Source organism: Carex rostrata, chromosome 3 (assembly GCF_964058835.1).
Source record: "Carex rostrata chromosome 3, lpCarRost1.2, whole genome shotgun sequence".
NCBI classification, from domain to species: Eukaryota; Viridiplantae; Streptophyta; class Magnoliopsida; order Poales; family Cyperaceae; genus Carex; species Carex rostrata.
In genome coordinates this window covers 13,614,301-13,675,248 of record NC_135920.1, presented here as the reverse complement: position 1 = coordinate 13,675,248, position 60,948 = coordinate 13,614,301, and the positions used below count along the sequence as shown (strand labels likewise).

Below are 60,948 nucleotides of genomic sequence, written 5' to 3'. Positions count from 1 at the left end.
GATTACTTGGTTTAGTTCGGTTACATTCTCAAAACTTAAATTCCAAAAGCCGTCTTTCCATTCGTCAATTCTTTTATACCTTTCGGCTCATTTATAATCATTTTAATTCAAGTCCAATTCCAAATTTACATATACACATCATGTCATATTCATTTCAATATTTCAAGGCCTATGAAATTACAAGCCCAATTCACCTTATTTATCCAATTAAACATTCAAAGGCCCGATTTACTCAATTATTTCACTTTGGCCCATTTACAATCAATTATTTTATTCCAATTCAATTTAATTAAAGGCCCATAATTTAGCAAGGTTTTAAGCCGCTAATTAAAAATTCACATTTAGGCTATTAATTTATACTACCCTACATAAGGCATTATATTTCACAATTCAGATCCTTAAATATAATTAATTTGGAATATGGTCCCTGCCAGTTCAAAGGCTGGTATACACACAAAAATTCAGCACAATACCAGTGGTATCACTGGGCCAGTACCGACTGGTACCAGCAACACATACACAACAACAACATGGATGTACTAGTCGCAATTTACCAGTACAACATCAACACAGAACCAGCAAAACAGAACAGAAAGCAAGACAACAAAGCGAACCAGCAAAACAGAAACAAGTCACAGGTCAGATCAGAACAGGCACACCAGAACTCAATTCAACACGGCTCAAGCCTCAAGTCAACACCATTTACCGGGAAAATCAACAACCCGAGCAAAGGTGAAATTAACTACAATTCCCTTTAATTAATACAAATCACAATGGTCATATATTTTACAATTCCGACCCTTAATAAAAATCATTTACAATATAGTCCCTTATACTTAATTCATTCGAGCAAATCGATCGAGTCGGGAAAATCAACAACCCGTACTCGCAAACTAACAAATTCACATCCTACAACATTAATAAATCCATCACGACACAAATCCAGAAGTTTAGAAGTTATTTTGGAAATTACCCGAAATAGAAAATATCAAAAGAAGCGGCCGATTCCGAGGGTTTCGCCTCGCCTTGCGGCCATCTCACTCGAGCACTAGCAATCACCATAGCACCCCAAGATAGCACCAATCGAGCACCGAGGCAGCACACATCCTCAACCCTAGAAACTAGGGTTTCATGGGAGGGGAAGGGGGCAGAAACCGAGAGAGAGAATGGGGGCGGGCTGGGGTCTTCCGAACCGAGAAAGAGAGAGAGAGGAGAGCAGTGGGGCGGCGGCGGCTGCTGGCCGTGGCAGCGGCGGAAAGGGAGGGGGCGGGGCCCCCTGTTTTCGGTGTAGAAGAGAGGAGAGGGAGCGGGGGCTGGCCTCTCACGGACAGAGAGGAAGAGAGGAGAGAACAGGGCGGTTTGGATGGGTTCGTCGGTGACGGAAGAGGGGAGGGGGCGGAGCCCCCTGGGGTTGGCGCTGAAGAGAGGAAGGGGCGGACGGGGGGGGGTGTTCTGTCACGGGTAAAGGGAGAGGAGAGAAAGAGAGAAGGGAGGGGTTGTTTATTAATGGGACTGCTTTAAGATTTGTGCTGGCTGAGATGAGTGTTTGTGATAATTCCAAAATTTACATTATAACTTTTAAGATCCGTGATAGATTTAATCGGATGGTCCAAACAATTTCAGAATTTCATTATGGTCATTTTAATTGGTTTCAACTCCGTTTCTTTTATAAATTCGAATCGAAAATTCATAATATTTTTGTAACTATATTCGTACATATAATTCCTATATTTATTTCTCAAATTAAGATTCGAAGAATTTGATTTTCCTTTTATATAATTATATATATTAAATTTTAGAATTCGAATAAAGCGATATCGGATAGTATCTATGTCTATATATATAAATATCAAATCAAATCCTTAAAATTCTCAAATAAACAAAATTGGTAACTTTTATATAATTTATCTCGTACGAATAATTTCGTATAATTGTGCTCTTATTTGGAATCCAATTTATTTATTTATTTACACAAATCTAATTTAACAAATTTCTTCTTTTCTAAAAATTCCAGGAATTGTAGCGAATTTTCTAAGTTTCTGATTTACCGAATAATTATAATTTTATTCCTAATGCTATATCTTATTTTATTTCTAAATCTCTAAATTGTATTATACATAATTTCATACATTATTTATATTACAAAATTTTAGTTTCGTTTTAGTCGGTCAGAAAATTTCTGAACGATTGTTAAATTAATTAAACTTTTTATTTAAGTCAAATGATTGATTTATCAATTTTAATCAAGTTTTAAAATTTCGGAATGTAACAAGATAGATGCATTTTTCATAATCTGTAAGCATGCTATGTAATTGATGGCAATGTGTAAGAAAAATTCAGCATTTTGTTTATCAGCAGTTTTGTGTTTACTAGAATTTTCTGTCAACAATACCTGTTTGTCAGTATTGCAATACAGAGTGTTAAAATTTTGTTTTCATACAATAAAGTTTACCAGTTTGTACCAGCAAGACAGTAGCAAACAACCAAGTTTCCGACATCCTTGTTAGAAATTTACTGATTGGGTATTGGGAATTAGATCCTGGTGCTTGTCATAACATACACTTTGATGCAATGAAGAAAACTATATTCATGAATGAACTTCCAAGAGAGAAACATAAAAAAAAAAGGTTGTTCCACTAGTAGCAAGTGCGGTTGAGTTTTCTAACATGTTTTTCTCAAAAAAAAAAAAAGTTTGCTACTAAGTACAGTTTTGTAAAATATCATAAGATGCTTTCATATATACCCTTCCATTGCAGCAAAGTTTACATATGACAATCTCATGTTAATCCAAGCTCTCTAATTAATACTGGTATCTACCTATGAATTGATGTTGCTAATTAACTGCATCCATCTGCTGGCATATTATTTCCTCTGAGCTTAGTTTAAAACGAATCTAGTATATTAAAAGAAAAGGTATTTGTTAGAAAACTAGCAACGAACTTTGGCAATTGTAATGCACTACAACTGTTGAAGCAACAAAAGAAGAAAGGCATGACCATTGACAAAATAAAGAAAACAATATTAAATCATCCGGTACAAAATAAGGTTTGCCAGGAAAATATGCCCAGTGGCTGAACATGTCAAATTGGACATTAAAGCTCTTATTCGATGTATTAATATATAGTGGAATTGCTTAAAGTGTTACCTGAATAGGATAACTGAAGATTTGTACTTTTACAATATTTCTTAGTTTCAAACATTCTCTTGTTATCTCATTATGGCCGTTTGAAGATAGTGATTGAATGCAAGGGAACCTGATTCTCAGTTTCTTAAGGGAAGGCAAAATATCAAAAGAAAATGACTGAAGATTTGTGCAGCCCATGATATCAAACAAGTCGATAGAGGTAAGGAGCTGCGAAGAAACTTCATGTTCTTCAGTATAAGAAGAAAATTCCAATTCAAAAATTTGTAGGGAAGTGAGCTTCTTGCAAATAGGCAAGGTTAAAAGGGCAAGAGAGTCTCCTTCAATTGTTCTTAGAGACAAGGTTCTAACTCAGTCCTCTCTATTTCTTTTGATGCAGAGTCCCATGCTGCAATGAAACCAGGGCATCCGCAAAAATGCAAGTGTTTCAGGTTGACCCATGACTTTAGACCTTTCATTGAGCTCAGTTTTTCACAATACATAATTTTGAGAATCTTCAAACTGACCAAATGCTCCCCAAATATAAGGGAAGTGAGTGACTGGCACCACATTATATCAAAATTCTCTAAAGCAACAAAACAATGCAAGTCCAAAGATTCCAAATTGGAGATGTGAGAAATCTCTAAAGAACGAAGTGAGCTAAGGTCATGGAAAGCCAATTCAACAACCTGAAGGGTTGAACTTTGTTCGAGGAATAGACTTAACTTTTGCCATTTCTCTGTATAATGCATTGATTGAATTATTCTAGTTTTTTTAATTGATATAAAAGGAAAGAAGTGTATGAAACAGGTGGTAGTTGAAAAATTAGTGAACAATCTTCAATTATGAGACTCTCTAGAGAAGGAAACCTCTCCAATACCTTAGTTGTAGCACATCCTGAGAGAGGAAGATCCACTAATTTATTACAATTCCAAATTGTTGAAGTTGGTCACTCCACACCCACTTTTCGAGATCTGGCATATCTATGATCTCTAACTTTTTCAAAGATGGAAATTTCATTCTTTCACGAGTACCATAACACTGAGGTCAATTTCCCTGACAACCAATCCAGACAAGACCAAATGCTTGAGAAACTCCAATTCCCCTATAGGCGAAAGAAACTCTCATTCTTTACAATCCAATAGAGACAGAGATTGAAGAAAAATGAGAGAGAGCTCCAACCACGTGGGAGAAGCCACACCACAATATCCATCTATACGAAGCAATTTGAGGTTGGTGTTTGGTTTAAGACCCTCAACGACACTTTTGTTTTCATGTTCACCATGATTCCATTGTAAATCCAAGGAATCAAGCTTCTCTTTCTCTTCTAGTTTAGCCTTTCTTGCTTCTCTCTTAGATCTTACGTTCTCAAGATTCAAAATTTGAAGTAATCCTCCAATCTCAACAAGATAGCCTAATTGTTTCATCTGGAAGCCTTTATTTGGTTGAACATCAAAATAATTCAGCTCTTGTAGAGAGGTTAGTTTCCCTACACCCCATATCTTAGAGTGCAGTCTCCCTTCAACAATAAAATATCATAAGTTAACAAGGTCACAAAATTTATTTGGCAACTCCAGATCCAGAAACATGTCACTTTCAATTTCAAATACTTGTAGGTAATATAACCTACATATTTCTGTTGAAAGAGTCCTACAAGTGTTTGAACACGATAAACTAAGATATCGGAAGCTAACAAAAGTATGAAAGTTAAATAAATTATGTGGTTGTTCCCGAGAACAAAGAGTTATTCTCACTGCACGAAGAAATTTTGTTTCTTTGAGCAGGTCCGAAATACTTTGAAAAGTACCTGAAGACAACATATTCTAATTGTTTAATATTATTGTGCTCAAGTTCTCTCCTTCCAAACACGCCAATTCCCTGACTATTGCTTCTTTATATTTGCCTTGTTTTTCTGTGAAACTATAATAAATTGACAAATGACGTATGGTTGATGGAATTTTTATACGTTCGGGGTCATTGATGGTTAAACATTTTTTGAAGAAAACCATACATGCCAAATCATGAATCAAGTCATGAAATGTATATAATACACTTTATGTTGATTACCACCATATCTTGATTCTATGATTTGAAAAAAACCACGGTTTAACATAACATTGAAGAAAGAATTTCCAATATCCTCCATACTTTTGCCTTCGGATTTTACAACGAGAAAACCTTGAGCCATCCATAGATATACAAACTCCTTACATGCAAAAGTGTGGTCCTCCAGAAAAATAACACAATATGAGAAACACCTTTGGAGATGAAAGGGCATATGCTTATAACTTAACCTGAGTGCTGACATAATATCATTTGGATCACTCTGAGATTTCCACTCTTCACTATCCCTGATTTTCATCCAATATCTCTCATCAAGCTTTCCTTTTAAAAGAGCACTTACAGTTTTTACAGCTAATGGGTTACACTTCAACTTATTGGCAATTTATTGTCCGATATTTCTTAACCTCCAGTTTCCACCATAGTTTGGATCATTGAATATACAAGTATAAAAGAAGGATAAAAATGCATCCTCTAGACCATTCAAAAAAATATTTCTTGCACTGACCATTTTGGCGACAGATTGATTTCTAGCCATCACCAAGATTATGCTCCCTTTTACCCTGCAATAATTTAATGGAGTCACCATTGACTCCCATTGGCTCTTAGCTTCGTCTTCCCGCATGTCATCCAAAATAAGTAGAAACCTCTTGGACACCAATTCGACCTTAAGTTTATTTTGGAGCTCATTGAGGTTATGTAGGTCATATCTTTTTCCAAGTGCACTTTCTAGCATCTCACGTGTAAGTCGTTCAATATCAAACTGGGTAGACACACAAATCCAGATTCTAACCTCAAATTAACTATGAACTTTTGCATCATTGAACACTAGCCGAGCAAGTGTTGTCTTCCCCACACCGCCACTGCTAACTATTGTTAGAACAGGGACAATACCAACTATTGCAAATTCTTCATTTGTTATCAATAGGTTCATTAGTTGGTCACGCTCTTAGTCTCTCCCAAAAACTCGAGGTTTAGTGAGAAATGATGATGTTTGGGGCAAGTTTGTTGGTTCAGTTTGACTTGTTTCAGTTTTAGCGGAAGTTGTAACTAGTAATTCTGTTTGCACTGCCTTGCGGATGTTTATATGAGATTTCTTCAATTGATCAGCTAACTCCTTCATCCTTCAAGATAGATTAATTCTGGAAGGGAAGGTTATTGGTTGTGGTACTTGCGAATACACGAATACGGTACAAAGCGATGAGACATCCTCTTTAAACGTGAAAGGATGGAACAACATGTGAGCCGAAAGCCAGAAGAAGATGCAGCTAATGATTTATTGATGTAGTCTACTTTCTCCTGGCAACCTGTTAGCGATTAATCAAATCGTAATATGTGACTATTTATATGTGAAAATAGTAATTCTAATAGCTTTAATAAAATTTACGAATGTTATAACTAATATCATGTGAACATAGTAATTCTAATAGCTTTAATAAAAAAATTCTGACAACGCATTGATTTCATCAACATCAAAATGGTTAAAATAATCTGCAACAAAATGTGAGGAGTTTGACTAATAAGAAATAACATGTTCATTTATTAGTTTTTCAAAATTTCAACAATATTATAGTAGCGAGTCCCTTGTCTATACAAATTTTCAGAACCCAGTGGTTATTTATTTGTATTTTAATTTTATTTTATTGTGGACAAAGAAATTTATTTATACTCTCCTAAAACTCCAAAATTTTCACATTAATCTAATTATAACACTTCTCAATAAATCTAACTCAATACTTATAGTGAGAGTTAAACAAATATATATTTTGATGGGATTCTTATTAGACAATTTAGCCAAATGTCTTCTTTTTATGTTACTTTAGCAATAATGATTGGGTTACTACCATAGTTTTAGATATTATCTGTAGATTTGAAGGAATGAAGAAAATTTGAGTAAATTTGATAAAAGAAAAATGCCAAAAGATCAACTTCACTGAAGAGGCCACAAGACTTTCTTGCGGACCGTAAAAATTCACTAGTAGTGTCTGCATATGTCAAGAGAATAAGGTGGTTGCAACCATAATGCAACACTTTAATTGAAGATCTATGTAGTGTCTCCATATGAAAATAAAAGAGGGTAGTTGTAACACTAATACTACACTCTAGTTGAATGAGTTTGTAACACTCAAGTAATTTCTGTAGATGGCAAGAGAATAGGTCAGTTGCAACTCCAATACAATACTCCAGTTGATGGTCTTTGCAGAACACTTGTAGTGTCTCCATATTGCATTAGAAAAGGGTGTTGCAACCCTGATACAACACTCCAATTGAAGGTGTTTGCAACAATCTAATAGTGTCTCCATATAGCAAAAGAAGAGGGTGGTTGCTACCCTAATACAACACTCCAATTGAAGGGTTTTTGCAGCACTCTAGTAGTGTCTCCAGATGCCAAGAGAAGAGGGTAGTTGCAACCATAATACAATACTCTAATTGAAGACCTTTAAAGCATAATAGTAGTGTCCCCAGACGTCAAGATAATATGGTGGTTGCAACCCTAATACAACACTTTAATTGAAGGTATTTGCACCACTCTAGTAGTGTCTCCGTTTAGCAATAGAAGAGGGTGATTGCAACCCTTATACAAAACTCCAATTGAAGGTCTTTGCAGCACACTAGTAGTGTCTGCATATGTCAAGAGAATATGATATTTACAATCATGATACAACACTTTAATTGAAGATCTTTGTAGCGCTCTAGAAGTGCATCCATATGGCAATAGAAGATGGTAGTTGCAACCCTAATGCAACACCTCAGTTGAAAAAGTTCGCAACACTCAAGTAATATATGCAGATGGCAAGAGAGTAGTATAATTGTAATTTCAGTACAATACTCCAAATGAAGGTCTTTGCAGAACACTAGTAATGTCCCTATATGGCATGAGAAGAGGGTTGCAACCCCAATACAACACTCCAATTGAAAGTGTTCGCAAAACTTTAATAGTGTCTCATTATGACAAGAGAAGAGGGTGGTTGTAACCCTAATAAAAACTCAAATTGAACATGTTTGAAGCACTTTAGTATTGTCTCCATATGGCAAGAGAAGAGGGTGGTGGCTACCCTTATACAACACTACAATTAAAGGTCTTTGCACAACACTAGTAGTGTCATTTGATGGAAAGAGAAGAGGTTGGTGGCAACCCAACACTCCAATTGAAAGTGTTTGCAGCACTCTAGTAATGTACTAGTGTCTCCATATGGCAAGAAAATAGGGAGGCTTCAACCCTTACACAACAATCCAATTGAAGGTTTTTGCAGCGCAGTAGTATTGTCTGCATATGGCAAGAGAAGATGGTGGTTGCAACCCAAATACAACACTCAAATTAAAGGCCATTGTATCACACTAGTATTGCATACACTCAAATTGAAGGTGTTTGGAGCCCTCTACTAGTGTCTCTATATGGCAAGATAATAGGACATTTACAACCCTAATACAACACTCCAATTGAAGATATTTGGAGCACTCTTGTGGTGTCCATATATGGCAAGATAATAGGGTATTTACAACCCTAATACAACACTCCAATTGAAGGTGTTTGGAGCACTCTAGCAATGTCTCTGTCTGGCAAAAGCATAGGGTAGTTGCAACCCTAATACAACACTCCAATTGAAAGTCTTTCCGGTGCTCTAGTAGTATCTCCAGATGGCAGCATAAGACGGTAGTTGTAACCCTAATAAAACACTCCAAATAAAGATCTATGGAGCACTCTAGAAGTGTCTCCAGATGGCAAGATAATAGGGCATTTACGACCCTAATAAAACACTATAATTGATGGCGTTTGGAGTACCCTAGTAGTGTCTCTATATGAAAATATAATAGAGCATTTACGACCCTAATATAACACTCCAATAAAAGGTGTTTGGAGCACTCTAGTAGTGTCTCCAGATGGCAAGATAATTGGGCATTTACAACCCTAATACATCACTCCAATTGAAGATGTTTGGAGCACTCTAGAAGTGTCTCCAGACGGCAAGACAATAGGGCATTTACAAACCCAATACAACGCTTCAATTCAATGTCTTTGCATCACTCTAGTAGTGTCTCCAAATGGCAACATAGGAGGGTAGTTGTAAACTTTGTAAAACACTCCAATTGATGGTGTTTGGAGCACTCTAGTAATGTTTCCAGAGGGTAAGATAATATGGCATTTAAAATCCTAATACAACACTCCAATTGAAGCTCTTTGGAGCTCTTTCGTAGTGTCTCTATATGGCAAGATAATAGGGCATCTACAACCCTAATACAACACTCCAATTCAAGGAGTTTGGAGCACACTAGTAGTGTCTCCAGATGACAAGATAATCAGGCATTTACAACCCTAATACAACACTCCAATTCAAGGTGTTTGGAGCACTCTAGTAGTGTCCCTATATGGCAAGATAATAGGACATTAATAACACTAATACAACACTCCAATTCAAGGTGTTTGAAGCACTCTAGTAGTGTCTCCAGATAGCAAGGTAATTGGGCATTTACAACCCCAATACAATATTCCAATTCAATGTGTTTGCAGCACTCCAGTAGTGTCTCCTTATGGCAACATAAGAGGGTTATTGTAACCCTCGTAAAACACTCCAATTGATGGTGTTTGGAGCACTCTAGTAATGTCTCAAGATGGCAAGACAATAGGCATTGAAAATCCTAATCCAATTGAAGCTGTTTGGAGCACTCTAGTAGTGTCTCAAGATGGCAAGATAATAAGACATTCAAAACCCTAATACAACACTCCAATTCAAGGTATTTGGAGCACTCTAGTAGTGTCTCCATATGACAAGATAATAAGGCATTTACAACCCTAATATAACCTTCCAATGGATGGTGTTTGGAGCACTAGTAGTGTCTCTATTTGGCAAGATAATAGGGCATTTAGAACTCCAATAAAATACTCCAATTCAAGGTGTTTGGAGTACCGTAGATGTTTGTCTTGATGGCAAGATAATAGGGAATTTACTACCCTGATACAACACTCCAATTGATGGTGTTTGAGGCACTCTAGTAGTGTCTCTATATGACAAGATTATAGGGCATTTATAACCCTAATACAACACTCCAATACAATGTGTTTGGAGTACTCTAGTAGTATCTCTAGATGGCAAGATAATAGGGTATTTACAACCCTAATACAACACTCCAATGGAAGGTCTTTGGAGCACACTAGTAGTGTCTCCAGATTGTAAGATAATAGAGCATTTACAATCCTGATACAACACTCCAATTGAAGGTGTTTGGACCACTCTTGTAGTTAGAGTATGTCAAGATAATAGGACATTTACAACCCCAATACAACAGTCAAATTCAATGTGTTTGCAGCACCCTAGTAGTGTCTCAAGATGGCAAGATAATAGAGCATTTACAATCCTAATACAACACTGCAATTGAAGGTGTTTGGACCACTCTTGTACTTTCTCTATATGTCAAGATAATAGGACATTTACAACCGTAATACAACACTCCAAATGACGGTTTTTGGAGCACTTTAGTAATGTCTCTAAATGGTCAGAGAAGATGGTAGTAGCAACACTAATACAACCCTCCAATTGAAAGTCTTTGCAGCACTCTACTAGTGTCTCCATATGGCAACATAAGAGAGTAGGTTTAACCCTAATAAAGCACTCAAATTGATGGTGTTTGGAACACTCTAGTAGTGTCTCCAGATGGCAAGATAATAGGTCATTTGCAACCCCAATACAAGACTCCAATTGAAGATATTTGGAGCGCTCTTGTAATGTCTCTATATGAAAAGATAATAGGGCATTTACAACCCTAATACAACATTCCAAAGGAAGGTGTTTGGAGCACCCTTGTGGTGTCACGAGATGGCAAGATAATAGGGCATTTACAATCGAAATAAAACACTTTTATTGAAGGTGTTTGGAGCACTCTAATAATGTCTCCATATTGCAAGATAATTGGTCATTTACACCCCTAATACAACACCCGAATTGATCGATTTTGGAGCACTCTAGTAGTGTCTCCAGATGGCAAGATAATAGGGCATTTACAACCCCAATACAACACTCCAATTCAAAGTCTTTGCAACACTCTAGTAGTGTCTCTATTTGGTAACATAATAGGACATTTACAACCCAAATATAACACTCAAATTCAAGTTGTTTGGAACACTCTAGTTGTGTCTCTAGGTGGCAAGACAACATGGCATTTACAACCCCAATACAATACTCCAATTAAGGGTGTTTGGAGCACTCTGGCAGTGTCTCTATATGGGAAGATATTAGGGCATTTGCAACCGTAATATAACACTGCAAATGAAGGTGTTTGGAGCACTCTAGTAATGTCTCTATATGGCGAGATAATTGGTTATTTACAACCCTAATACAACATGACAAGATAGGTCATTTACAACCCCAATACAAGACACCAATTGAAGGTGTTTGGAGCGTTCTTGTAGTGTCTCTATATGGCAAGATAATATGGCACTTACGACCCTAATACAACATTCCAAACGAAGGTGTTTGGAGTACTCTTGTGGTGTCACCAGATGGCAAGATAATAGGGCATTTACAATCCAAATAAAACACTTTTATTGAAGGTATTTGGAGCACTCTAGTAGTGTCTCTATATGGCAAGATAATTGGCTATTCACGCCCCTAATACAACACTCCAATTGATCGATTTTGGAGCACTCTTGTAGTGTCTCTATCTGGCGATAATAGGGCATTTACAACCCTAATACAAAACACCAATTGAAAGTGTTTTGGAACACACTAATAGTGTCTCTATTTGGCAAGATAATAGGACATTTACAACCCTAATACAACACTCCAATTCAAGGTGTTTCGAGCACTCTAGTAGTGTCTTTAGATAGAAAAATAATAGGGCATTTACAACCCGAATACAACACTTCAATTGAAGGTGTATATGGAGCACTCTAGTAGTCTCTCTATATGGCTAGAAAATAGGGCATTTACAACCCTATTAAAACACTCCAATTGAAGGTGTTTTGAGCACTCTAGTAGTGTCCCTATATGGTAAGATAATGGAGCATTTACAATCCTAATACGACTCTAATTGAAGGTGTTTGGTGTACTCTAGTAGTGTCTCTCTATAACAAGATAGTAGGGCATTTAGAACCGTAATACAACAGTCCAATTCAAGGTGTTTTGACCACTCTAGTATTGTCTCCAAATGACAAGATAATAGGGTATTTAAAACCCCAATACAACACTCCAATGCAAAGTCTTTGTAGCACTCTAGAAGTGTCTCCATATGGCAACATGAGAGGGTAGTTGTAACCCCCGTAAAACACTCCAATTGAAGGTGTATGGTCTACTCTACTACTGTCTCTAGATGGCAAGATAATAGGACATTTACAACCCTAATACAACACTCCAATTGAAGGTGTTTGGGGCACTCTAGTAGTGTCTCTATAAGGCAATATAATAGGGCATTTATAACCTTAATACAACACTCAAATTGAAAGTGTTTGGAGCACTATAGTACTGTCTCCAGATGGCAAGATAATAGGACATTTACAATCCAAATAAAATACTCCAATTGAAGGTGTTTGGAGCACTTTAGTAGTGTCTCCAGATGACAAGATAATAGGGCATTTACAACCCTAATACAACAGTCCAATTAAAGGTGTTTGCAGCACTATAGTAGTGTCTCTATATGGCAAGATAATAGGGCATTTACAATCCTAATACAACACTCCAATTCAAGGTATTTGCAGCACTCTAGTTGTGTATCTAGGTGGCAAGACAACAAGGCATTTACCACCCCAATACAACACTACAATTGAAAGTGTTTGGAGCACTCTCGTAGTGTCTATATGGAAAGATAATAGGGCATTTGCAACCCCAATACAACACTCCAATTCAAAGTCTTTGCAGCACTCTAGTAGTGTCTCCATATGGCAACATGAGAGGGTAGTTGTAACCCTCGTAAAATACTCCAATTGAAGGTGTTTGGAGCACTCTACTACTGTCTCTAGATGACAAGATAATAGGGCATTTACAACCCTAATACAACACTCCAATTCAAGGTGTTTGCAGCACTCTAGTAGTGTCCCTATATGGCAAGATAATAGGGCATTAACAACACTAATACAACACTCCAATGGAAGGTGTTTGGAGCACCCTTGTGGTGTCACCAGAAGAAAAGATAATAGGGCATTTACATCCAAATAAAACACTTTTTATTGAAAGTGTTTGGAGCACTCTAATAGTGTCTCTCTATGCCAAGATAATTGGTCATTTACACTCCTAATACTACATCCAAATTGATCGATTTTGGAGCACCCTAGTAGTGTCTCCAGATGGCAAGATAATAGGGCATCTACAACCCTAATAAAATACTCCAATTGAAGGTATTTGGAGCTCTCTTGTAATGTAGAGATATGGCAAGATAATAAGACATTTACAACCCTAATACAACATTCCAAAGGAAGGTGTTTGGAGTACTCTTGTGGTGTCACCAGATGACAAGATAATAGGGCATTTACAATCCAAATAAAACACTTTTATTGAAGGTATTTGGAGCACTCTAGTAGTGTCTCTATATGGCAACATAATTGGCCATTTATGCTAATACAACACTTCAATTGGTCGATTTGGAGCACTCTTATAGAGTCTCTATCTGGCTAGATAATAAGGCATTTACAACCATAATACAGCACCCTTATTGAAGGTGTTTGGAGCACTCTAGTAGTGTCTCTATTTGGTAAGGTAATATGACATTTAGAACCCTAGTACAACACTCCAATTCTAGGTGTTTGGAGCACCCTAGTTGTGTCTTTAGGTGGCAAGACAACAGGGGATTTACAACCCCAATACAACACTCCAATTGAAAGTGTTTGTAGCACTCTACAAGTGTCTCTATATGACAAGATAATAGGGCATTTACAACCCTAATACAACATTCCAAAGGAAGGTGTTTGGAGTACTCTTGTGGTGTCACCAGATGGCAATATAATAGGGCATTTACAATCCAAATAAAACACTTTTATTGAAGGTATTTGGAACACTCTAGTAGTGTCTCTATATGGCAAGATAATTGGCCATTTACGCCCCTAATACAACACTCCAATTGGTCGATTTGGAGCACTCTTATAGAGTCTCTATCTGGCTAGATAATAGGGCATTTACAACCATAATACAGCACCCTTATTGAAGGTGTTTGGAGCACTCTAGTAGTGTCTCTATTTGGTAAGGTAATAGGACATTTAGAACCCTAGTACAACACTCCAATTCTAGGTGTTTGGAGCACCCTAGTTGTGTCTTTAGGTGGCAAGACAACAGGGGATTTACAACCGCAATACAACACTCCAATTGAAGGTGTTTGTAGCACTCTACAAGTGTCTCTATATGACAAGATAATAGGGCATTTACAACCCTAATACAACATTCCAAAGGAAGGTGTTTGGAGTACTCTTGTGGTGTCACCAGATGGCAATATAATAGGGCATTTACAACCCTCACTCCAATTCAAGGTGTTTCGAGCACTCTAGTAGTGTCTTCAGATAGCAAAATAATAGGGCATTTACAAGCCCAATACAACACTTCAATTGAAGGTATTTGGAGCACTCTTGTAGTCTCTCTATCTGGCTCGATAATAGGGCATTTACAACCCTAATACAACATTCCAAAGGAAGGTGTTTGGAGTACTCATGTGGTGTCCCCAGATGGCAACGCAATAGGGCATTTACAATCCAAATAAAATACTTTTATTGAAGGCATTTGGAGCACTCCAGTAGTGTTTCTATATGGCACGATATTGGTCATTTACACCCCTAATAAAACACTCCAATTGATCGATTTTGGAACACTCTAGTAGTGTCTCTACTTGGCAAGATAATAGGGCATTTACAACCCCAATACAACACTTCAATTGAAGGTATTTGGAGCACTCTAGTAGTCTCTCTATCTGGCTAGATAATAGGGCAATTACAACCCTAATAAAACACTCTAGTTGAAGGTGTTTGGAGCACTCTAGTAGTGTCCCTATATGGCAAGATAATGGAACATTTACAATCCTAATACAACACTCTAATTGAAGCTGTTTGGTGTACTCTAGTAGTGCATCTCTATGGCAAGATTGTAGGGCATTTACAAACCTAATACAACACTCCAAATGAAGGTGTTTGAAGCACTCTAGTAGTGTCTCCAGTTGGTAAGATAATAGGCCATTTACCACCTCCAACTGAAGTTGTTTGGAGCATTCTAGTAGTGTTTCCATATGTGAAGATAATAGGGCATTTAGAACCCTAATACAAGACTCCAATTACAGGTGTTTAGAGCACTCTAGTAGTTTGTCCAGCTCACAAGATAATAGTGCATTTACAACCCTAATACAACATTCCAATTGAAGGTGTTTGGGGCACTCTAGTAGTGTCTCTATAAGGCATTTACAACCCCAATACAACACTCCAATTCTAAGTCTTTCCAGCACTCTAGTAATGTCTCCATATGGCAACATGAGAGGGTAGTTGTAACCCTCGTAAAACACACAAATTGAAGGTGGTTGGAGCACTCTACTAGTGTCTCTAAATGGCAAGATAATAGGGCATTTACAATCCAAATAAAATACTCCAATTGAAGGTGTTTGGAGCACTTTAGTAGTGTCTCCAGATGACAAGATAATATGGCATTTACAACCCTAATACAACAGTTCAATTGAAGGTGTTTGCAGCACTATAGTAGTGTCTCTATTTGGAAAAGTAATTGGACATTTACAACACAAATACAACACTCCAATTCAAGGTGTTTGGAGCACTCTAGTAATGTCCCTATATGGCAAGATAATGAAGCATTTACAATCCTAATACAACACTCTAATTGAAGGTGTTTGGTGTACTCTAGTAGTGCATCTCTATGGCAAGATTGTAGGGCATTTACAACCCTAATACAACACTCCAAATGAAGGTGTTTGAAGCACTCTAGTAGTGTCTCCAGTTGGTAAGATAATAGGCCATTTACCACCCTAATACAACTCTCCAACTGAAATTGTTTGGAGCATTCTAGTAGTGTTTCCATATGTGAAGATAATAGGGCATTTAGAACCCTAATACAAGACTCCAATTACAGGTGTTTAGAGCACTCTAGTAGTTTGTCCAGCTCACAAGATAATAGTGCATTTACAACCCTAATACAACACTCCAATTGATCGAATTTGGAATACTCTAGTAGTGTCTTTACTTGGCAAGATAATAGGGCATTTACAACCATCATACAACACTCCAATTCAAGGTGTTTGGAGCACTCTGGCAGTGTCTCTATTTGGGAAGATATTAGGGTATTTACAACCCTAGTAAAACACTCCAATCGGAAAGTGTTTGGAGCACTCTAGTAGTGTCCCTATATGGCAAGATAATGGAGCATTTCCAATCCTAATAAAACACTCTAATTTAAGGTGTTTAGTGTACTCTAGTAGTGTTTCTCTATGGCAAAAGAGTAGGGCATTTACAACCCTAATATAACACTCCAATTGAAGGTGTTTGAAGCACTCTAGTACTGTCCCTATATGGCAAGATAATAGGGCATTTACAACCCTAATACAACACTCCAATTGATCGATTTTGGAATACTCTAGTAGTGTCTCTACTTGGCAAGATAATAGGGCATTTACAACCCTCATACAACACTCCAATTCATGGTGTTTGGAGCACTCTGGCAGTGTCTCTATATGGGAAGATATTAGGTCATTTACAACTCCAATACAAGGCTCTAATTGAAGGTGTTTGGAGCGTTCTTGTAATGTCTCTATATGACAAGATAATAGGGCATTTACAACCCTAATACAACATTCCAAAGGAAGGTGTTTGGAGTACTCTTGTGGTGTCACCAGATGGCAAGATAATAGGGCATTTACAACCCTAATACAACACTCCAATTCAAGGTGTTTCGAGCACTCTAGTAGTGTCTTTAGATAGAAAAATAATAGGGCATTTACAAGCCCAATACAACACTTCAATTGAAGGTATTTAGAGCACTCTTGTAGTCTCTCTATCTGGCTCGATAATAGGGCATTTACAACCCTAATAAAACACTCCAATTGGAAGGTGTTTAGAGCACTCTAGGAGTGTCCCTATATGGCAAGATAATAGAGCATTTACAATCCTAATACAACACTCTAGTTGAAGGTGTTTTTAGCACTCTGGCAGTGTCTCTATATGGCAAGATAATAGGGAATTCAGAACCCTAATACAACACTCCAATTGAAGGTGTTTAGTGTACTCTAGTAGTGTCTCTCTATGGAAAAATAGTAGGGCATTTACAACCCTAATATAACACTCCAATTGAAGGTGTTTGAAGCACTCTAGTAGTGTCTCCAGTTGGTAAGATAATAGGGCATTTACCACCCTAATACAGCTGTCCAACTGAAGTTGTTTGGGGGCACTCTAGTAGTGTCTATATATGGCACGATAATAGGGCATTTACAACCCTAATACAACACTCTAATTGAAGGTGTTCGGGGCACTCTAGTAGTATCTCTATATGGCAAGATAATAGGGTATTTACAACTCTAATACAACACTCCAATTAAAGGTGTTTGGAGCACTCTAGTAGTGACTCTATTTGGCAAAATAATACGGCATTTACAACCCCAATAATACACTACAATTGAAGGTGCTTGGGGCACTCTAATAGTGTCACCATATGGCAAGATAATTGGGTATTTACAATCCAAATACAACTCTCCAACTGAAGGTGTTTGGAGCACTCTGGTAGTGTACCTATATTGCAAGATAATAGGACATTTACAACCCTAATAGAGCACTCCAAATTGAAAGTGTTTGGAGCACTCTAGTAGTATCTCCAAATGGCAAGATAAAAGGGCATTTACAACCCTAATACAGCACCCTTGTTGAAGGTGTTTGTAGCACTCTAGTAGTGTCTCTAGAGGGCAAGATAATAGGGCATTTACAACCCCAATACAACACTTCAACTGATTGTTTTTGTAGCACTCTAGTTGTGCCTCTATATGGCAAGATAATCAAGCATTTACAACCCTAATACAACACTCCAATTGATTGATTTTGGAGCACTCTTCTAGTGTCTCTATATGGCAAGATAATAGGGCATTTACAATTCAAATACAAAATTTCAATTGATGGTGTTTGGAGCATTCTAGTAGTGTCTTTGTTTGGCAAGATAATAGGGCATTTACAACTCTAATAAAATACTCCAATTGAAGGTGTTTTGAGCACTCTAGTAGTGTCACCATTTGGCAAGATAATGGGGCATTTACTATCCTAATACAAGTCTCCAATTAAAGGTGTTTGAAGCACTCTAGTAGTGTCTCTAGATTGCAAGATAGTTAGGCATTTAATCCCTAATTTAACACTCCAATTGAAGGTGTTTGGAGCACTCTAGTAGTGTCTCCATATGGCAAGATAATAGAATTTACAACCCTAATACAACATTAATTCTAATTGAAGTTATTTGGAGCACTCTAATTGTGTCTCAATATGGCAAGATAATAGGGCATTTACAACCATAATACAACTCTCCAATTGATCGATTTTGGAACACTCTAGTAGTGTCTGTACTTGGCAAGATAATAGGGCTTTTACAACCCTAATACAACACTCCAATTCAAGGTGTTTGGAGCACTCTAGTAGTGTCTCCAGATAGCAAAAAATAGGGCATTTACAACCCCAATACAATAATTCAATTGAAGGTATTTGGAGCACTCTAGTAGTCTCTCTATTTGGCTAGATAATAGGGCATTTACAACCCTAATAAAACACTCCAATTGGAAGGTCTTTGGAGCACTCTAGTAGTGTCCCTATATGGCAAGATAATGGAGCATTTACAACCCTAATATAACACTCCAATTGAAGGTGTTTGAAGCACTCTAGTAGTGTCTCCAGTTGGTAAGATAATAGAGTATTTACCACCCTAATACAGCTCTCCAACTGAAGTTGTTTGGAACACTCTAGTAGTGTCTCCATATGGCAAGATAATAGGGCATTTACAACCCTAATATAAGACTCGTATTAATGGTGTTTGGAGCACTCTAGTAGTTTGTCTAGATGGCATAATAACAGGGCATTTACAACCCTAATACAACACTCCAATTGATCGATTTTGGAATACTCTAGTAGTGTCTCTACGTGGCAAGATAATAGGGCATTTACAACCTAATACAACACTCCAATTCAAGGTGTTTGGAGCACTCTAGTAGTGTCTCTAGATAGCAAAAAAATAGGGCATTTACAACCCCAATACAACACTTCAATTGAAGGTATTTGGAGCACTCTTATAGTCTCTCTATCTGGCTAGATAATAGGGCATTTACAGCCATAATAAAACACTCCAATTGGAAGGTGTTTGGAGCACTCTAGTAGTGTCCCTATATGGCAAGATAATGGAGCATTTACAATCCTAATACAACACTCTAATTGAAGGTGTTTAGTGTACTCTAGTAGTGTCTCTCTATGGCAAAATAGTAGGGCATTTACAACCCTAATATAACACTCCAATTGAAGGTGTTTGAAGCACTCTAGTAGTGTGTCTCCAGCTATTAAGATAATAGGGCATTTACCACCCTAATACAGTTCCCCAACTGAAGTTGTTTGGAGCACTCTAGTAGTGTCTCCATATGGCAAGATAGTAGGGTATTTACAATCCTAATATAAGACTCGAATTAAAGGTGTTTGGAGCACTCTAGTAGTTTGTCCATATGGCAAGATAATACGGCATTTACAACCCTAATACAACACTCCAATTAAAGGTGTTTGGGGGCACTCTAGTGTCTCTATATAACAAGATAGTAGGGCATTTACAACCTTAATACAACACTCTAATTGAAGGTGTTCGGGGCACTCTAGTCTCTCTATATGGCAAGATAATATGGCATTTACAACCCTAATACAACACTCCAATTGAAGGTGTTTGGAGCACTCTAGTAGTGTCTCTATTTGGCAAGATAATACGGCATTGACAACCCCAATAAAACACTCCAATTGAAGGTGTTTGGGGCACTCTAATAGTGTCATTATATGACAAGATAATTGGGTATTTACAATCCAAATACAATACTCCAATTGATGGTGTTTGGAGCACTCTGGTAGTGTCCCTATATTGCGAGATAATAGGGCATTTACAACCCTAATAGAGCACTCCAATTGAAAGTGTTTGCAGCACTCTAGTAGTATCTCCAAATGGCAAGATAATAGGACATTTACAACCCTAATACAGCACCCTTATTGAAGGTGTTTGGAGCACTCTAGTAGTGTCTCTATATGGCAAGATAATAGGGCATTTACAACCCTAATACAACACTTCAATTGATTGTTTTTGTAGCACTCTAGTTGTGTCTCTATATGGCAAGATAATCGGGCATTTACATCCCTAATACAACACTCCAATTGATCGATTTTGGAGCACTCTTCTAGTGTCTCTATATGGCAAGATAATAGATCATTTACAATCCAAATACAAAAGTTCAATTGATGGTGTTTGGAGCATTCTAGTAGTGTCTCTCTGTGTGGCAAGATAATATGGCGTTTACAACTCTAATAAAACACTCCAATTGAAGGTGTTTGGAGCACTCTAGTAGTGTCACCATTTGGCAAGATAATGGGGCATTTACAATCCAAATACAACACTCCAATGGAAGGTATTTTGTGCACTCTAGTAGTATCCCTATATTGCAAGATAATAGGACATTTACAACTCTAATACCGCACTCCAAATGAAGGTATTTGGAGCACTCTAGTAGTGTCTCCAGATAGCAAGATAATAGGGTATTTACAACTCTAATACAACACTAGAATTGAAGGTGTTTGGCGTACTCTAGTAGTGTTTCTATATGGCAAGATAATAAGACATTTACAATCCTAATACAACACTCCAATTAAAGGTCTTTGAAGCACTCTAGTAGTGTCTCTAGATGACAAGGTAGTTAGACATCTAATCCCTAATTCAACACTTCAATTGAAGGTGTTTGGAGCACTCTAGTAGTGTCTCTATATGGCAAGATAATAGCATTTACAACCCTAATACAACACTCTATTTGAAGTTGTTTGGAGCACTCTAATTGTGTCTCAATATGGCAAGATAATAGGGCATTTACAACCCTAATACAACTCTCCAATTGAAGGTGTTTGGAGCACTCTAGTAGTGTCTCTATATGGCAAGATAATAGGGCATTGACAGCCCCAATAAAACACTCCAATTGAAGGTGTTTGGGGGCACTCTAATAGTGTCACCATATGGCAAGATAATGGGGTATTTAAAATCCAAATACAACACTCTAATTGAAGGTGTTTGAAGGACTCTGGTAGTGTCCCTATATTGCGAGATAATATGGCATTTACAACCCTAATAGAGCACTCCAATTGAAAGTGTTTGGAGCACTTTTGTAGTATCTCCAAATGACAAGATAATATGGCATTTACAACCCTAATACAGCACCCTTATTGAAGGTGTTTGGAGCACTCTAGTAGTGTCTCTAGAGGGCAAGATAATAAGTCATTTACAACCCCAATACAACACTTCAATTGATTGTTTTTGTAGCACTCTAGTTGTGTCTCTATATGGCAAGATAATCAGGCATTTACAACCCTAATACAACACTCCAATTGATCGATTTTGGAGCACTGTTCTAGTGTCTCTATATGGCAAGATAATAGTGTATTTACAATCCAAATACAAAAGTCCAATTGATGGTGTTTGAAGCATTCTAGTAGTGTCTCTGTTTGGCAAGATAATAGGGCATTGATAACCCTAATAAAACACTCCAATTGAAGGTGTTTGGAGCACTCTAGTAGTGTCACCATTTAGCAAGATAATGGGGCATTTACAATCCAAATACAACACTCCAGTGAAAAGTATTTTGAGCACTCTAGTAGTGTCCCTATATTGCAAGATAATAAAACATTTACAATTCTAATACCGTACTCCAATGGAAGGTATTTGGAGCACTCTAGTAGTGTCTCCATATGACAAAAGAAGGTTTTGCATCACCTTCAATTTGCCCGAAGAACATTATTTTTTTATTATATATATTTTTTAATCAGTTGTCAATTAAATCTTGGAGAACTATAATATTATGATAATGATTTTCCTCGCCCAAGCGAGGCCTCATCAAGAAAAAACGAGTTTATGATTGATAATATGCATGAGTGCATGCCAACTATTATGCAAGTATTAACTATTAACAAATTAACAATTAACAAGGGATAAGTGTTAATTCTTGACATGTTTAAATATAGACGTACAATCGAACTTATATTAAAAATATATTAACTTTTAATTTGCCTAGTGCGGAAGATCGTGAGTTTAAAATCAATGTCTATCACAGAATAATTTTAGGACTTATGACTCTCATGTTAATTGTTTTGCTAATCTAATGTTATCAAATTACCTTTTTCTATAATTTTAATATAATCATAAAAAGAGGGAATGCCATAAGCTTTGCGTACCCCAAGAATGGTATTCTTGGCACTTTCTCTTTGCTTTAAAAATCTTGCTTTTCTTTTTAACTTCTAAATGTATCAGAGCCACTTGATTCATCAGTTCATGCTCCTATCATATATCCAACGAGCAAGAGAACTTTGAATCGCTCCAAACTTCCATTAAATTATTTGGGGGAATTTCATGTATCCCCCTCAAAAACTTTGAAATTACATATTTCCCCCTCTAAAATTCATAATATCATATTTACCCTTCAAAATTTCAAAAACTCACAAATTTACCCAATTAACGAAAAACTGAATTTAATTATATTTAATATTCTATAAAATATAATTAATTATTCCTTCCCCTTCTTCCAATACTGGATTGCTCCCTTCCCACCATTACATCTACCTCTTTTACTCCTTCGTCTTTGCGCAATCCACACAACCCTTCTTTCAAATTCTAAGCACGTTGCTTTCCTGCACACAAGTTGCCTCTAACACAGCAGAGGTGTTAGAGTCGAGAGGGAGGAGGGAGGTGGAGAGAGCGTTGGACTGATGGGGACGTTGGAGGTATAGCAGAGAGCGACAGAAGAATAGTGGGAGGTAGAAGAGCATGAATGAGCGGACGTAGCAGGAGTGGCCAAGAAAGTCGCCGTAGTTGTCAGAGGGAAGGAGAGAGGCAGGAGAGTAGTGGGCGAGTCTATTGATGCATCATATGCATGTTGCCCATGGCGTTAAATTGAATTGATTACTTGGTGTGTGTTTGACGGGAGAGGATATGAAACTATAGAAAAGCAAACAAAGGAAGAGCAAGGAGAAAGAGACAGAGAGTTGAATGGGATTGGGGATGCAATGGGTATGAATTGAACTATGTGTAGCTTTTTTGGTGTAAATGTTGACTGCTCAAACTCACTGTAAGAAGGAAGGGGAAGGATATATCACTAATTATGTTGATTAATTATGTTTTATAGAATATTAAATACAATTAAATTTAGTTTTTAGTTAATTGGGTAAATTTGTGAGTTTTGAAAATTTAGAAGGGTAAATATGATATTATGAATTTTAGAGGGGGAAATACGTAATTTCGAAGTTTTTGAGGGGATACATGAAATTCCCCCAAATTATTTCTATATCAAACATACGCAAAATTTTGCAGATCAGATCAATTATAGACGCAAAACAGTGTCGAGTTTTACACTTAGGAATAAAACTCAATCCGTGCAATATTGCATAATTGATTTTAAACACACGAACTGTAAGCTGCGCTCTATTAAATATGCAGTTCAACTACAATGTTGTTGCAATTTTCACACAAAACAAAGGGATAAGCAAAATTAATAGAGCAAGAAGGTAAGACTGTCACAGATCCGATTTCTGAGATTGCTTTTCTCCTTGGTGGCATTGGGTTGCTTTAACATTTGGGCACATGAGATGCGATTCAGTATTGAATGTAAAAAACTGATGTTCAGATAAATAGGTCAGGCCACTGGCGGATCCATGTACAAATTGGGGTAGGCACTTAGGGCGTCAGGCATTTAGGCTTCTATAGAACATTCAAGTAACAGTATCATACAAAATAATATCGAATGCAGAGACGAAATCAGAAATGTACACTATTATACACCATTACACATTAGGAGCTACTGTTCTGATTTTGCAACAATATTGGGATTGTTGCTGTAGTAGTACCTGCATAATAGAATTGGACAAATAAATGTTAGTGTAACACTGTAACTGGATCAAAGCTCTACGATTGAGAGGGCAAATACGACACAGCAATCCAAACTTTTTTTTTTTTTTTGCAATGAACCATTGATTTCTAATCACATAAAGAGAACTAACATTAAAACAAATCTATCAAATATGCATAACTGGATACTTGCTGGTGCTTTTAGAAGATGGATAATTTATCTAAATATTTAATGTAAATCTAATAATATTCAAATAGGTCATCTGCAAATAGTTGAAGTTCAAGTGGCTGGTAGAACAAGTCAAGCTCCTGGTCAAACATAACTCCACAAAAAGAGATTAATCACGTACACATAAATGTTGATGCTGTGAAGGGAGGCATACTTCTTGAGGAGACGCTCGATGATATACCACACGGATCGCTGGGACCCATCTTGGTAACCAATGCGTGGCATATGTATTGATGCTTTAGAAGGAAGGGAAATCAAAATAAACAAAATAAAATTACCAACATTGACCCCATTTGAATAAAATCTGTACGGAATGACACCATTAGATTTTAGGGCTAAGTTAACAGTCATGCAACTTTTTGTAACTCACACAGTATGGTCCTTAAATGGTACAACACCTGGATATAGCATATACTTCTTCTTTGTTGCCAATATCAGTTTGACTGATTTTGGCCCTTCTATTATTTCTTAGATCCGTTTAAACTGAGTACTGCCCAAAAAAAAGGAGAAAAGAAATTCCACCATTGGGGCAAGGAATTGTAAACCATTCAGAGGAAACAAACTGGTAGCATACCTGACTTTTGGGCAGCTGAGAAGGAAGCCTTAGATAAGCAAACCTCAAGATCAGGTATAGAGATCGGGCTTCTAGGTACTTTACGCCTAGCACTATAAGATTGGACAACAGCCAATGCTACCCACAATGGTGCGCCTATGTTGCGGTTGCAGTTCGCCTCTGATTCAGTAGGACTATTTTCAGTTTTTGATATTTAGAATCTTAACCAGCAAACTGCTCTTAAGAGAAGAGTTCTAATAATATTCAGATAAATTCATTGGTATCCCAGCAAAACTTCAAAACTTGATGCTTATCCCTCCAAATTGAAAATTGTCATGTATAAACCTATATAACATGAGAAATTTTGCGTGTACTACTTAACAGAAGGTCACTTGTATGTTGTGTCCCTTGAAATAGCACTGACTCAACCATTCTTCTTTTGTAAATGCTAATATCTATTAATGAGGAAGAAAAGAGGGATAATTTGGGTATTTTTGTGAAACGATTGAAGGTGTAGCTTGTACTTGCCATTGTTTTAGAGAGAACTTATTTTGCAAGGCTAAGGCAACATTTTGATGTTTTCTAAGGGTACACATGAAAACCCTTTCTATTATTATATGCCTCTAAGACCTTGTTTTATATCGACTATCAGAAACTAAGATAACTTGTAACTCTGAAGAGAGGGAGGCACAGACCTTCTAACTCGATTAAATGAAGGTCTCCCATATGGAGATCGGCACATTCATGAGCCTTCTCATATGCATCTGGAATACTGGACGAAAGATTCATCAATGCAGTGAACATGCCACCACGACCCCATGATCCAGAGTTGTCTACACAACTGCATTTAATTTGGCAATTATCTCATTTCTGTGTTTTGATTCTTTTGCTGTTTTAGCAACGTTTGTTCCTAGGCCGTGGAACAAACGCTTCGGTTTTTATATTTTCAAAGTTCAAACAGTCAATCCAAATCATTCTATATTCAATCTATATTAAAATGTGCTTGGCACCAAATTTTACATTTTTTTGAATTTTTTTACTATTTATTAAGTCAGTTTTAAAATCGCTGTTTTCAATCATCTAGAAACTTTTCACTGTTTATTAAAATCAGCAATTTTAAAACTGACTTAATAAATAGTAAAAAAATTAAAAATATATATAATATTTGGTCTCCAAGCACATTTTAATATAAAGAACACATCTAACGGTTTGGATCAACTGTTTGGACTTTGAAATTGGAAAACTAATTGGTTGCACCACGGCTCTGGAACAAACATTTTGATATTAGCCAACCTCGATTATATTATATTGGTGTATCTTTTATTGTTCTTTTCCTTGTTCTTTTGGTGGGGTGTATCTGCATGTTCATGCTGATACAAGGGACCTAAGATATCAAATCTGTGAAGTAGGCATCAATTACAGCAAAGCTAATGATATACAACATTTCTATTGAAAAACACATCTGCTGTGCTGCAAAACATGTGTTGCCTGGAGTACAATTTACAAATGCCCCAAAAAAAAAAGGTTTGCTCTTATAGGGATAAACAGTTACCTAAAAATAATGGCAGGTTTTGATGGGCAAATTTTATATGGATCGGTGCAATCTCCATACACAAACTGGACACCTCCAGTATCGTCCATGCTCTCATTCAGAATATTCTCAGGCTCTTCTACAGCCAATGATCTGTAACCAACAGCATCCCACTTGGCCAATTTATTCTCCTCTTTTCTTTTCCTTTCGATTTCTCTTCTTGCCTCCCTCTCTTCAGAGTTACAACTATTTTTCCTTCTCTCCAATTCCAAATTTACACTGTCAACTGAACCTGATGCCTCCTTGAACTTCTCAATCCAAGATCTATAAGCAGCCTCGTCTAACCCTGGGTCTAAATTTATCTTGTCAGAAATGCTCTTCAGATTCGTCTGATTTATTTCAAATGTATGGTCAACCTCAGATAATAAATCACGGTTCCGCATGTTAACAACCCGATCAGTCATCTCATCCAGCTTTGTTATTCTTTCTTCGCTTAAAATGTCTGAATTTAAATCTGAATTTGAATTTGGATTTGTATCGGATGGATCAAACGTATGTAGGCCAAATATAAGAGAGCGCATGTCACCAGTTTCTATTGAGGTATCATTTTTGGTTGAAGCTGAATGCTTGTCTTGCCCAATAATGCTATGACTAAGTTTGAGTTTTCTCTCAGCTCTTCGCATTATAACCTAACAAATATATGACGAGAACATATACCCTTAGGCACTAAAGTGAAAAGATAGGTAACCTTGTTCTAGGTTCATGCCTTGTAAAAAGGATAGCAAGCCAATTTCTAAACTTATACAGGCCCTGGTGGTATTACGGGATAACTAATCGCACATGTGCATTAAGAAAAAGAAGAGGAGGAGAAAGTAGAAATAAATACAGAGAAAAGAAGATTTAAGGAATTGAAAAAACTTGTTTGACCATTTGGTGATGTTAAGCATCAGTTTAGTTATAAAATGGCAGTCTGGCATTTGCTGGTACCAATATCATGTAGAAATACCCAGGCCGGTAATTCCTAACTAACCTCTTCTATGGTGCGCTCAGTAACCAGATTGATTGACAAGACGTGATTTAGTTGACCAATGCGATGAGCCCTTTGCAAGGCCTGCTTATCTGCTTGTGGATTCCAGTCTTGTTCATAGAATATTACCTGAAATTAAATTCTCCCATGAGATATCAACAACAAAGAACAAGATGAGTTATTCATAAAGGCAAGAAAGACAAGAGGAAAAGGATAATTGTTGTTTCGTAAAGTCCGTCGCAGAAACATAGACGACTCCTTTAAAAGGGAAAAGGGATGTGAGTGGGGAAACTTGGTTCAACTCAAAGAGGAAAAAAATTAACATCTAATTAGACAACCACTTTTAGGAGATTAATTGCAGAACGGTTGCAGAATGTAAAATAAACAGTCCCAAAAGTCAAAAGTAGAGCTCAAAAGTACAGCAGTTAGTGGTAATACGATTAAAATGATTCTTTTTTTTAAGGTTAACGGCAACTGCCGACAACAATTGTATTGATAAAGAAAAGTTATTTACAAGGGCCCTATATTACACCAATTATATTTATGGAATTAAATCGCTAACATCGTACAGTACACACTCGCATGGTCGACTATCCCCATCCGACCACTATTCCTAAGCAAATAATTGCCAGTTGTGATTCAAATGATTCTTAATGATAAATGATTGTAAGTTTGGGTTTAATGATAGCACAATTATCCAAGATAGGTAATTTGGATTAAGAATAAATTCGGTAGAGGGTAAGAATGTACAATTCACATTTAAGGCATAAATGCATAATTCCGAGTATGAATGATGTAATACTGGATAACTTCAGCTTGGTTACAAAATTAAAGCTTAGTTGCATAATTGAACCGAGTAAATTAGAGTAGTCATATTGAAGAAATATGGCTTACAGTGTCTGCACCGACAAGATTAAGACCAACTCCTCCAGCACGAGTTGATATCATAAATACAAAAGGATCATTTTGCCCCTCAGGGTGCTTTGTGGACCCATCATTTGGCAGAACGCTGAATCTTCTAATGGCAGCAAATCGTTCCTCAGCACGTACAGATCCATCTAGCCGCTCATAAGTGTACTTGCGCAGTTCTAGGAAGTCCTAATCCATTAAAGTATCCATTAAATGTCAGTCACACATTGGAATTGTATCGGACCAGTAAGCCATTCTCTCCCTTGTTTTCTCTTGTTATCAAACTAAATGGACTGTGAAGAATTAACTAACAGTAGAGGAGCTCAATGGTACAGGAGAATGTGGGAATCTAATACAATTGTAAATTGAGCCTCAAATTAGCTAAATCTACAAGTTACAAAAATAATGAATTGGGATCAACACATATGAAACTGGCATGGACCAAAACCTCAGGCACTGCATAACAATTACAGACCAAGCAAAAATAGTAATGAGTTCTACAGTTAGTTCCACTCGGGCCTTAAACTATCTACTTAGTAAGTTGTATGCAAATCCTTGTCCTAAAAAGTTACATGAATAGAGAACTGCAGAAGGTATCAACCTGCAGGATATCAAGAGTGTGAGTCATTTGAGCAAAGAGAAGAACACGATGTCCCAACTCGTACAGCTTTTTGAGAAGTTGGTCCAACACAATCAGCTTTCCGCTTGCCTACACAAACAATATTTCTTTAAATCTAGTAGGCTGAAAGTTCTATATAGAAACAGTATTTCATTTCATGTCAAATCATCTCGTATATGATGTGGCAAACACGGTTCAAGTTGGTCAGGTCAGATTCCATAGTAACATTCAGATCTCACTGATGTCTTGGTGTAGTGGTCAAATGGATTATTCAATATTCACCCTGACACAAATTAGCATCCAGAAAAATGGACACAGATGCATACAGGCACAGATGTCTTTAAGCTGATATGTGCAAGACTAGTGATGCTATTTATTTTCTGAATAAGCATACAGATATTAATATCTGGGTGCAGATTTTACTATAAAATGGTTTGTGGTATTTAATAATCATTGAATTCAAGTTTCATTACAAGAGCAGTAGCCTATAATTCTTAACCCAATAGATGTGCAACTCATTGCACTATTTTTTACATAATACAATATAAAATAACACTACTAGATATTTCTCCATAAGAACAACCAAATTTTGATCATGCACGATGCATAGTCCATTTATATTATTTTTATTCCGTTCAATCATTTTGTGGATTTCAACATTTGTTCTACAATTGTTGTTGTTGTTGTTGTTGTTGGTATAGTTGGTGTTGTTGTTGCCAATATCTACTCCAAACACTCTTCTATTTTACTATCTGACTTTACAATCAGGATGTTCCGGATAGGATTTGACAGGGAAGACAGTTGCTTTCTTAGTTGCTTAGGTACATCAATTTGGTCTTTGATTGTTATTTAACTCAATGCTATTATTATCAATATATAAGGATTTCTTACAGGTCATTCCGGGTCATTCAATTTCATATTAGACATAATTAAAGGTGAGCTGAGTTTATGTGCAAGTTTTTCAGATTCCTGCCAGATTTCAGGCGTCAGGCCCAAGCGGGTCTGTTTCTGGTCAGATCAGGAACAGTTATGTCACATTTACCCATTGTACAACAGAAGTGTTTTGGAACATATATTAGTAAATTCAGCACCCCATCTTTAAAAGAGTAGAGGGTGAATCAGAGAACAAGATTAGGAACAAACAGAACCCAACACTCTTATGATACTTGTCATACCTGAACCAGATGCTCTCCTTCCTTGTAGGGTTCAGGTTCAATGCCATTAAAAAGGTAAGGATGGCTGCATGCTTTACGAAGCTGAATTACCTGAGAAGTATTTGAAATAAGAACACGCAAAAAATGTTTATATTCTTAAATTTTCAGCAACAATAAATGAGAAACTGTAGAGAAAATATAAAATGAACAAATCTAAACAAATCCTTCAATTAGAAAATTGAAAAAAAAAATTGATGACCCAGCACAAGCAGGAAACACAATGTTTACAGTCCAAATGTCTAACAGGCCTCATGTTTGGGCCCAGAACAAGCAGTTAAAGGAGACGGAAAACAACTCTGTATCCAAGAGCAAGAGGGTTCATGTTTGGGTAACACTTTTCATCCGTAGTATATCAGCTATTTCCATATTTTTGAAGTTTGATGTGTAAATATTTTCCCTTACAAAAAACAATCACTTTATATTGAAAGTTATATTACAATATTTTGTAAGGATTGATGACTCGATGCTCCTCCAGCAAAGGAAAGAAGAGTCTGAAGCTCCTTCCTCAAAACTGACACATACAGCTTTTCTTGCAAAGGAACCAGTGGTAATAATCTGTAAGTACAATGTACAAAGGATCAAATTTTAGATCTCCATACCATTATCAGTACCAAAACTATATACTTGCACCATTTGATCACCCACTTGACCAAGTGTTCCCTTTTATTTCCTCATTTTAATTTTTTTTGTGTGCATTAGGGATGCTCGGGCACTTATAAGGGAAAAAAAACTTACCTGATGCAAAATCACACAATTATTGGACAACTGAGGCAATTTTTTGGAGGACATAGTCGTATAATCATGAATTAGACCCACACCAGGTTACATTGCATGACCAAAAACATACTTGTACAATGAAGTATTAGTTCCACGCCAGTTTCCATTTGCATGACTAAGGTCATAGGTGTACAATAAAGAATAGTTCCACATCATCTATTATATGCTTGTCAGGTCTAGTATTGCCAAAAGATATTGTTGTATCTGTATCCACAAATATTGAAATACTTCTAAGATACAACATCAACTGATCTAGGAAACACTATATATATTCACATGTAACACTGTCTAGCTGAACTCAGGGCCTTACAATAAATAACAATGTTAATAACCATCTGATAGACATTCAACAAATAAGTATTGATGATATAAATATGTCGAAGTATCTGTATAAGAGAAAGGGTTTGTTATTAACATACACTGTGATTTCTGTTAAAGGGGGTAGTGCCAAAGCCCCACTCTCGACAAGCAAAGATTTTGTTCTCCTAAGCATAAAAGCTTGTAGTATATGCTTAAGGGTTTTGAATTTGCTCTTCACAGTCTCTGATTCAGAGCCTATTAAAAATATATTTATAAATAACTTGTCATAAAAATAAAAGCATCTAAATGCACATACTATCACAAATTGGGAACACAGACATCAACTACAATTAAGAATTACAGGTTCCACCAGCGCATAATGGTATTCTTACAGTTAAGGTACCTGTTTCCCCAATTTTACAACCAAAGGAAAACCCACTAGCATAAATTAACCTTGATATGTGCAGAATATCCTAAAAAGGGTTTTCCAAAAAAAGAAGAAGAAGAATTAAACAAAAGCAGCATCTACTATTGATGTGCAATAAGGTATCAAGTTAACTTCAATATGTTGTATGGGTACATATTTGTTCCTGCTTACGACTAAATAGGACAATGACATGCCTATTATGACTTGTGTTAGTTTGCTTAGATTAGAAGTAACATGAAGCCATCACGTTACCTGTCATGGAGATACCAGCTTGCTTGAAAGTCGAAGTAAACTCATCCAAAGTACCAAATACAGAAGGCATACAAAAGTGCAATAATGCCCATAATTCAGTCAGGTTGTTTTGGATCGGTGTACCCGTCAGTAACAAGCGCCTTGGCATTATATATTGCTTTTCAAGCACATTATACAGCACCTGCCATGTTAAATAACTGTAGTACTTTTGAACATATATATCATCTTAAAATAAGTAATGTTATTTTTATGGGAATACCATTTGTTGAAGTTTACACTTTGGCATAAGATCTACCATATTTCAAAGGGTCAGAATCCATTGACAATATATTAACTTCATAATCTTAACATATAATTTTAAAATACGCCTTTAAAGTGTGATTTATATTATTTCTATATGATCCACATGAAAAATCATGAATTTGATCCAAGTTTTACCGTTCACCAAACAACCTAAAACTTGCGATTGTCTATATTTACCGGTATAGACTTAAAGCTTGCCACTAAATTTTTTTCTTTAGTTATGAACATAATATTTTTTAGATTTTTAAGGCTACATGCATAATTTAGAGGTTTTCAGAGGAACACCGAAGTTCCACGTACTAGATAGGTGAAATTGTCTAGCACCAAAGAGGTGCAGAGCCTACATAACCATGTATGTCCAGTTTTATTTTCTTATCAAATAAGCTTAGGGTGGGGAATTTAGACCTAAATACTGATCCCTGAGGCTTGGTTTGGGTCTTAGCATCAAATTTACAAGTGATCACTGCCAGTACCAGGGCATACAAGTTAACAGCTACTGTAGGTAACTCTTACTAATAATTGAAAGCTACATACACTAGATGAGTTCTTAAGTCTCTGGGCCTCATCAATGACAGCATAGTGGAAAGGAATTTGCGAAAGGAAATGCTGATCCATTAAAGCTATGTCATAAGTTGTCAATAGAACATCGAATGGCAATTCCTGTCAGATCAAATAAAAAAAATGGCCTACTGAAATACTTACAGAGAAATAGCTTTTACAAGTAAGAACGAAAAAAAACAAGGACTGACAAGCTAAATTTGCATGTACCAGTTAAACTAATTTTAAGCCATTTTATAATTTACGGGAAAGATCATGTTGTACAGCTATGTACTAGCAGAGATTGATAGTACAGCTGTACCCATTAATAAACAACTCAGGAAGAAGAACAGGCCACATATGATGCTTGTAGAAAGCATAAAAAGGATTTAGACACGAAAAACAATTAACATACATCTGACGTCTTGACATGGTCATGGATCATGCTTCTAAGGTTAAATCGGTGTCCTTTATCCCCAACATACGACATAACTCTCAAAGAAGGGCAAAATTTCCTAAATTCTGATAGCCAGCCATCTGTCACGCTTAAAGGGCATAATATCACTGTGCACAAAAGACCAAAGATTAGATACATAAACCCCCATTTCACCTGATATGTTCTGTTAAATGGTAAAATTTGCAATTGAGTTCAATTGCCCTCAGCATCACTCTACTTGACCGCTAGCTGCCTAATTACGCCTCAATTCCTTTCCTACAATTTAACCTCAAAAACTCATGGCGAAGAAGAAGAAGCTTTTACAAAAAGGAGGATTTTCTTTTTAAAATTGCACAGAACCGAACTCCAACAATCAGCAGCTAACATTAAAGAACAAAAACTTACAGAAGGGGCCATGTGACATGGAATTAGTCTTGAGATAACTCAAAAGTGAAATGGCCTGTAGAGTCTTCCCTAGTCCCATCTGACCATCAAGTGCACATCAAGATAAGCTATGTCATATATTTTATATAATATACTTTTCCTCTATAACATACATTTTTCAGATGTTACGCCATTCATAAGTGCACTGCAATTTACAGTTTCTTAGAATACACCATTTTGCTTAATATGCCATTCTGGTGATCCTTACAAGTCTTTGCACTATGTATAAGACTACTACAACTTGGCAAAAAGAAAAGAAGATCTTAAAAGTTGAAACCTATTCTTAGTTCTCACTCGTCATGAAGTTATTTAAGATCGAGGATTGCAGTGCCAAACTTTCACGAGGTGCCAATTGGGTCTTCTATTTACTACTATAAAGTGTCATATACCTACCAGATTGGTACAGTACCAGTTTGACTAATGGAATGAGTATTCGTTAAGGTTGGGACTTAAGCTAGCTACAGCAGAGGTCAATAGCAAAATTGTGGGGTTCTTTAGGTTCATTTAACTATTAGGAGAACAGTATCATGTTGTACTACCATACAGTCACGCTGGTATAAATATGAACATATGTCAACATATTCACAGTAATTTAAAATTTCATAATACATGATTATCTATCTGTCACCTGATAGATAATTGCCACTCCAGTCAATTGATTTCGGAATAAGAACCACTAGAAAGATAGTCATTTTAAAGAAAATAATAATAAACTACTTGTCTCGTTCATATCAGCAACAGCTAACCTCGTCTCCTGCAAAAAACAAACAGGCGACCATCAAGTCAAACCCAAACAAAACCAATCAATGGAGATCAACTAAAAGATCAGGTGAACAATTAACACACATGACACCGCACAATGTGGTACCTAGGATAACATTTACGCCAAGATCAAAGCGGCTGAGGAGCCAAGACACGCCTTCGATCTGGTAAGGCTTCAGCTCGGCAGTGACGCCTATTTCCGACGGGGCAGGCAGAGTTCGATGTCGACGGTCACTCGAGAGGACGATATGCGCCGCCGCCAGCAGCCTCCGTTCGTAGTCGTCCATCGCCGCTTTGTTTGGAGTGGATTGTCGGACACGATTTGTCTTATTTTTTTCGCGGGTTTTTTTCGAGGAAACTGTGAAGACCGGAGAGCGATGGAAGGGTTTACGATTTAAAAAAAAAAAAAAAAAAGGTAATAGAAGTCTTTTTGTATATACCCAGAACTTATTTTCTCGTGTAACCGGCTTCTTAAAAAATAACAAAATTATTTAACCTCCTAAAGCAATAATGAATATATTATATATCTATGTATTCAACTATTTAATATTCCTCTGTTGATTTTTAAAGGCAGATACTGAGAAACTATATTATCAACCGTCAGATATAAATCGGACGGAAGCAGCCACTCTTGTCATGCAGGTAAACGGTAATAAAACTATCTAAAATTATATAATATAAAATAAATTAATAATTATTAGAGTCTCTGCACTCTAGTACCTCAAAATTTTCGCAGCAACGTTAGAGGAATGATGCACTATAATTTTCACTAGATATTATTCTAAAATCTCCGCAGCAACTTTAATCTAATGATGTACTATGGTTCTCACTAATTATATGACCTCCTTTCCTAGGTCCCGCACCCGTCCCGCATCAACCTTCAGGTATAAATATTTAGAAGATAATATATTAATACTTAAAAAATAAGATATCAATACTTTGATGCGTAAATTGTTTTGATCATTCCTTTTTCAGCCCTGATCATTACTGTGTAAATCTCCCTTTAATAAATTAGTAAGGACCTTGTATCCCTATGTCAACATTCATCTAACAAAGATAGTTAATCTTATAGATATAAATACTATGTACTTAGTACATAGATATAAATACTTGCAATACTTGATATTAATACTTTCAGACATCATCCAGTGTCATATGTAAAAAATACTTGAAAGTATAAGTATAAATATTTATGTGACGACGAGCTCGAAAGTACGTCATTATGGATCTCATTCAAAAGAGAAAATTTTGCAGAAGACATTCGGGATTTGAGATTCGTAAAATTCCTCACAGATCGTCAGAAATATGGATGAGATTGAACGGAGAAAAAAATCCACCTCTAAAAACATATATGGTCTCCCCCATGTAGTTTAAGTGGTCCCCCACAACTATTTATGGTGCTGATATATTTAGGAAATTTAGTTGGAGAAACAATTATTTACGTAGAAATTGTTCACCTTAAAGATATTTCCGTGTATAGATATTCATATTTAAAAAAAAATCAGTCCTAAAATTTTTGCGGTCCAATCAATTCATTATGGTAGTTATGATGTGAGAATTTTACGAATACTTGAGTAATGAATTCGGATCTTCTGCATTAACACACTGTGGGTTAATAAATTGGATTGAAATCCGCACTAATATTAAAGAGTCATGTGTGTCATAGACTAAGACCAAATTAACTCCAATCCTTATCAGACGTCTAAGATGCACTTTATCAGACGTCTGAGATGCACTAAACTCAAAAAGATCTTCTTTTGAGTTAATGCAGAGAATACGCGTTCCATAAAGATGAAGATGTGAATCATGTGACATGAAAGTATTCATTTGTAATTAACATTTGTTAGACAATTTCAGTCGACATGGTTCAAAGTTCAAAATATCAGAATTGTTGTTATTTTTGCAACAGATCGAAAGAAAGGCATGCATTCAATTTAGCTCGAAGTCCAAGTCGATTGGGCCGAAGACCTCCCAAGTCCCAAGAGGTCCAATTTCACCTAAATTTGATCCAATATACTGCTTTGCTATCTGCATAGTAAATTGGGTAAAGTGAGGTCTGTCTAATTTTGACATTTACTTATACTAAGTGGTATGTTTGATTGTTACTTAAATTTAAGAAAGATTAAAATACTTATTTTCTTTTACTCTTTACATTTTATATGTTATTTCGCAGCTCAAGTGATGATTTAAATTAACCTGTCTTGATAATAAGATGTTGAAAAATAAATCTCTAGAGTTTTACAGACAAAAAAAATATAGAATAAATTAATCCGCATGAAGAGGTTGAGTAACTTACTCTAAATTAACTAGAAATTTACTTCATTTTACTCCTCATTACTACACAACCAAACACAACCTTAGATATTACGATTATGGCCAAATTCTTCCAATTAATGATGTGTTGAAAGGTGAGAATTATTAAATATAACAAACATAATTTTTCAACTTTTGTTTTTTTTCGTGTAGACAACAAATTAAAATATCTCAAAATACAATCATAATATTAAATGTAACAATTTTTCAATAATAATATGAGAATTTAGAAGTTCAACCAACAATATATATTGAGGAGGGTTCAAATGCCTCCATTTTTGGTGCCTCCATCATGCCTCCATTTTTAAAAACTTTAATAACTAAAAATTTGAAACTTAAAACTCAAAATGAAACCGTTGGATATGATCTATATCATTTTATCTATGCACATGTAAAATATTATGATATTTCAACTTTGTTTTGGTTGTCATCAAGAGATTGTAAAAAATGTACTAATGTGGATAATTTCTAGACGTTTATTTTTCAACTTATTAGTTCACATGAAAACAAAGTTGAAATGTGATAATATTTTATGAGCATATTGAGAAAATAACATAGATCATATTCAACGGTTTCATTTTGACTTTTAAGTTTTAAATTTTTAGTTATTAAATTTTTTAAAAATGGAGGCATGATAGAGGCACCAAAAATGGAGGCATTTGAACACTCCTCATATATATTAGTAATTACAAAAAATAAAGCTTTTGCATTAATTTGAAACTTATTAAAATATTTAACTATGCTTAGGTATAAGCATTAAAAATATCTCTTGGTGTTTATATGGAAATAAATTTATTTAAATAGCTTTCCAATCACTAATCACTAATGTAATTCAATTTCCAGAGTTTGGATACTCTAAGGCCCTATTCGGCAGATACTATTCACGGAGGGAAAAAAAATTTACTCAGACTGAATTATTTTTTTCCCACATGAACAGTAAAAATTAGTTCAAAAATTTTGCAATCTCATTTTCATTCCTATTCCTCTCCGTCCGCCGAACACGCCCTAATTATAAAGTGGAATAATTTCAACGATGAGACGATAAGATGTACACTTTTTCAGAGTCCGGATAAGATAGGCAATACACTATTTGAGTTTCAATATGAACCGATCAGAAATCAGATGTACATCAGTACATCTAATGTACTGTGCCATTAAAATTTGTGTCAGTAATTCAAACTCACAAAATGAAGCACCATAGATGATGGATTCAAATCTGCTCATTTTCTTGAGAAAAGGAGCACTCTCCTATTCTTCAATTCGAACAGTTCAAAATTGATTACATGGCTTCAATTACTTTTTTCTTTTATATCAATATAATTTATTGAAACAAATCAGATGTAATTAAAACCGTTTGATCAATTTTAAACGGTTCAAATTGAAGAATAGAAGGGTGCTCCTTTTCTCAAGAAATTTGAGAAAAGGAGCGGATATGAATTCCACTTTTCCTTGCCTTTTGAACGAGACACTCAATATGTAAGAGAGAAGAGAAAATACTAGAAAAATTCAGCGTAAATAAAAAGCGAACTTGGTAACTATTTTAAAATTTGATATGATGGGTTTTCATACTTGATCTGCTGTAATTATTTCGTTTTTTTAGTGAATTTTTTTTTCTGTAATTGTGTTTTTGTGTCAATTTTTCTTTTCTTAGTAAATTTTATTTCACATTATAATTTCCCTTACAATTTGTATGTATGTTGTAGATCTTGGAATAACAGAAGATGTTGCATTTATGAAGAATAATAGGAAAAACTTGATTTGGTAGGTTTGTAGATTTGATATGATAGGTTTGTAGACTTAATTTTGTTGTAATTTGCCGGTTTTATCTGAATTTTGAGATTAGTTGTTAGATTTACAGACTTAAAATCAGCAATTTACATATTTGTATATTAAGATTTACAAACTTGAAAGATTCAATTTATTATTTGGATGCATCATATCTAAAAAGATAAAATTTTGAAATTAGTTGTTAGGTTTACAAACTTGAGAATAGCACTTTACATAGTTGGAACTTGGATATATATAGTAATGTTTACATACTTGAAATATTAGATTTTATTATTTGGATGTAGCAGATCTAAAAAAGATAGAATTCACAGTTTACTTGTTAGATTTACAGACTCCAAAACAACGCTTTACAAAGTCCCGTCGTAAGGTTTAGAGTCATGAAAAACCTTGAATTTAAATAATTGAAAGTAGCAGCTAGCTTTAGATCTAAAAAGATAAAATTTTAAATTAATTTACATAATTATAGACTTCAAATAACCGAAATTTTTTTAATTAGCACTCTAATAAACCAAAATTAAAAAACTACCACCAAAACCTCAAATTTGAGTTTTTACCACCCACGCATACCCAGTCCGTGCACCAAATTTTTGATGCGCGGACTGGGTATGCATACCAAAATTGATTTTTTTTTTTGGTGCGCACCCTTACTATGCGCACCGATTTTTTTTTTTTTAGTTATGTTATGAATTGTTCGAAATTTTTGAACTAAATTTTTTTCTATTCTGCATATAATTTATAGTATAAAACGTTGATCGAATTGTGCGTATAATTTGTAGCAATTTGTGCACCACCTTAGTACAAAACGCTGCTCAGATTGTGTGTATAATTTTTTGTAGTAATTTTTAGTTCAAATTTAATCCAAAAATTTATTTATTAAATAAATATATTTTATTTTCTACAATTCACCGTCAAATTTTATGTGTATATATTTCTAAACCCCACATAACGAAATATAATAGAACAAAAAAAAAAATTAAATAAAATTTTTCAAATAATTTAGAACAAAACTAAAAAAAAAAAAAAATCCACGAGCTACGAGCTTTTTTTGCCACCCCTAACTTGTACCAACAATGCCATCAGAATCGATGCTCTCTTTACATGGACCATTAAGTAGATTCGCATCATTGCCATTTTTGCGACAGTTTTGGTCTTCTTGGAATCTCACCAGAAAAATAAAAACTAGCCTCATGTTTTCACGCTCTCTTTTTTTGGGCTTAACCTAGGCCATGAAGAAGATACACTAAACCCCACATAAATACTTTAAGAATGAAAAGAATGACACACGGTATAGAAGAGAGATCTACCAAAAGCGAGATATGACGTGTCTTGCTATGGAGAGACTCGAAAAAGATTCAGAGCACCGAGTTAAACGACACGTGAGGTGAGATGGATCAGAAGGGTTCTATAGGATTTGGTTCGTCTAATTCGACCTCTCTTGTTGAATAAAATGTCAATTTCGCCTTCGGTGATCTTGGAATATACTTATCTATCGCTTTATTTTCGATAAATGGAATACAAAGTTTTCCTTGGTAGGTTATTGACAAGCATGCGATCCAATTGAACGGGCACATGCTTCTTTTTAAAAAAAAAAAAATTATTCTATCGCATCTTTTATTTTCTTTTTTGTTTCAAGGGGATTGTCGGCACAAATTAATTAATGGATAAGGGAAATAGAGGGAAGACAAAATCAGAGAGATTTCGTCGGGAGGACAAAAAAATTTCGTTTAAATAGCTAATTGGATTTAAATCTATTAACTAATTAAATACTCGATCAAAAAATATTTTGATTTATATTTTTCAATGCTTTAACTTGTAATTTATGATGCTAATTTAACTTATAATTCTAATTATCAATCATAATTCAAGAAATTTATTTTGATTTTAACACTAAATTTAACTCAAATTACAAATTAAACATTCAGAGGGGAAATTTTTTTTCAAAGAAGGACAAAGTCAATAAGTATCGATATATCACTACTAAAACTCAAAATTCAGAGGGGACGGCTGCCCCCCGTTACATGTTGGGTCCGCCCCTGTACAGAACTGTCCACATTATTTAATACATTTTTTTAAATATAAATTAAAGGGGTTTTTTTTTTTTTAAAAGTCTTTAGGCATTGATAAATATATCTAAGAATGAGGCTATGGTACATTGCAATGTGCGAATTCGTTCATGTATTGAATTTATATCTCAGTTTTCAAAGTTTTTACAATAGCAAATATTAGGGTATGTTTGGTTGGAGTAGGAATAGGTTATTCTTAAAACAAAACTATTCGGAATAGCTTGTTCTTTGTTTGGATGGGGTTGAATAACTAGGATAATGAATTCAACTCTTTTGTCATATTAGAATAGTCTATTCTTACAAAGTTGAATTTGATTATTCTAATAAGACAAATAGCAAAAAAGCTATTATAGACTTCTAGCTATTCTTATTTTGCAATCAAACATTAACTAAAGAGTTGCTTTTTGCCCAATGTTAGTTGCGTATGCAAAAAAAATTCCTTTAACACAATATATTTTTATTTTGCTCGGGTAGGCTATAATTAACAAATAAAAGGTATTGATAAAATGGTACTGAAATGAGATATTCATTGCATTTTTAAGAATTTATCAACTCTTTTTCATTAAAATTTTATTTACAAAAGACACGATCCGCAACGCAGCACAGGTAACAACACTAATTATAATTAAGAACGCACACTTGTGACTAAAGTATATACAATGGAGTTTTGAACAAACATTTAGTTTAATAATTTCAATTTGAAGATTGTCTAATTGATCTGAGGGTTGTAATAATTTAGTGTGAATGGCCAACTCGGATACGATCGTACAATTCTGGTTAATTAGTGCATGGATCGCACGGTGACAATGAGGCACTGAGCAAATGAGATGTGACGTAGGCTAGCTGGAGGAGTTTGAGTACTCTAGAGGGAAAGAAACAGGAGAACGTTTGAGAGAGAACTACAAACACGGCAATGGATCAAAGTCATTTGAGCAGCATGACCTGAAGAGCTAAAAGCTTTGCTTCTGTGTTTTTACAATTTTTATTGGAGTTATTTTCAAGTTGTAAATAGAGAAAGATAGGAGGGGTGTGTTGTAATAAAATAATATGTACAGAGTTTTTTTTTATCTAAATACAAATACCGGTGAGCGTGTCACCACTGCATAGCCTACGGGAGAGGGGTGTCAGGTGTGTGAGTTTACTTATGGGCTACAATAAAAAAAAATGCCAGTGAGCGTTCGCTCTCTGACCTTAAAAAAATAATAATTTAGTGTTAACTTGTTTCTTTTCCTATCAAATTAAACATAAGTACGAAATCAACATGGTTGCCATCAGGGCTGGTAACAAAAATTCTTAGTCCGTGGCTCGTTCAAGATCGATTTTGAAAAAATTATAATCAGCTCGTTTGATTCTGGCTAGGTTTATTTCTCAGCTCATTGCATTAAAAATATACAAGTTATTTTTCGAATCTTTAATTATTCATTTTTTTGTGTTCATTTTTTTTCACCTCATGATCTATGCGTGGCTAACAACATCAAATCAACTAAATTTTTTTATTTATTTATGGATGACACACAGCACAAATTCATACTATACCTAACCAGGTCGACTCGCATATTTTACAACTTTGCCATTTTACAGTAGCCCCAGTAAGAAAAAAAAAAAAAAATCTAAAATCTAAAACTTTGCTGTAGAAAATGAAAAGGATGTGGCAAATTAAACTGAGGGCTCATTAATTTGAAAAGGGTTGAAAGGCACACAAAATTGATCCAAGATATAAAGGCTTGCACTGCCCTTCGCCTAATAGCCTCTACTTTTATTGATCTCATGATCAGAATGAAATATGCTTTGAATATACATAAGTTTGGTTTTGACTTAGCCTCATTTTTGTTTGACGAGAAGCAATGCGAGGCTCTTAAATCTTTACTTGTCATTTTCTCTAATTCTCACCACAAAACCCTTCTTAGCTTCACCCGTCACCCTCTGCACTCTTTTAACGGCTATTATTAAAGCACTCTTGCAACTTGTGGATCCAATTATAATATTTGTAAGTTACAACATTTTATATAACAATTTGGTTTTGTGATTTTTGGAGTCTAAACAGTTGATTCAAACTGTTCAAAATGATATCTATATTAAAATGTGCTTGGAGATCAAATTTTACATTTTTCTGATTTTTTTTATTATTTATTAAGTATTTTACAAAACTATTGTTTTTAGACAATTTTGAACTACTGAAAAACAACAGTTTTGTAAAATACTTAATAAATAGTAAAAAAAATTCAAAAAAAATAAAATTTGTTCTCCAAACACATTTTAATATAGATATCATTTTGAACAGTTTGATCGACTATTTGCATTTTGAAAATCGCAAAATCAAATTGTTGTAAGATGTTGTAGCTTGCAAATATTGTAAGTGAACACCTCCTCATATTATATATATTTAAGAAAAAGATGAAGACCTATTTTTTAATTAAAAATCAACATAATTTTCATAAAAGATCTTCATTCGGATTTTAAATGTGTGATCTTTCGGAGGACAATGCCCTTTATCACCTGACCATGTACTTTTCCATTGTCAATCTTGATATTTTTAATTAACACATTTACTAGTTGTCGTAAAAATACATTACATTGAATTAAGGATTACAAATAAAGAAAAATCAAGTTTACAAAAAAATCATTAATTAACACCAACAAATTTAAGAAATTTATAAGAGCAAAACTAGAGTGTGATGTGCTCACCAAGAGAGATCGGTGAGCGCACCTCCAAAAGACTATCGAATTGACTTCGAACTACGAATATAAACCGTTGAAATCCAAATACTTCATGAGTGATGTATGTGGATATAAATTTTTTAAAGTTTCGAAATCATTTAGTACATGGTCAAGCGGTCAAAATAATAAAATTTTTATAAGTTAACTTTTTAATTGTTTTATGTATTAATTTTTCATTATTTTTTTGATCGCTTGACCATGTACTAAATGAATTCGAAACTTTAAAAAATTTACATGCACATACATCACTCATGAAGTACTTGAATCCGATAGTTTTTACTGAAATTTAAAACTCAAATACTAAGAAATTAATAGCCATGCTTGGCTCATCTTGTCCTTGTTATTATTTATACGATGCGCTTCAACTTTTCACTAATCATGTTGTGTTTTTCTCTTTTTGGGCACAAATCAAATAATCTGAAATAGTGCAATTTTTTACTTTTGCTTAAAGAATGTGAGTTTGATGGACTTTATATGCTTTTAATAAAGAGTAAAATGAATATTTTATAAATTTAGAATGAGTTTAATTATAAAATAATAAAATGAGTAAATTTGTGAGTATTTGAAGTTTAGGTGGCGAAATATGTAATTTTAAACTTTAGAGAGGGGAATATGTAATTTTGAAAGTTTTGAGGGGTATAAGTGAAATTCCCCCTTAATTTATTGATTGTGTTTTAAAATTTGACGAGTTAAAATTTCGAGAAGTAAAAGTTTGATAGAGACGCAACAAGTGAAAGTATGTGAACCACCTTTTTTTGTATTACATAATTTAAAAATATTTATAAGATTATAAAACAATGAAGGGGAAGGAAAAGCCTAAGAGGGATTGCGATGCCTATGAGTAGGAGTGTTCAAATGGTTCGGTTTGTTCGGTTTTCAATCGAACAGAAAATTTTCAGTTTAAATAGTTTGTTTTTTTGGTTTAAATAGATCGATTTTGTTGGATTTTTGAATTATTTTGGTTTAAATGGTTCGGTTCAGTTTTGACTTTTCAAAACCGGTTAAATCGAACTGATCGAATTATATTGATTCAAGTATGGTATATATTTTGTTTGGTTCAATCATTGCTTCCTTTCTTTCATTTTAGTTTAAATATTTTAGAACATCTACGTATTTTGCATGAAATTGAACAACTAATTATGTATGAACATGTTTAATTTTCATTAATAATGGCATCAATATGTTTACTTCGGCTTGAACCGAACAAATCAAAATTTACTTCGGTTTGTTTGATTTGGTTCTTAATCGGTTTATAAGTTTAATCGGTTCGGTTCGATTCTATTTTTGAAAATAAAAAAAAAGTTTGGTTTGATTTTTTTGGTTCGGTTTCAACCGAACCGACCGTTTGAACACCCCTGCCTATGAGACTGAACGCTATAAGTTTATTAATCGGTTTATAAGTTTATTATTTTATTTTTTTTGGTTAAAAGCCCGTAGGCGATTGCATTGATCCAATGATATACAAGATAGCTATTACACATGTTTCTTTTGATTAAAATAGAAAGTATGAAAACCTATACATTGAGCTACTTGTAAAATCATCTAATTTGCTATGTCAGAAAATAACAGATATGTAAAGCCAGAGAATGCAAATTAGTCTATTCACGCCCGATTAGCAAAGTAGGTGGGCCTTCCGATTTTCTTCTCTGAGAATGTAGACACAACAGTAATTTTTCGAGTTATATGGCGGGCGGAGTACGCCGTATCAAGTCCTTCCTTGAGGACGAAACGTCTTCTTCTTTTCAAAATCAACGCTGCCCAGAGGAATGTGCAGTAGAGAGGCACTGAATCAAACTGGACCGAGACAGTCACCACTTAGAGAGGAGGAAGAAAAGGGCACTGAATCCAATCGGACCGGGACAGTCACCACTCAGCTGAGAAGGCATTGAATCAAACCGAATCAACCGGTCCATGACAGTCACCGCTCAGAGAGGTGGAAGAAGAAGAAGAAGAGAGGAGGAAGGAGGTAACTCTTTGCAATCTCATCATCAACAGCAACTATAGAAACACATACCTTATTCATATATATAGTTGTAGTAGATACTACGATGATGGAAACAAATACACAAAACTCTTAGTCGAACCCGGAAAATAGAGACGAACGGACGAGGCGACGAGCGGCAGAATCCTTAACAAAGTCATCAGCTCGAATGAAGCGAGACGAGATGGACCGGGCTGACAAGAAGAGATGGAGACGAGGCGGAGCGGCCAAACTAGTGTTGCGACTCTCAAACCGGCAAGTCTTGAATCACCTGCGGAGTTTACTAGGCTTTTCGCTTCTTTCTAGTTCTTAACTTATGGTTTGATACTTCGATGGACACCCCCATCATCTTATTCAACGGATTTTATAAATATAGAAATGTTAAATTAGATATTTAAGATGATTAAATTACTTGCTCCATCTAATATTTTAAGTTTTATATTTTATTTGACAACTTCAATTATGATTTAAATTAATTTGTTTGTAAGAAAAAAGATGTTTGAATATGAATTTGTCTATGACAGTGGATTATGCATGTGCGGAATACGTATCGAGTAAGTTAATTTGTCTGAAGAAGTAATTTAACTTACTCCATTATTACTTCATTTTACTCTTTCTGTTTTACTCATCATTTGATAACTTAAGTGTATAATAAAAGATTTAATCTAATTGTTACTTCTTACTTCTTTGTTTACTTTTTGTTTGACAATTGGAGTATTTTTTTTTTTTCCTAATGTATTGTGGATGTAATAATAATAAGTGTAGACATGCAATCATTCTGAAATGTATATATATACCTGAATTTTCGTGCAAAACAAAAGAGAGAACATTTTATTATAATGTTTGTTAGATTAATCATAAATAACTAATTATATGTATTTTTAGTGAGATTGGCGGAGTCACTGAAACTAAGACTTGTTAGTGTGAAATTAATAATGAAGCAAGTAACGTTCAGCCTTTTCTCCTTTTAATGTGAGTACATTATTTGTTAGAATTGATTAATTTAAATTATCAACCATGGTCATATTTGATTGCTACTAAAAAGTTAAAAGTTAAGGAAAATTATAATACTCACATTAAAATCATGACTTAAATTTTGTTTAAAGCACAGGTAAAAACTCTAATTCGCAGATTATCATATATGTGCCAAACCGTTGTAACGGTTACCAACCGTTGTAAAGGTTACTAATCGTTATAACGGTTGATAGCAAAATTCTGATTTTGCTTCCTTTTCTGATTGTTTCCGTTCTATGCAACCGCTTTTGAGCAGCAATTTTTGTAACGGTTACCAGCCTTTGCCATTGTTGCTTGTGTTTTAACTTTAATATTCTTTCAAGAATCTCAAATTCACTTCACCTAAACTGATCAAGTTGAGATTAGAGTGAGAGTAGTGATTCTTGGAGTGTGTGTTGTACTTAAGAGCCGTGTGTGCTCAATCTTCTTGGGCCATGTTGACTTCTGTTTTTTTGTAAGGGCTTATCGGTTTCATCTTGTACTACCTTTTTATTGAGTAATAAAAATGCACACCAAGAAACAGTCATGATGCCCCGGAGACGTAAAACTTTAGTTGCTGAACTCTGTTAACTCATCTATTTATTTTTACATGCACTTAATTGATACAAGATACCAAAGTTCTTGATATTTGAATATTCAACTCTCTTGATCTCATGTCTAAATCCTATTCGGTTGGATATATCATCTCTGTTAACTCTTCTATATATTATCATCTCTTGATATTTTTAAGTTCCTGATTTCGTCAAAAACTACTTACTTGCATATGAGATCTATTTTTATATTTGAATATCCAACCGAATAGAATTTAGAATTTTAAATTTTAAATATATTTGAATGAGAAAAGGTTTCTGTCCACTGGGTTTTGTCCACCATCTGTCCACAACACTATCCGTTCCCGGTTTAACTATCTCCCCGCTATCTAATTTATAACGGCCTATTTAAACATTGACAGACGACGGGACCTTTCTTTTTTTGAATTTCATTTCCGATATTTTCAAATCCGATCTGATTTTTTCCACATTTGGTGATTGCCTTCCTCTTTCACGCGACGCCAGTTTCAAACCAATCTGGCCTTCGCTTCTTGGAGGATGCAAGATCGATTTCTTCTCGGATGGCTTCGTTCGACCATTTCTGGCTATTCGTTCTGACTCAGTACGTCATCTCCGATGGTTCCATTCAATGGATTTCTAATCAGATATGGACTGTATGAGTGACGGGCTTGATCTGCTTTTAAGTTCTTGTTTTGTCCAGGCGATTTCTAATCAGATATGGATTTCTAATCAGTACGTCATCTCCGATTGGACCATTTCTTCTCGGATGGTTCCATTCAATCGCCTGAGGAAATATCGCCATGGAAGAGTGTTATTCAAACAGAGTGTTATTCAAATTTCTTTGCTCAGGTTTAATTAGATCGATCGTGCAGATCTGAACGGCCTTCTCTCCTACAGTCCATTTTATACATAATCGCAATGGAACCTTCAATCGTGGAGCGCAATCGAATAGAAGTTATTTTTGTTGAAGAGCACGGCAAAATTCAAATCTAGTAAGTTATTTATGTTGAATTTTGTTTTCGTTGTACACAGTAACAGATCTAGCATTTCAAATGAAATATGGAGGAAAGAGATGATAGAGAGGCGATATGGAGTATTGATCTGTTAATTTTACTGTATTGCCCCGTTAATTTTACAGTGTTCATCTTGTCATTTTACAGTATTCATCTTGTGAAAATCTGGACGAAATAGATGATAGAGAGGCGATATGGAGTATTAATCTGTTAATTTTACAGTATTTATCTTGTAATTTTACAGTATTCATCTTGTAATTTTACAGTATTCATCTTGTGAAAATCTGGAAGAAAGAGATGATAGAGAGGCGATATGGAGTATTGATCTGTTAATTTTATAGTATTGTCCCGTTAATTTTACAGTATTCATCTTGTCATTTTACAGTATTCATCTTGTGGAAATCTGGAGGAAAGAGATGATAGAAAGGCGATATGGAGTTTTGATTTGTTAATTTTACAGTATTCATCTTGTAATTTTACAGTATTCATCTTGTGAAAATCTGAAAGAAAGAAATGATAGAGAGGCTTCTTATTCATCCGAACAATATTCAATTGAAAATTTTACTGTATATAAGATTCAATTTTACAGTCTGCTGATTCAATTTTACAGTATACAAGATTCAATTGTAAATTTTATTGTGTAGAAGATTCAATTTTACAGTATACAAGATTCAATTGAAAATTTTACTGTATACAAGATTCAATTTTACAGTATACAATATTCAATTTTACAGTATACAAGATTCAATTTTACAGTATACAAGATTCAACCCAGTGCGGACGCTAATAACTAACTCTAACTGCCAATAACTTCCTATAACTGTAATTTCCGAAAGTACAGTTTGAAAGTACATTTTTTTGTCCTGTTGTGCAAGTTGCTATCTTTTTCTAACTATCATGGGACCACTTCAAATAGTTGCTGGATGTTTTGTGATTAACTGATATATTTTATGTGATATATTGTATAATTATACAGCATGTATAAGTAATTTTACAGTATTCGCACAAGTCAAAGCTGTGGACAAATGGTGGACAAAAGGCTGTGGACAATTAAACGCTTCCTATTTGAATATCTAACCGAATAGTGCATTTTAACCCTACTCTCTTATTTGACAGGTTTTAAGTAAGAAATAAATCTCTTATATATATATATACTTCCGTACTAAAGCTGCAATCAAACATGAACAAAGATACTAAAGTAGAAGAGAAAAAAGTCCTAAGAAAATTGATTCGCTCTTACTTGTTAGAGCCTATTTAAAGTCTTTCCATATATGTGGCTGAGCATAAATCTTGAAATTTGAACAGTGCATCTCTCTATCAAGAGATAATGACATGCACTGATTGACACGCAATCTGTGATTTTGAGTTAACAAATGCCAAAAGGTAAATTAAGGAATGATTCATATTTGCACATATTTTTAAAACGAGAGGAACATGAATTTTATGCTCATATATAGAAGAGTTCTACAACTCATTTATTCTTCTTCTTTTTATATAAAACAACTCATTTATTCTCTTGAATATTTTACATCGTTTTGCCTTCATTTTTTTTAAACACTCTGGATTTTATGAATTCAGATCCAGTGCAATACGAATATAATGAGATTTGAGTCGTCAGTGACATGCATGAATTTCAAAACGGAACCTCTATATCTAAATAGATATAAACACCGAATTTACTTTAAATCCGACTGAAAGTATTGTACTGATTACAATACCTGAGAGATATTGACTCGGGTTTTATGATGCTTTCTGGAGATGCACTTCAAAAACTAAGAAAGATATATAATATATTATACGGACTTGGCTACGGTGCTATGGGTAGCTAAGAGGTCTCCCGTGCTACGGCTCAATATTCGACTTTTCGAAATCCTAACGGTCAATCCGAACCGTTCATCTTGTTCTCCATATCAATATGTACTTGGAGACCAAATTTTACATTTTTTGGAAATTTTTTACTATTTTTTTAGATTTATTAAAAATCGCTGTTTTTCAGACAAATCTGGACCGTAAAAAACAGCGATATTCAATAAATCTAAAAAAATAGTAAAAAATTTCCAAAAAATGTAAAATTTAGTCTCCAAACACATATTAATATGGAGAACAAGATGAACGGTTCGGATCGACCGTTAGGATTTCAAAAAGTCAAATATTGAGCCGTAGCACGGGAGGCCTCTTAGCTACTCATAGCATATTAGCCAAATCCATATTATACGTAAACAGAAAAAATGTTTTTTGTTTTAACAAAGATGTAAAATTTTCGATGCAAAATTAATTATCGCACAATGAAAAGATCATGCGTGTTCATCTCCTTTTATTGAAAACATGTAGAAACACGTCATTTTCTAACAAATTAATTTACCGTGCATCGCTGAAAGGACAGAATCGAAGCATGCAATGGAGGAATTCCATCCTCTCAGGTTACCAGACTAAGTACAATTGAATCAGACGGTCCAAAATTATTCCATCTAACTTGACACGAATCTCAAAGCACAAAGAATACTGCCCCCTCTGTCATTCCGAGCAAGAACCGGATAAGAGTAAATTTGAACCGTCTGTTTCAATTGTGTTGAGTCAGGTACCTGGGAGGATACGGATCCTGCGATGGAGGGGTTACAATGTTTAATATGAGGAGAATTTTATATTATTTTAAACAACAAACATATCTTTCTAATTTTAAATAACTTGTCAACATAAATATTTTAAAAAGAATTTTGAACCGGCAAATAACGCGCATGTGCTGCTCCTGATCGCATAATTGTGCGGACTGTGGACCTTTATAAACCACATATCTAGTGGTCCCAAGCTATAGGAGTTTGAATACTCCGTGGCAATTTCTCTCTTTTCAAGATATGTAACGAGTTACTATTTACATATCTGGCATGAAATTACTCGCTATATAGAACCCACTATACAAATTCTGAAAAAGATCGGAGTAACATGGATCTATAAAGCTATATTATATTTATATATAACACGAGGCACTGTAACTAAGCAATCACGAGTTGCCACATAACAAACTAACTCGGGGTTTCTACCTGACAGCCTGGCTTGGACCATCAGGTAGAGTGCGTATTGGTTTCTACCGAATTTTTTTTTTTTTTTTTCTGACCAAAATGAAAATTCGGTATGAAGTAGTTTCACAGGTTTTCAGAAAGATGATGTAGTTTTTGGTGTAATATCCACAGATCGAGATATCATTTTGGTCAAAAAAAAATTAGTTTGGATCAAAATGGCAACTCGGTCTGAACTGTTTTTTTTATTTATTTTTTAGGAGTTTTTTTTTCATTTTTTCTTGTTCTCCTCTCAAAAATATACAAATCTAAGTTATTAGAATAAAAAAAAAAGTTTTGAGAGTTGAAAAAAAAAAAAAAGCTTGTTCGTTTGGAAAGAAGAGAGAAAGAAAAGAGAAAGAAGAGAAGATAGACACTGCTGGCTCTTGGTCGAGTAAAGAAAAATTAATATAGTGGGACTAAAATGCTATTTCGGTCTAGACAGTTTTTTTATTTTTTGTGGCTGCTGGACTGAAAATCTGGGAAACCACCTTGTATCGAATTGTCATTTCGGTTTGGAAAAAAAAAAATTAAGATCAAAATGACAATTCTGTTCTTATAGTTTTTGTACTAATTATGTTGCTTTTTTTTTTTTTTTTAAATATGGTTTATAGAAAAAATTTGGTTGCTATCTGGGATTCCCGTCGTTTATATAATATGTGAAATTCACATTTCAAATTGGAAAAAAAACTGAAACCATGATTTACAAATTTTCCAAGGCATTTGAAAAAAAATGTAGAGAAATAAATAGATTTATAGTTACAATTTTTTTTAGAAAAAATAAATTTATAGTTATGCTGTTAGATATATGGAAGGATTACATGTTGAATTCTATGCTACATAAGCGATATTTGATAATTAAGCCAAACGTTGGACATAAACGATTAATTAATTGATGAACAATAAAGTATAAAGAGTGGCCTACGGTACTATGCATAGTAGAGATTAGTATGTACTACAGATTAATATCTTAATTTTCAAAATTTAAATAATTGATCTGAATCATATTCTCTATGATTTTCAAATGAAAACATATTTGCATACTAAAATTTTATATTTTATTTTTTTAAATGGATAAAAAATCATTGGTTTTGAATGATCTAGAATATTTAAATCAAGTAATATTTTACTTATCTAGATATATATAAAAAATTCTAAAAAAAAATCTAAAATTTGACCTACAAGCACATTTTCACATTTTCATATGGAGATCATGTTGAACTCTTCAAATTAATTGTTTAAACTTTGAAAATTAAAATATTGATCCGTAGTTCAAACCAATGTGCTATGTACAGTACCGTAGCCTCACTCAAATATAAATGGGATTATAGTATCAGTAATCCACGTTAGAGGTTTGCTAAACCCGTTAGGGGTTGAACCCGTTTTGCCCGGCCCGTACCCGTTACCCGTGGTACCCGTACCCGTTGCCCGGGTACAAACGGGTAGATGGGTAGACGGGTACGGGTAATAAACGGACCGGACAACATATTTTTTTAAAAAACCCGTTGTACCCGTACCCGTCTACCCGCCAACCCGTACCCGCCTACCCGTACCCATCTACCCGCATACCCGTACCCGTTACCCGTACCCGACCCGTTTCAGTTCAAAAAAATTTGAATTTTTTGAAAAAAAAACAAAAAAAAACAAAGAAAAAAAACAGGAAAAAAAAAAAAAAAAAACGGGCGGACCGGACCCGTACCCGGATACCCGGACCCGTACCCGCGGTACCCGGACCCGTCAACCCGCAACGGGTACGGGTAATAAACGGACCGGATAGAGGTTTTGGAAAAATTACCCGTCTACCCGTTACGGGTTTTACCCGTACCCGACCTACCCCTTTACCCGTCCTACCCATTACCCCTAACGGGTAACCCGTTAGCAAACCACTAATCCACGTGCTGAGCTACGGAGAGAAATAAAAAGATTGTTTTATTTCATATTTATATCTTTATTTTAAATTAGTTCAAACAATTGATTCAGAACTTTCATCATGATCTACATATTAAAATATGTTTGAAGATTTTTTTTTTCATTTTTTAGGAATATTGTACTATTTTTATATTATCTGAAAATTACTATTTTTCATTACTAAAAAATAGTGGAAATAAAATTACTTTTTTTACTTGATCTGTACGAATTTTGATATAAATCGAACAAATTCAATCCGATGATCATCGGACCGTCTCCTATTCCTTTTCAGAGAATCGTAGAAAATTCAGTCGTGTGAAGAACTGAACTGAGCACATTCTGATCTGATGATTGAGGTGTTGGTTGGGATAGTGGTGAAGCCACCAGGCATTGTCTCGGTCTAGGAACCAGAATTTCTGATCCACAAAACCTCACCTTTTGGAACTAGTTTTTCCAATATATTTGTACCCACCAACATGGCCTCTTATTTAAACTTCATTTAGATTAATGATAGCCATATGTCCTCCAATTAAATAGAATTCACATGTTTTTGTGATGATGATGTTATGTGTTGTTTTGTACTGTTTTCTGTCTCTTCTTCTTCTTCTTTTTCTGTTTTGATGTGACTGTTATGGACTGGTTGATTTAGTTTACAGTCTGGTTTGATTCAGTGCCTTCTCAGCTAATGGGTGACTGTTCTGGTCCGATCGATTCAGTTTCTGGTCTGGTTTGGATTCAATGCCTTCTCGGCTGTGATATGCGTACAGAGGAAACCATCGCTAGGCTCCTATCACTCTGATCAAGCAAGGATGACCAATTTGCGTCCACATGATGCACATACTCCTGAGCGTTTTTTGTTTTATTTAGCTGTATGTTTTTCACAGACACTGGTTGACTAATCTTATGTAACAGTTACTTTGTAACTTTTTCTATTAATGCAACTGCTTATGGTTTTCAATCCAAAAAAAAAAATTCACATCCCCTCAGATTACCTAACTAAGTACAATTGAATCAAACAGTTTGAAATTGGAAACGTTAACTTGCAGGGGCGGAAGGTAATGGTTTCAAAAGGAGACTTAGCTAACCCCATCCATTAAAAATTTGTAATTTTGTCCATTGAATTTTATAATTTTTATATGTATTAATACTTTTAGCCCCCTCTATAAAATAAAATTACACTACTATTTATTTCCTAGCCTCCGTCATCTCAATATTCTAGTTCCGCCACTGTTAACTTGGCACGAGTACGTCTCAAAGCACAAATAATATTGCCCCCCTAACGGCATTCCGAGCAGCCACCTGCAGAAATTAAATCTGGACTGTCCATTTCAATTGTGTTGAGTCAGATACCTGGGAGGATACAGATACAATTAAATAGGTCCGATGCCCAAATTCGTTCGTAGTCGGATTTAGAAATTTGCAAGAACAACTTTAAAATATGTGCGGTTCAAGTGCAAACCAAAAACTAGCTTTTAACACACCCATATTACTTTTCCATACCTAATTAGTAAATATTTGTTTTTGGTGCATGTACAGAGTTCCGATTTTTTTATTCATATTCAAAAAATAAATAAAATTTTAAAAAATAATCAAACCGGTGATGTATTTTGAATACTATCCAAACCGGAAATTATTTTTCCGGTTTTAGCACCAATTACCGGAAAAAAATTTCAAATGAGTCATATCACAAGAAAATTTCCGGTTTGGTTGAATACTACCCAAACCAAAAACGATTCATTTCTCTACTTGTAGCACATACATAGTGATATTTAGACGACATATATAAGCTTGTGTGCATATCACAAGAAAATGAGTTATTTGCCTTCACAACCGGATAATTAGAAGACTGGACATTTCTTTTAAACATGCTACATATTTTTTATTTTTTTTAATAAATGGTAAAATTAATATACTTTATAAATTCATAATGAGTTTTAATAGAAACTGCAATAGATGATGGGTAAGTTTGTGAGTTTTTTTAAAATTTAGAAGGATAAATATGATATTATAGAACTTAGAGGAGAAATATGTAATTTCAAGGTTTTTGAGGGGCATATATGAAATTCCCCTATTATTTAAAGACTGTACAGTTTAATGTTCTGTGTTTGCCATTATGTATACCCGACCAGGCCACCAGGTGTGTGACCAGCTTTTGATCCACTGTGCATGGTCTGGACTCGTCAACTACTTCATTTCTTAGAAAGTCTAATTTATCCTCGAATAAATTAAAAATGTAAAAGTATATATCATACACACAAACGCACTAAAAAATTCTTATATAAATTTAGATCAAATTAATTCTCCTGCTTGAATATATATGAGCAGTCTTATTTTTGTCTTTTAAAAATTAGTTCGACATGTCTTTGTTCGGCGGAGAGTCCTTTAACTTTCATTTATACTAAATTAGTTTTTGTTTTTCAAAACATTCGCAAAGACTACAAAGTCGTGAGAGAGAATCAGACTCTTAACTTTTGAGTAATCAACAATTTTAGAACTTTCTTCCTAACTAGTTAGTTATGCTACCTCACTTTTTTCATACTAAATTAGTTTTGAAATTAATTTATTCAAGAAATTAAATATAAAAGTTAATAAAAAAATTTTAGTAAAGATTAGAGTTCAAGCCGTCCAACTATTTAATATGCACAAAAGATTTCCATAGGAGTTTCAAATTTACAACTTTTAACACAGAGGATATTGTCTTTGTCATCACTAGTCCAAAAACTAATTCTAAGTTAATAATTATTTCTTAGACTTTGAGTTGTACCAGATCAGACCTTATATATATATATAGCTTAATATATATTATGAATATTTATGTATATATTTACAAATATTCAATCCGTATTCATTTAATATCTAATCTGTATATGTAACTGATTCTTTTGCACCCCTAACTAAACTCTTTTGTAAAACTTGAAGGACTAATCTGATGTAAAATAAAAATTAACTGACCAACTTTTTTTTTAAATTGAGAGACCAAAATCTGATACTTTTCATATCACGCAGTATAATTTTCATTTATATCGTGAAGTATATAATTTTGAAAGTATATAACTGATGCACTATAGAGACAAAAATAGGTAGGAGAATTAATATATAAAATCTCCAAGAGAGGCAAAATGGAGTTGTCAACCTTTGTTAGATGAATTTGTAAAGTATGTGTATATATGGTCTTATATACATGATAAGACTAACATATTATATTAATTGTATACAAAACCATACATCTTCTCATGAGAAAAAAAAATGACTTAATGCATACTACGCTTGCTAGTAGTTATGCGTATATTTAAAGGTCGATCGATGATTGGTAATTACAGTTTGATACAGGGGTACCACAGAATGGAATAACAGTAACTGCGCCGAGGTCGGCCAGGTAGCTAGAGAGAATACAAGTGGTGCGTGCAGCGTACTGTGTACCGGTTCACCAATGAAATGCAGCCAAATAATTTAAATTTCTATTTGAAATTAAATGTGTGGTACATGGAGAGGAATCTTCCACGTAAGAAAAGCATCCATCGCTCATATCTCTTCCTCACCTCGCATTGGCTCTCTCGCTCCTCTTTCTCTCTCACACCACACACTCATTTTAACCCCCCCTCTTCCATCACACAACCCTAGCTAAAAAGCTCCACCACAACACGCTTCCTCGTCTCTTTCTCTCTCCTCCACACAAAAACCCTAACTAATACCACCCCTTAATTTCTCCCGGACTTTAATCTCTCTAATGTCAGCATCCATTGAGCCACCATGCGATGTTTGCCACGCCGCTGGCTACAACGTATGCCTACATCGCACCGATCTAAACCGTGCAATTCCAATATTTCCCGAGACAACTGATGAGCAATCAGGGTTGCATGAATTTCAATTCTTCGGCAACGAAGATTCGGTTGCATGGTTATTCCAAGAGCCCCCTCCATCACAGACCCAACAGGTGACGACGGCCAATGAGGACCCGTCACATGTCATGCCAGTATCGAGGTACCTTGATGAACTGCGTATGCCAATCAACCCGGGACATGGATTAACCTTTGATGTATCACTCAGTAGAAATAGCGCCAGCCCAGCCGAATCAGTACCATCCGGATCTATCAATGTTGCTGGGTTTACGCAATCTGCCGCATCGACTGCCCCTATCGTGAGTGGTTCGGAGTCTTTTGATCTCTTTTGATATCTCTCTCTCTCTCTCTCTCTCTCTCTTCCTCCGCCCATCCCTATCTGACTATTCTATCTCAGTTAAACTGATCTACAAGCTAGTGATGCAAGTTGCATTGGCTTTAGTTTTAAGCTAAAGGGGGACAAAAATTGACTTTTCTGATGTTTTCGTACTAGCTTTAGTTTTTTCTTATTTTTTGTGGACCTCTTTTTTTCTCTCACTATGTACTGTCAAGGATGTAAGGGTAATTTGGACATTTTAGGTTCCCAAATCTGACCTTTGGGCACTCTGATTAGCCACTAATTACGATCGCTTGCTATATATATTTATCTTATTTTCATTGCCATTTAATTTGAGGAGTAATAAATTGGACAAGTATATATGTCCTACATTGATTTTTATGAATTTTAAAAATAGAAAAATCCGTGATATATATATATCTAATTTTGGTTTAATTTTCTAAGTTACGATATATAATATATTATTTCTCCGAAGTTCCCTTTTTATTTCGTGACTAAGGTCTTCTTTAGTAAATTGTTATCTTCTTTTTTTTTTCTTTTTTTCTTTTTTTCTTTTGAAAGGCTTGGTATAGTGACTACCAAGAATTCAGTAAATTTGATAAAGACAATTATGCAGTGAACTTGTGATTGTAAATTAACCACGTATTAATTGTGTCTTTACATTTGACATATATTCATGAAATACCAATTCTCTTTTTTTAGATGTGATCAAATACATACTGTACGTAATGATTAAGGTTTTTGAAATGATAAAATGACCTCATTTCCACAAAAATAAATCCTATCCAATAAAACATCTTCATAAGTTTTGTTACTAGTAGTTGAAAGTATTACCTTATTTAATTATTGACCTTCAAAAAAAAAAAGTATTACCTTCTTAATTATTGAAGATAATAATTAGTACCATTGGTATAGAAGAATTGCCAAGCTAATAAGACATCCTCTGCGCAAAATATATTTCACAGTTCACATTCTGCTAGAGTGTTTCTAAATTTTCAACATGTACATTATTTATTCCAGTAGAGATCGATCCTCATACATGAACGTACACAACTAGATGTACCTACATTTTTAATAGGGGAATAGAAAAGAATTGAATTATGTAGAAGAAATCATAATTAAATGATGCTTATATCTTTAAACTTTGAAGTTTGAAGAGTATATAATTTCACAGTATATTAAAGTACGTACAAGGGGCTAGTGTAATTAAAATGTAATAACAATAGCACTCAACACTTGAACATGCATGTTAATTAATTATTATAAATGATGCCATAATTAAATTAGTTCTTGTTTCTGATACTGATGTTAGTTTCTTCTTATTTATGTAGATGCCATTCTCCAGTAGCATTTTCGCTGATGCATCAATTGCAAACTCTAAGGAGGCAGGTGAGGCAACAACTCCATGCCCAGGTGATCCAACAATGGAAAGGGAGGCAAAAGTGATGAGATACAAAGAGAAGAGGAAGAAGAGACGCTACGAGAAGCAAATACGGTACGCCTCTAGAAAGGCATATGCAGAAATGAGGCCTAGAATAAAAGGTCGTTTTGCCAAAGTGCCAGAGACTAGCCAAACTATGCCCGAACCGTCTCCTTATGACCCAAACCGACTCGACCTTGGTTGGTTCCGTTCATAGACAACCCTCATATGAAAACATTGTTTTCATGTATTCGATCGTAGCTATAGCTATCATATGGTGTAGTTATTTTTATTGTCTCATTTATGTGCCAGAGGAAGATTTGTTTTGGCTTTGTGAATATATGCATATGCATGCTCGATCAAGGCTGGTATTGCATGCTTATAGCCAGTTGACAAGGCAAGCATTCTCTCTACAAAGGACTGCGTAACGGTTTCGAATCTAGCTAGCTATGAGAGAAGATTCGTGATCAAAGGACTAATTGACATAGTTTGCGTTAGATTAGCTCCATAGCATGCCCTTTTGGAAAAAGGGTATATGAATGCTTGGATTTTTACATTTTTTTTAGACCAAGTTTATAGGTTTAATTTTCTTGCTAGGTTTCGATTTGATTCCCTAGTAAGAGTTCTATGCTTTCGCAAGTCTAAATCTGCAAAATCAAATGTCTTCAAAGTACTTGAGCGACCAAGATATATGATCTTAATTTGTAGCACTTTCAATTGCTATTAATTAGTTGTCGTACATATATCTTTGGAATTAAGGGATAACTAACTTATTGATAGAGGTAACAAATGAAATCAAAACTATGATTAAGACTATAAGTATGTTTTTTTACTTAATTTTATTAATTTGTGTATCAAATTTCCTTTTAATTTTAATATTTTTTTGTGTCATAGATCATGAAATAAAAAATGTGGACACCATTGAATTTTTCAAGCTTTTTTTTTGGTTGAATTTTTCAAGCTACTCGATCGATAAGTGACTAATTAATTGGTTTGCAAATCACACTAAATTCTATCAATAACCTATCTATGACTATGATGGAGCACATGGATCAAATTTTAGTTTCTCAATTTTGGCGAACTTTAATCCAGTTGTAATTAACATCGTTAATTAAATTCATCGTTAGTAATTAATAATTAAGCTCTCTCTCATTTATAAATGGCACTTCATATTAATCTATATATCTTCGCAATGCCCATCATTATGAGTAGCTTATTACCCAGGCGTAGAGTTTTAATCTTGCACCATTTAATTTTGTGTTGAGCACTAATTAGATTCTAAGAGAAATCATCCAGTAAATGGGTGAGCTGTTTTGGCTTCATGCAGCACACAAACCATATGCAGTGTTGTTTTGATTCTATAGTATCTGTGTGATGCATGAAGCCAAAACTACTCTGTTTAAAATCTTTACCCAAGTAAATTAATTGTGAAATAAAAAGAAACAACAAGTTATGAAGCATTGTAATTACATTATCCAAATTAATTAAGTCAAAATTGATTTGTTTTTCTAGTTTAACACATTTTTTATTCTATGCCCATAGGCAACAGTACACAGATCAGGTAACAAATATACGTATATTATCTGACATGAACTGGAGGCATGCACAGATCAAGTAATATTATGCGTGGTCCCCTGACCATCCTTGTCAGACAGAGAGGTAGCTACCATTAACTCGGATATATACCTGATCATCGATCCTTGTCAGTCATATTCAATTTCTCTATATCACTTTTAATTTTTCTGTTTTGGTAAATTGAACCCTAACATTTGACTTATCCTTTTTCATACATTGTAATATCTATATATATATCCTCTTAATTAGCTCCATTAAATTTACCCGAGATCTGGTCCATGTGTGAGGGAAGCATGAACAGTGATCTGAATGGATAGAATTAGATGCAAGAGGTGACGTACATCGTTTACAGATACCTTTATTTTATTTTCTCTCAAGGTGTTACACCTATAAATTAAAGAGTGAAGGCGACAATTTTTGAGCTAATATGATAAAAAAAAATAATAATAATGTATTACCAATTTACCATAAAGAAACTATATATTCCTTATAAATATATCAAAGTTAATTTCGTCAAGCTTAACAAAATGAATTTACAATTAATTAAAATTCGGTTTCAGAAGAAATCCTTTTGTAAAGAGAGAGAAGTGCAAAATTAGATGACATGCATTAGTTATAATAGAATAAAGTATATATTGAGTCTAGCTAGTATGATATCAGTGTCATCTTAGCTTATATAACACCAACTCCGAATCTATCAAATCGACTTCAAACGGTGAATTCAAACCGTTCAAACCATCTATTACATTAGTTGTGCGTTACATGCAAAATTTATAAATGTGTGAGTTTTTAAGTTAATTTTAATGCAATCATTTTTC

General features: G+C 34.8%; 2 protein-coding genes, 1 long non-coding RNA gene and 1 pseudogene across 9 annotated transcripts; 1 reads left to right on the top strand and 3 right to left on the bottom strand.

The window, feature by feature from the left end:
* Positions 1 to 4,245: 4,245 nt before the first annotated feature.
* Positions 4,246 to 6,116, bottom strand: LOC144551870 (putative disease resistance protein RGA3; annotated as a pseudogene).
* Positions 6,117 to 23,781: 17,665 nt separating this feature from the next.
* Positions 23,782 to 34,935, bottom strand: ASG3 (SNF2 domain-containing protein / helicase domain-containing protein). Of its 7 annotated transcripts, XM_078299685.1 has the most exons (17): positions 34,664 to 34,935; positions 34,542 to 34,549; positions 33,757 to 33,835; positions 33,331 to 33,479; positions 32,913 to 33,038; positions 32,076 to 32,256; positions 31,516 to 31,651; positions 30,757 to 30,874; positions 30,281 to 30,370; positions 29,088 to 29,195; positions 28,472 to 28,675; positions 27,581 to 27,706; positions 26,572 to 27,239; positions 25,715 to 25,860; positions 25,041 to 25,199; positions 24,588 to 24,702; positions 24,048 to 24,236 (listed from the first exon to the last, which is right to left on the bottom strand). In XM_078299685.1, the coding sequence occupies exons 1-17, from the start codon at positions 34,842 to 34,844 to the stop codon at positions 24,188 to 24,190; spliced, it is 2,643 nt and encodes an 880-aa protein (XP_078155811.1). In that variant the 5' UTR covers positions 34,845 to 34,935; the 3' UTR covers positions 24,048 to 24,187. The 7 variants fall into 7 exon arrangements, 6 of the variants coding, with proteins under 6 accessions (XP_078155807.1, XP_078155811.1, XP_078155806.1 ...); XM_078299681.1 differs by lacking the exons at positions 34,542 to 34,549; positions 34,664 to 34,935 and adding an exon at positions 23,782 to 24,005 and having other exon boundaries at positions 24,160 to 24,236; positions 33,757 to 34,483; XM_078299680.1 differs by lacking the exon at positions 34,542 to 34,549 and having other exon boundaries at positions 33,757 to 33,895; positions 34,654 to 34,772.
* Positions 34,936 to 56,515: 21,580 nt separating this feature from the next.
* LOC144551624 (transcription factor GHD7-like) lies at positions 56,516 to 59,265 on the top strand. Its single transcript, XM_078299679.1, has 2 exons — positions 56,516 to 57,097; positions 58,467 to 59,265. Exons 1-2 carry the CDS (start codon positions 56,687 to 56,689, stop codon positions 58,770 to 58,772), a joined length of 717 nt encoding a protein of 238 aa, XP_078155805.1. The 5' UTR covers positions 56,516 to 56,686; the 3' UTR covers positions 58,773 to 59,265.
* On the bottom strand, positions 57,336 to 58,460 carry LOC144551625 (uncharacterized). Its single transcript, XR_013510844.1, has 2 exons — positions 58,009 to 58,460; positions 57,336 to 57,969 (listed from the first exon to the last, which is right to left on the bottom strand). It is a non-coding gene; the product is annotated as an uncharacterized LOC144551625 (long non-coding RNA).
* Positions 59,266 to 60,948: the final 1,683 nt, after the last annotated feature.

What these genes read in the sequence shown, in the direction of transcription:
- ASG3 (XM_078299685.1), bottom strand. Translation starts at nt 34,844, where the DNA reads ATGGACGACTACGAACGGAGGCTGCTGGCGGCGGCGCATATCGTCCTC. An exon ending in AAGGAGAGCATCTGGTTCAG is followed by an intron (nt 29,196 to 30,280) that starts GTATGACAAGTA and finishes TTGTTTGTGTAG; the next exon opens with GCAAGCGGAAAGCTGATTGT. An exon ending in CTGAGCGCACCATAGAAGAG is followed by an intron (nt 27,240 to 27,580) that starts GTTAGTTAGGAA and finishes TATATTTGTTAG; the next exon opens with GTTATAATGCGAAGAGCTGA.
- LOC144551624 (XM_078299679.1), top strand. Translation starts at nt 56,687, where the DNA reads ATGTCAGCATCCATTGAGCCACCATGCGATGTTTGCCACGCCGCTGGC. An exon ending in CCGCATCGACTGCCCCTATC is followed by an intron (nt 57,098 to 58,466) that starts GTGAGTGGTTCG and finishes TTATTTATGTAG; the next exon opens with ATGCCATTCTCCAGTAGCAT.